The following is a 70,898-nucleotide window of genomic DNA, read 5'->3' on the forward strand; positions in this document are numbered from 1 at the left end:
TTGCTTTTTCCAGCGCGCTCTTTTTCTTCGGCTTATGCTGAGGGCCAACTATGATTGGAACCTTGCCATAATAGGAACCACGATCGCCCCCACCATCGCCACTTCCTCCAGTAGCAGAAGCCATCTATGTACAAAAATTATTATCTTAACACTGCATAAGTTGTTCAACTTGAAGACCGTGATCATCTCGCGAGGATGTCCTCAACTGGGCAGCACCGGTATTCGTCATGAAAGACGTTAGATGCTACGGAAAAGGGGACACGGTCACGATGTCCGTATCCACTCTTTCTTGTAGAATCGAACCTCCTTCTTGACATACGTTGCTACTCGGCGGAGAACATCGTAGCAGAAATGAACACGGTATGCAAGTTCAACAAGTAGCAGAAGTCATCTATGTACAAAAATTCTTTCCTTACCACTACAGAAGTTGTTGAACTTGAAGACCGTGTTCATTTCGCGAGGATGTCCTCAGCTGGGCGGCACCGCACTTCGTCATGAAAGAGGTTAGATGCTACGGAAAAGGGGACACGGTCACGATGTCCGTATCCACTCTTTCTCGTAGAATCGAACCTCCTTCTTGACATACGTTGCTGCTCGGCGGAGAACATTCTCGCCGAAATGAACACGGTATGCAAGTTCAACAAGTATATGGATTTAAAAAACCATATTGAATTTGATAAGATAAACCGTCTAGACAAGGTAGCATCATTTTTAAACCACTGCAATAATGCATACTATATATGACACATCAATCTCCCTCACATTCTAGCTCAAAATACCTCTCCATTTTTCTACTTCATCATCACATTGTATCAAATAATCTTTCCATCTCCAAAGCATAAATCAAAGCATAACACGAGGATGAAGTAGCAAACCTTCGCAACACTTATGTTGGCCGAGTGAAATTCCCACAAAAATGAGGGAAAAAACTTCGGGCAGCACCTTTCTTGCTTGCTTCGGCACCACTGGAGAGTAGGTGAAGCTCAGCTCTCTCTGTCAATGTGCTGGACTGGCTCGGGCTGGAGGAGGAAGAAAGTCCTCTGTCTTGGCCGTATATAATGGGGATGAGTTTTTATCCCGGTTAAAAACTCCAACCGAGACAAAAAAGAACACCTTTTGTCCCGGTTGGAAGTTTAGTCCCGGTTGGATCCTCCAACCGGGATAAAAGGGTCCCGCCACCGACACCCCCCAGCTAGCCGTTGCAACCGGGACTAAAGGCCCCTTTAGTCCCGGTTGCAATTACCAACCGGAAGTAATGCTCCCCTCCAATTTTCCCTACCCGGCGCACCCCCTTTTGTCCCGGGCCAACTTTAAACCGGGACAAAAGGGGTCGGATCGAAAGCCAATTCTCTACTAGTGCATGTGTTACACATGGAAATATCTGTGTGAGGTGGAGGGAGCAAGTCAAAAATAATATCAGATCTCGTGTTAAGTTAGTCTATTTGAAATGTTAACACAGAGTTAACATATTGTTAACTCAAGTGTAGAAAATGTTAAATAGTATTCATGGAGGAAGATTGATGAGCTGCAATGATCGTGTTAAATGAGTTTAATAATTTTTAAAGTTATACTCCCTCCATCTCGAATTGTAGGTTATTTGGTTTTTTTAGGTGCATGGTAAAACTATGCACCTAGATATAGTGTAAGTCTATATACATAATAATATCTATAAATCTACAAAAGTCAAAACGACCTACAATTTGAAACGGAGGGAGTAGGACTTACGGCGCGTTTTCTTCATTTGCTCATTCCTGTGTCGCCTTGATGAGTGAGGCTACTGATGCAAGCGCCCCCGCGTGGTTCCCTTGCTTGAGTGCTCTGGGATTTGTGTGGACAAGATTTGGCTTGCTCCCGTGGGAGAGCCAAATGGGCTCGCTTGCCTAGCAAGCTTCTCGTTGCTTGTGCCTGCGAGGTAAAGCAAGGCAAGCATGCACCAGAACCAAACGAGCCCTTAGTTAGCTCGGGCAAGCTACATAGAAGCTTCTTGGATCTAGCCTAAGGATGCAAAATGCATCGCATGGGACAAAAATTGAGTTAAATACATCATTAGTACATAAACGTGGATGCGCTTAGGTACATTATCTCTCAAATTGTTCATTCGGGAACAATAACTTGGCAGGTGGGTGCGGATAGGTCACCGGGATAACACATGGGCAAAAAAAAATGCCACGTAAGCAACTTATGCATACAATTGGCGCTTCGTGTAAATAAAACTGGGTAGCACTGTTGCAAATTAGCCCCTTGTTTATTTTTTAATTGGAATTGTGTGTAGATCCCACATAGGTAACTTATATTGCTGAAGAAGTTTTGACGGAGAACAGGGGAGGTGCCAGTAACAGCTAGGATGAGGGGCGGCAAGCAGCAATGGGCAGAGGCCGGAGCATAGCACCAGGGGCCGTTGGCCACCATTAGCAACAGAGTGAGAATAACAATGTGTGTCATGGATAAAAAAAAAATGGAAGAGCTGAAGAGGGGTGGAATCATTCCCTTTCTAGTACGTTCTGTCAAGCGTCAGGAGAGAGGGATTTCTACTGACTAAACTTTATGTAACTACAAGTGAGAAGTTAAACGGAATGGATTAGAGGAGCTGCTACAGTTTCCGACCGTTTATTTGAGCAACGAATTAAAAGATCAATATTTTGCGCTTATGATGCCCGTGGTCAATAAGAAACATATTCCTTATTCTTTACAATACCCACCTCGCAAACATTGACTATTTATCATAAAATATATGATTTTTGAAAGATTTTACAACATTCTGAGACTAAAAGAAAGCATATGACAAAATCTGGAAAGGAACCTAACTCAAATAAATGATTAGTAAGGATATTTTTAAAAAATATTGGCTAACACGTAAGCTGCTTACAAGGACTTTTTTTGCCCACGTGTCATCGGGTGACTCATCCGCACCCACTTGCCAAGTTATTATTCACAAATGAACGCAATTAACTTAAAAAATATAAGATGTTCCGTGCAGTACCTTTCCTCTCAATTTGGAAAAACGGAATTCCTAAATGGCTGGTACTGTAAAATAGCAAAAAATTCGGCGCGATGCTAGCAGACTCCCGGCGGCCCGGCCCATTCCCATGCTGTGCTGCTCGCTATCCCAAAAAAAGTTCCCATGCTGCTCGCTGCTTTCCTCTCCACAGAGAGTCGGAGACAGAGCAGAGGAGAGCGGAGGCCAAAATTTTCGAAACACGCCTGAATAACCACGCGGTGCCGCCACTCCCCACCACCGCCTCCCGAAATCCTCCAATTGCCTCTCCCTTTACGCCTCCTCGCCGTCGCCGCCCGCCCTACCCGACGCTGGAGACCTAGCTCCGGGGACCCCAGAGGCTCGCGGCGGCGTCCTCCCTCGACACCCACCCACCGCCGCCGACGCTCGATAGCCTGGCGCGCCTCTCCTTTTGGGACACGCACACGTCTCCTCCGCCGCGGGCGCACGCGCGCGCGCGCACCAGGTAACGCCCCTCACCCGATTGCTCTCGGCGGCGCCTCAACGAATGCGGGGTCTCGCGTGCTGTTGCGGCTGTATTGGTTACACCCTTTTTGTGTACACATTTCTGTGGATTTCGTTGCGATTATAGCCTTTTCTGAGGACGATTGGATAGTATATCAAGTGGTTAGGGTTTCGCGATTACATGACCTATGCTCACCAGGGCTTCCGTTTGATCATACCATAGGGAAATTGGCCTGGATTTAGCATGATTACTGCAGCTATTGCTGCCTATTTTGGTAGTTTTTTTTTCTTATGTCAATTTCTGGGTGGATATGCCATTTAGTGTAGAAATGCTCACTTCCTGAGGTTTTTTTATGTCAATTATTTGGAGAGGGGAAATGTCGAAAGTTTAAATGCAGGTTACTGATATTGCTTTGGTATTTTCCAAGACAAGCTTTGTAAGGTGGTGGGATATGTCTGTGTGTGGAGTTTTAATATTTTATTCTGCATCACTCTGCACTACCTTCAATTCCTGCATACATGTGGTATTTAGCAGTTGTTCCGAACAAGTAATTCATGCTAGTGAACGACTGCTTGGACCTGCGTTTTCTATTTTGTTGACAGATCGCATCGTGTTTTTCTTTTGACCAAAGCTGTGGCATTTTGTGTTTTTTGTCTTTGGTTCTTGGTAGTGTGAGAGGAAAAGGATATGTGATGTTTTCGGTTATCGCCTTGTCAGGCTAGTAGTCTTGTAACTCCAGGTGCCACAGGGCCAATGCTTGTGTATCCCCCAGCTAGAACTTATGCTAAGCTTCCAATAAAAATTGGACCATATGCACATTTTATCAGCTTTGCTATATGCATAACACCCCCCCCCCCCCCCCCCCCCCCCCCAAGCAAGTTTGCAACCTATTCTTTTTGCTGCCATGGATGTTGGGGTTATACTGCGTGGTCCATCTGGCTAAATGGTTCATGTGATTTAAATCTGCTCATCAGTTCAGTTTGGCTCCAACATGACACCTTTTTCTTTTCTGATACTAACCAAGTGTCCTGCAACAGTTAATTACAAATTTATGTAATGCAACTTCCTATGGAGTTGCACTTAAGGATATTTATGAGTTTTCCAGCATCGTGGATATTTATGAGTTTTCCCAGCATCATCTCTATATTTTTTCCATAATGGTTATTGCTATTCTAGCAGCTTCTAACATTTTGCCATAACAATCAGTTAGACAAATCAACTCAATTGTACAACTCAGATTGGTTTGAATAAAATTCAGCAAACAACTTATATTTGTGGCAGTAATTTAACTTTTAAGTAGCAAAAGCGATGATTGAGTCTCCATCCCTCCTTGTAGCTCAACTGTAATATGAATCCTTGAAAGTGGTTTGACAATAAGGCTATAGATGTTGTGAACGAACTATTGTAGGTATTGATTGAATTTTGCAATGGAGAACATAACAAAGCAAATCTTGTAGTCCAACATGAAGTAGAAGCTATGCATATTAGTACTGAGATCATTTGATCTTGGATAATGACCAACATATGGGTGAAGAAACAAGAAAGTACAAACCAGCTACTCAACATTATATTTGCCATTTGACACCAGTAAAGTCGTCTAGTGACAAAATCTTTAGTGCACCATAAAAAAATTTGTTGAGTAATATATCAAATGGATTTCACCTAGCTTGCATTTGATTCCTTGCTTTTTGGATGCATAATATAATCATCAGTATGCCTTTTCAGCAAAACTGGTGATGTATGTGCAATTGTGAATGAACATGTGCTTTGCTGAACCTATAGTTTAATTACAGTTTGTATGCAGTGTTAGGTTTATAGATATACAGAGTACAATAGCTTGTGCAATGCCAAAGTGAGTTCTTTTTTCCCTTTTATTTTAGTTAGTGAGCTGATTTGGAGTGATGCTCGTCAGGATTACCATGGCAACTGTTTGGAGCAGAAACAGTCATAAGTTGTCTGTTGACTTCTCAAATGCCAAGTATCAATTACATGTTCCTAGAGGTTTTTTAGGATGTAAAATACAATTTTGATGGTTGTTATGAACTTCAGTTGAACTGGACTTTTTTCATGTGCAATTTGAGATTCTGTACCTTGTTTGGTTTACTGAAATACATATATGTTCATCTTTAGGTTTATACAATTCTGTGTTGCCATCTTAACTGAGTTAAATTACTGTGATCGTCATCCGTTGTAGCTGTTTTAGTTTCTGTTACGTATGCTTTTGTTTTCATGTGTGTATGACTTAAATGTGTTTCACTTTTAACATATGTAGGTTTGGATAAATCTGTATTGCGATCTTTAACTTACCAAAATGAAGTGCAATGCTTGCTGGCGGGAATTGGAAGGGCAAGCCATAACCACCACTTGCGGTCATCTTTTATGTATCCTTCAGCACCCTGCAATCTTATTTATGTTGAGCAAGAATGTGTCGTCTGCAGCTTTTCAGAGAATGAATACCGTCAATTTGATTGGTCACTGTCAACCTGTTGAACAGGTACTGAGGATGCCAAGAAAATATTGAGTAATGATGGTGCATGTCCAATATGTGATCAAGTTCTGTCGAAAAGGTCAGTACTGTGCACTTGGGTCAATATTTATCAATTTATACTTGATGTAGTGATTATCCTTTTGACTTGTATCATACACCTCTTTGATATCCCTGTTTTACCATATCATGGAACTCCTAATGGCATAATGAAACAGGATTTGGTTCTGACTATGTTCTATATAGGCCTAGTCCTGTTTGTATCTCTACTGATTGATAAGATAATCTGAATATCGTTAACCTTTTTTTGCTCAGCCATATGAAACCAATGGATGTAGATCCCAGTGATGATTGGACAAATGTAAGTGGTTTTTTGACATACTAGATGCAAAATTAATTTGATTTTATCATGTGCTCCATGCTTCTGACTGTTGGGCCCATTTCAGATGGCAATGGCTGGGATTTCTCCACAAATACGTATCCTTAAAACTGAGACTACCACAGGTTTTAGTTTAGCATCTATCTTGTTTTGCCTTTTCTGCATAATAACACTCCAGGCAATCCACTAATTTGGGATTAACAAAATTATTGTCATTTAACATGTTATGGTGAGCAAAGTTCTACTAGCCTGAGAAAGTTACATAGCAGAAACACACTGAAGCACAAACACTGCTTATATGAAAAAGTGGCAGTCAAAAAGGTTGTATTTTGTGGATATTATGATAATCATCATAATTTTTCCTTAACATGATGTTGACCAGTCATGAAAAGTGCATACAGAAGTGTCATGTTTTACATTGGACAAAAGGAACTGGAGATGCAGTACAAGATGAACCATATTGTTGGTCAATGCAGACAGAAGATTGAACTTATGCAGGGAAAGTTTACGGAGAAGCTAGAAGAACTGCACGCTGCATACCAAAAGATGGGTAAAAAGTGCCAGTTGATGGAACAGGAAATTGAAAGCCTCACCAAGGATAAGCAAGAGCTTCAAGAGAAATTTGCAGAGAAATCCAGGTCAGTGTAATATAGCTGAAAGTGTTTTGGATCACATGAGTACAGTATCAGAATATTCCTTCTTTTCCAGGCAGAAGAGGAAGCTCGATGAGATGTATGATAAACTAAGGACTGAGTATGACTCTCTGAAACGTTCGGCCATCCAGCCTGCCAATAACCTCTTCCCAAGGGCTCAGCAAGACTTGTTTTCGGGCATGCCAAATATGATGGATAACAGTAATCCTCTCAGGCAAGGTAATCTAAGCAAACCATTGCGCAATCTGTCTTCATTTACTGTTTGGCTCTGTTATGCAGTCTGTAGCATATTAACTGCATGTCTCTCTTGCTGGAAGCTAATAGAAGCTTCACTAGTTCTCGACAAATACAGCTGATTTACTTATTGCAGGTTTGGTTTATACCCCTGACACTCCAGGGCAAAGAGAGGAGATGTGGGCTCCCGCACCACGGCAGCGACTCTCTAACCCTGATACATTTGAAATTTCTGGGGGATCTGCTCACTTGGGAGCTCCTCCTGTTGATGCTAGACCCCGCAGACCAGCTGGGCCTGTCTTTGGAGCTGGCACGAACAATCCTTCTGCAGCCTTGCGGAATATGCTAATCTCACCGGTGAAGCGTCCTCAGCAGTCTCGAAACCGTCAACACATGTTCACGTAATAATCTAATTTGCTAGTTCACTTAGTGGCATTGGTGATCGAATTGCTAGACTTTGCGTGCTGTATTTGACCTTATACTGTGCAAGCTGACTGATCAAACTGATGTTTTCAGGCTGTAGAATTGGACTGCGAGATCTCAGCGGGCACCTGTACATGATGTAAATCTCTCTGAGCTTTGTTTTGATAGAAGATGTTCCTGTGCATCCCTGGGACACGGTTTCCTCATTTCTCAGAAAGCCAGAAGTACGATAGCAAACAGAGCTGCACATTATTTCCTTGCCTGATTACAGTGGGATGTACAGTATCCATGTGATCCTCATCCAACCTTTTCTGGCCTGCTCTATAGGAAGGTTGATCTATACCCATGTGCATGAAAATATAGTAATGGAATGCAGTTACACTATTTACTTTTTTTTTCCTGTCAGCTCTGTTTTATGTTAGTAAATCACGATATCTGATCAATTGTTCTAGCTTCTAGCGGCCTCTGAAAATCTATCTGGTTGCTGGGTTTTCGTCACGCTTGACAGTTCATGTACCAGAGCGACTTAAATGGATTCTGTGAAGCAGCTTTGGTCTTATCTATTTGATGTTCAGGCCAACGTTTGTTATTCAAAGACAGCCTGCACAAGATGTCGTTGATGTGTATTGCTACATAGCTACTCTAGCAACGAGTTGAAGGGTTCTGACATTTGAGAGCTCCACAACCACAAATAATGCTGGATTGTGGCCGTACCGGATGTGCCTTTCAGGCTTTCAGCTATACAGGTGAAGTCGAATCTTTTCTAAAGATTATATAGACTAGCTATTGGTGTGTTAGATAGCGTTTGACAAGTGATCACTACAGCTTGAGGACGACTAATGTCCGAGACATCGTAATAGAAATATCATTGTTTTTCATTGCTCACATGGCGGCCAACTATTACAGGTATCGTGACAGTGTGGGGACAGATGTGGATATCAAGTGCTTTCCAGAGAAACGATTCACATTCACGTGTGCTATGCAACCTTGACCAATCAACCACAGTGGTTCGCACTAGCACACAGTATTGAAAACTGACCATGTCGATTGAGTTCATTCAACTCCAATGAAGAATTGGGAAGGAAGCAGACTAAGCTCGGGCGATTTTCCAACTATAAACTTGCAATATTAGTTACAGGACGTTCTATTAGAATGATTATAGCATAGATTATATATCTAAAAATGTTAAAACGATCTACAATTTGATACATAGAGAGCATTACACAAATCAATATAGGATACTTTCAAATTTCCAGCATCAAATCTACAAGAGATTGAAACATCTAGTGCAGCTGCACTCTGTGGACATGCCACTACAATAAACATGCATGTACAACATCAAACCTACCCTTTCAGGTAACTTTCACGGTCACACTCCACAAGTAGTACCCTTATTTAGCCTGGATGGTCTCGACACTGCAGTCACCCCAGCCCATAAACTCAGAATATCAGATCCACCAAAAGCTTCAAATGGACATCCATGGAACATGGTTGAAATATTTATCATCCGTTGGCTCATACGCCCCTCCCAATAGTTCGAGTCCTTGAGTTCCATCTGCCGGCTGCCGCCGCTCCAAGGCGTTCCAAGCGGCAGCCACGCAGTGGCAAGAAATCGGCAGAACAGGGGCGCCAAGCGGCCGGCGTGCGCATGTCAGCACGACACTCAGTACCCTGTGTCGACGCCGAACGCGAACGAGCAGCCGCCGCCGCCGGATCCGGCGGCCGCATCCACGGCCACGTTGCCGCCGAACGCTCCGCCGCTGCTGTAGAACCCGGCGAAGTCGATGGCGTCGGGGCCGAACGAGCCCACGCCGTCCCCGTCGAGCAGCAGCCTGGCCCGCTTCTCGCCGCCCTCCGCGGCGGCCGGCTCGCCGCCGCCGGGCGCGAGCTCGCCGTCCGGCGCGTGGCCGTCGCCGACGAGGCGGTGCAGCCTGTCGCGGTCGCCGACGACCTTGAGGAGGAAGGCGAGCATCTGCTTGGGCCGGAGCTCGGTCTCCTGCACGCGGCGCCACATGGAGGCCACCCGGTCGTCGATGGCGCGCTGCTCCTGCTTGAGGCGCACCACCTCCGTCGCCACCATGGCCATGTCTTCCGCGGAGAGCTCGGCGGAGCCGGCGAGCGCGGCGGCGTCCTTCCTCTTGCCGCCGCCGCCGCCTCCCGCGGCGCTGCTGCCGCGGCGGACGATGTTGCGCAGGAGGTGGGTCTGGCCACGCAGGAACGACGCGTGCGCGAACTCCCACCGGTCCGGATCAACCTTGCGGAAGCCCTGTCGTGTTTGAGCAAGCGGAAACATCACAATCAGGGCAGGAATCCAACACAGTTCTTGCATCCTATCCTATCCTATCAATATCGATTCTTGCAGCAAAACCGTAGGAGAAAAGAAGGCGAAACAAATTTCACAAAATTCTGCGTGCAGATTCACGGCCAGTCGAAAATAAATGGGCCAGGAGTTTGGTTATGATTTTCGCCACGATCTATGCTCGTCATGTTTCTTGAGGAATTTCATCCGTCAATCGACACCACCACTCAAAACACACTACTGAAATAAAGAACTTTTTCTCGAAAAATTCGTTGATGCAGCTAAGGAGATGTGTTACAATCTGCTTTTCTCTCCACCAAAAAACATTTACAAAGCTCTGTTGTTGGTACAGCACAGAGTGACAAATAATTTTCATTTTCCTCTCAAAAAACACAGGCGCACACGAACTGAAGGTGTATGTACAGTACAGATCCATCAGCTGTACCCTCTCCCCCCGGATGAGGAACAAAAAATGTTGGTATGCACAAGAAGCAATCAATTTATAGCTTGGAGTGATTTCACTGACATAGGTGTTGAGCTGGCGCACGAAGCTGGAGAAGTTGTTGTGCTTGAAGTGCGCGGGGAGCAGCGTCTGCGAGAAGACGAAGGGGTCGGCGACGATGAAGCTGTTGTTCCCCCGTCCCCATCCGATGACCCCGTCCGTCCCGGGGTCCTCCACCATCATGTACGTCTTCCACACGAACGGCGCCGCCGCGCCGCCGCCCGCCGTCATCCCCGCTTCCTCCGGCTGTTTATATAGATATAGATAGTATATATATATCTCCGCTAATATCTCGGCAGCTAAAGGAGAAACTATCTTGGGTCTGGGGAGCAAGCTAAAACAAACAGGAGGGCAGCTTCGAAATGCGGAAATGGTGGAGGCAAATCGCCGCACGGCACGGAAAGCGGTGGTGGCCTGCGTGGCCGAAGAAGGTAAGGGGTCGTTGGGTGTGCCGTGTGCGGGGGAGCGGTGGCGACGTGGTCGCCGGTGACGCGAGGGGGGAGGGAGCAAGTTATAGGCGTGGCGCGGCCAGTGGCGGCGCGACGCGTGCCGCGGGCTCGGGAGGGTTCGGCGCCCTGGCCTCACACGTGCCCCCTGGCCCCAGGCGTGGGTCCCCTTCGGCGAGACGATGACGACGACGGGTGCTTGCTCGGCGCGGGTGGGTGGGGAAAAAGCGCGCTGCCCCGGGCGCGCTTTTGCTGGATCGGCCCCGTGCTTTTGCACTTTTTCTCCCGGCTGGGTGCGCCGGGAGATCCCCTCGTGCAGCGTCTGGTAGGCGCGGCTGCGGCCTGGGTTTCCCGTGTTCGCCTGTTCGGCCTCGACCGAAAACGACGAGAGGTCGACAGGGCGTCCCGTCCCCGTTCTGCCGTTGCCGATGATGCACTGCTGTTTGTGTTCGCCACTTCGCCGATCAGCAACACTTTTGTGCTTTCTCCAGAGTGTACGTGGAGGAACGGAGGCCGCACGTTCAGCGGCATGGCTTAGTATGCGGCAACTATAAACAAACAAACATCCCGGTGTGCTCCACGGCTACAGTTGCAAGATGGCGACCACCGCTCAGCGGCTCAGCTTGACCACCGGTTACCGGAGCAAGAGCGGCGCTCCCGCAGCCGCTTTGGGCAAGTACAGCTCCCACGCTTCCGGCACCCCCTGCTTCGGTAGCGACGGGTAGGGATGGCCGATGCGATGGCCAGCCCGGCGCGGGCTCCGCGATCGCTGGCGTCCGGACAACGCACGGGCGCCGCGAGCCCGAGCTGGCGTGCCGCGGCGCGGTTGGTCCACGCGCGCGTACAGGGACGGGCACGGGCGCGCCCACTCGCGTCGCGGGACGTGGACGCCGCCGACTGGGACGTGCGGTGCCGCTCGGCTGGGACGTCAGGAGCGAGAGGGAGGTCCCCCGCGGCCGGCGCGGCGCCCGGTCGACAGGTGGCCTTTGGAGCTCGCGCTGCGCCCCTGGCGCGTCGCAGGCGGTGGCTGGGCGCCACCTGTCGTGTTGCTTTCTTCCCTCTGTCCGTCCGGCATTATTGACCGCGGTGGGGCTAGACTGTTATCTTATCCCGTTATCCCTGTATCAGAATCCTCCTCGCCCATAAAAGCCTGCGCGCAACATTCAAATCTCCAGCTAGATAGAAACTTGTGCCTACTGCCTACATGCTACAATATCGGCATAGTACTGCACACCATTTTTCCTTTTTTTTTCCTTTGACAAATGACAACTATAGTACAGTAGTTGGTATTTCAGTACCTTAAACAACTCTCATGTTCAGACAATTATAAAAAAGAAATCTCATGTTCAGTCTTAAAAGAACTTGCACAGCAGTTTGGCGCATTTTGTCGAACATCAGAGGTGTTCCGTTATTCATTTTCACAAAGTTGCCTCTACACAAGGACGGAATCAGGATAAACACCTCGAGGGGTAAATAGTAGAGATTAAGGGCTAAAGCTAGAAATTAATGGTAATTTAAGGCTTTGTCTACTGTATTTTACAAGTAAAATCAGATTCTCGGGGGCTGCCCCCTAGCCCCCATCCGCCCCTGCCTCTACGTATGTTTATGAAATAGTTTCTCTTAGTTATATTCATGAGATTATTTACATAAAAAAGAGACAGTGTCAAGATCAATAACCACTGCTCCCACAGTTTCCACAAATAGTTTCTCTCCTCTATTGTTTAGGACAAGTATTGTCCAATAAGTAGTCTTGCATTGATACGTAATTCTGAGATGATTTAACAAATAATCTCTATAATAAGTTGTTTTTTTAAGTTGTCTTGTAGTAATTCTGTTTCCTTAATTTGTGCATAGAAAAAACAACAACCACAAAGTAGCCGTTTCATAGTTCTAAAATCTAATCTATGAGGTGATTGTTTCGCGAAACAACAACCTCTTTCTCTCTCCTCACCCTCTCACCTCCACATCAACAAAAATCCTACGTAACATTGCATGAGGCGACTCATAAAACTGCTGAGGTGTGTAACGGTGTAGCAATGTATTTAGGGGGTGTTTGGATCTTTAGTCCGGACTAAAATTCATGTCATATCGAATATTCGGAGGCCAATTAGAAGGACTAACATGAGCTAATTATAAAACTAATTACATAGATGGAGACTAATTCGCGAGACGAATCTATTAAGCCTAATTAATCCATCATTAGCACATGTTTACTGTAGCATCACATTATCAAATCATAGACTAATTAGGCTTAATAGATTCATCTTGTAAATTAGTCTCCGTCTGTGCAATTAGTTTTATAATTAATTTTTATTTAATACTCCTAATTAGTATCTAAACATTCAATAGGACAGGAATTTTAGGAGTAACTAAACAAACAAACGGGACCTTACTCGTGGCTTGGATCATTGGTGTGTGAGGCTTTTGTACTTCGGTGGGTTGGGTTCGAACGAATCTCCTCTAGTAGCAGCAGTTGTTTTTTCTTAAAAAAAAGCAGCAGTTGATGTGTCGGGTCATGCTCGATGTAATGCGTCGCTTGAGCTCCTGGGCCTCTCTGCTGTTGGGTGGCCTTATGGCCTGCATCGATTGGGTCGAGAATTTCGGAGGCCTGTCTACTGAGTTATGGGGTGTGCTTGAGAGTGGGTGTGTGCGTCGGCCAATTGTGTCACAGCTTTGGGCTCGTCTAGTAGAAGCGCCGTTCTCTTATTAAACAAAGGGAAAAGAGTAGAGAAGTACTCCATTCAAATTGTAGATTGTTTTAATTTCTTTATAAATTATTTTAACCATATATCTAGATATTATGTATATCTTGATGCATAGTAAAAATTATGTATCTAGATAAAACGACCTACAATTTGGAACAGAGAGAGTATAATGGGTGTGCCATCTTTGCTAACATATTTTAATGTCAGTTAAAGAAAATGATTTTGAATGTGCAAGGAAAATTTTGTTACAAGATTAAAAGATGTTATCACATAAGGCCAAGTGAATATTAAAGAAAATCAGGCCATAGAAGCTCCCACATAAATATTTCTTCTAATGTAAGACTAAGCAATTAATATATGAGTTGGCTCTTAGTACAAGTTATTATAAAGTAGTATAACTTATCTCCTTCTTTTCCTCGACAGCTAATGTTTAACATTATAATTGCGGGCATCAACGTGGATTACAAGGTGTAATTTTAATTAGTACTTTTATATAAACATGTTAGACATTAAATAAAATAATTTTCGGTGGATCTACTAATATCCGTATGTTATCAATCGGTCCAGTTATTCATACATATTGATTTTCATGTTCAAAATAACTTGATATATATGCAAGAATCTGTTAATATCGGTACTTTTTCATCATTAAAAAAAAAGAAGTATAATAAATTTTGGGAAAATCTAGACATCACCCAAGTGTTTCCGGCAGCTTCATTTGCACTGTTTGATCTGATCAGTTTTGTTTGATGCCCATCTGTTGTTGGTCTGCCAGCCTGCTGTTTGATTTTTTTTATTTGTTTCTCTGACAATATGGTCCCACTTGTCAGCATATTTTGTTGACTTTTTCAGCTGCAGGCCGACATCGACGCATCATTTCTTCCTCCTCTTTTCCCATTCGCTTCCCCCCGCTCTTCTTTGGCGAGTGACGAGCCCCCAAGTTGAGGTGATTTTCCCTTTCGATTCACGCCAGTGCTTGTTTCTTTGGTTTGCGCACCGGCGTTGATTTGTTGCTCTAAGTTGATTAATTTGGGTGTCTTCCTGTGATTTGAAATATGTGATGCCTTCTAAATTTGTGATTTCTATCAGTTTCAATTCTCCGGTTCGTATATGTGCGTAAGTTTAGGCGTAATCCTCTAAAATTGCTTTAGCTAATCATGCGCTTTTTGATTATCCCTTGATTTATCAACCTCCAAATCATTTTCACGGGCCGAATTTCATTCTAGGGTTTGATGTTTGGGTATTGTTCGTATACTATTTAGTTTTATTTTCGTTGATGATATTGATCCCCATCTCGAACTGCTTAGTTCATCTACTATTTAGTTTGTTCCATGTGTTATTTATAGCTTCATTCCTCCTTTTACTCATGTCATTGGACTAAGGAATTTGCAGGATGATGTTTCTTCTGCAGCGATATGCATCTGTTCTGTAAATTGTTATTTCGTAATAATCATTTGCAGCATCCTTGTAAATTGTCTAAATATGTGTCCTAAATCCTTAATTTCCATCTATTTCAATCCTTCTGGTTTGAATCTGCATCTAATTTTAGCTTAATTCTATAAAATTTGCATCAGCTGGTAACGTACTTTCTATGATATCTTGTTGTCATTAGCTCCAATTCTAATTTACTGGCTAAAAATTCTCTTCTAGGGTTTGCTATTTTGTTAATTTCCATAGATTAATTAAATTTTTGTTGTACTTGATAATGTCGTACCTATCCAGAACTGTTTAGTATGTAAATTTTCGATTACAGCTTCATTCCTCTATTTGATTATACTCCTTAGTTGGAATAAGGATTTTGCAGTGTTCTGTCTCATCTGAACTGTGATGCATTTGTATATGAAAAAAATGTGATTTTGTAATGCTAATTTTTCTACATACAATGAATTAACTGTCTTGTATGTTCGATTAGGTACCCTTAGTAAAGTAATGCTTAGTTGTTTTTGATTATGGTTAATTGCTTAGTTTCCCTTGCCTGAGTATGGTGAATAGTAATTGAAATAGTATTCCAATGTTTATGAATCCATAATCTAACTGGTGTTGAATACCTACATATCTTTTATGCTCTACTTACATGTGGTAAAACATTTTCTGTCATTTAGATGGCTCGTAAGAGGTGTCACGAAGTATGTGATTTTACCGACAGTGACTCTGAATAAGATGTTGAGACTCATTCTGCTGAGGAATATTCAATTCCAAATGTTTATCATATCATCTTGATTTGTTCTCTTGATCCTAGTTCATCATATCATCTTCACTTGACAAGCTATGCATGGTGATCTTCGATTCCAAATGTTTGTCATGGTTAGTTCTAATAATAAAATTTATTTCTAGTATATTTTTTCTATAGTATCAAATTTTCTTACCTCAGCTCCTTTATGTTTCTCATTCACTGGAATCTGTTCATATTCTTCTAGCATTGCATGATGGAGTTTGATTTCATGCAATATAGAAGAAGAAAAATAACTATGGTATGTATTGCCCTCTATTTTTAAATAATGTCATATTTATCTAAGTTCATATATATTCGTACCTCAAATCCATACCTTTTAGTAAGTATGTCCATGTAAGTTGCTGGTTCATTATGTAAAATTTTAAGAACTTCTTTGTTTAAATTATCATGAAACCATTTGTATACTATTATGTTACCATGACTTATAAAGTTTACCATTTCAAAATTAGCTTCAGGTACATCCAAACATGTCTCCTTCTCCTGTGAATTTGTTATCTGTTCCATTAACAACCCAGTGTCTGTACCCTGCAAGTTCAATGCAATTCAATCAGTATTTAGAATCATCATGTTTTCCATTTATTCTCAGTCACGAATATATACCTGTTGACTGTTAAATAATGTGTTTAGATAGTCATGTGGACTATGTGTTTCAACATGCCCATGAATTTCTAAGTTCACCCCCTGTGTATTGAAATGCATCATTTTAAAAATTTATTATGAATTAGTTTAAAACATTTGATTTGGAAATGTGTACATTTTAAACATTTACTTGGATGAATCTTATATACAAGCATCTACCTGTACTGTCTGATACATGCCTGACTTTCCTTTGTTTTGTAATTCAAATTCATCCTTCTATTTGATTCCAACAAGCTACTGCTTTGTCTGTATTGTTCCTGAAATATTTTGCAATACATCTAACTGACAGTTCATATGTACTCGATATTAATAAGCAATACTACTAGCATTCGAGATCTATGCATATGTGAATAACTATTTTTCATACAAGAGTTTAATATCATATCTAGTCAACCTTTGCATCTATACCTTTTTCTGTTTTCGGATCATGCCAAGCTCTATATTCCCCTAATGAATATATTATTTTCTAAATCCCTATGAAGCTAATCATAGTGTCATTTTAATGCAGTTGACCCCAAGCTAACTATTTTTGACATTCTTTAATTCTATAATATGAGCATGAGATATGTTGTCAGATATAATTTGTGTTCTATACTATTTACAGTTCTAACATTAGTCATTTACAGTAGTTTAGAAACTGTAAATATATCATTTAGTCCTGTAAATAAAGATATTTTAGTTGGGTTTGCTAACTCAATGTTGGAAAATAATTCTGGTCTGCTTGGGGTTGCTACATCAATGTAAGTAAATACTATTGATATTGGACTAAGGTTTTCATCTGAGGGGTTTCCACTTTATTAAAATAATTTATTATTTGACTGACCATAGAAAAAATCTGTTAAGCTGTTTAATTTAGATTTTCATCATATTTTAGATCTGGATTTTTGAATAAGGTTAGAGTTTTTACTCAAACAAAGTAGTATCTATTTTTCCTCTTCACTATTTTTTGGTTATGTTTTGCACTTTCAATTTGGATGTGTTCCAATTATTGATAAGTACAGGTAAATTTCAATGTAGCTTTCATTATCAGATAAAATATCCTATGCTATTTATAATGTTAACTTTATTCATTTACAGTGCTTTAGAAACTTTAAATTGTATTTTTAAGTCCTATAAATAAGATGATATTTTTAAAGATTAAAGATAATTTGATTGCATTTGCTCACTTAATGTAAAAAATAATCTGGAGGGTTTGCTATCTCGATGTAGGAAAGGTTGGGTTTTGCATTTTAGTGGGCCACTGGAGCCTAAAATTTGTTAATCTGGTGGTTAGCTTGACCCACTTCCAAAAATTATTTGTTATTTGACTGACTATAGAAAAAATATGTTAAGCTGTTTGACTTTTGGGTTTCACCATTAATGTAATCATGTTTTTTGCGTCATACTTAGCTTTTAGGTTAGATTCTTGTTTGTTGCTCTGTTATTTAAGCTGGTTTTTCTTTACTGTTTTGTTTGAAGCATTGTTTATACTAGGATGTGGATACATATCATTTCATTCATACTTGTCCTAATTAAGCTTTCTATCCCTTTTCTAGGTCTATGGCACAAGTGTTTTTCTTAATTTTGAGTTTGGATTAGAGGTATTACTCAGTGTAGGATAATTAAATTTGTAAATGACCTGTTGTTTCTAAATTAGATACTAAATTTGTGTGCTTAAGCATTTATAGTTTTTAGATCACTAAGTGACTGTGATGGCGTTACTGTTAATTCCATTATTATGCCTGTAATTGAAATTTGTGGGTTTTATGTTATTTCTGTAGGCTAGGTTTTCATCAGAGGGGGTTTCCACTTTTCTAAAATTATTTGTTATTTGATTGACCATTTAAAAATCTGGTAAGCTGTTTAATTTGGGTTTTTCTATCAAACTAATATTGCTATTTGCATCATATTTTCAGCTTATATCTGAAATTTCTATTCTGTTCATTAGGGATAGCTTCATATGTAGGTTTGACTGGTTTTATTTTCAATTTGCTAGATACTTGTGGTAATCCAGATCCTAATTCTTTTTCTGTTTGCATTGCAACAACATCGTCTTGGTGAAAACGCTTTTGCAGGAAAGATGTTCCGATCACTCGTGACAACATGACCTATCTAGGTATAAAAGATGGTCCTCAAGACTGCCTTGTTCTAGCTTGGTCTGCTACTGATGAAAACAACATGTTCATGACCACAATTCGTGCTTTGGAGAAGTTGGTTGGTTCTGTAGAGGTTGCGTTGTTCAGGATTGCAGTAGACCCAGGGTGTCGTTGTCAAGATTTGCGGATCAAGACTCTAGACTAGTAAATTTCTTTTATGCGCGTAAGGCTTCGGATGGTGGCGTGGGAGACACGGGGTTAGACTGGTTCGGGCAAAGGAGGCCCTACGTCCAGTATCGAGGCTGCTCGTGTTACCCACATGGGGTTCTGTAGTAGGGGTTACAGACGGGCGAGAGAGGGAACTGATCCCAGGTCTCTTGAGTGTGCTTGTGCTCTAAGGGAGTGTGAGAGTGTGCTCTTGGCTTGAGAAAGAGAGTCCGAGTCCCCTGTCTCAGGACCCCCGGCCCTCCTTTTATAGCACAAGAAGGAGCTCGGGGTTACAGTTGAGACAGGCGTCCGGAGGAGAGTTAGAAAGGATAAGCTAAGTAGGAAAAATAAAACAAGGGGAGGGTCCCAAGGCCGCCGCTCTTGCTCCGGCATCCAGTCCCTGTAAGCGCGCCCGTCGAGGGAGGGCAATTCCTTCCTGATCTTGCCGATGATCTCCCTGGTCGCCGTCGCCGTCGAGCGTGATGATGAGCCTTAGCCTTAGCATCCGTGCCCGCCGGGGAGGAGGTCCAATTCTGTTGCCCCGCCGAGTACCGTAAGACCCGGACGTCGCATCCCTGAAACCGCCGTTGGGAGCACGGGGCGCGAGAGCGAGCGATGCGCCCTTCTATGTCGTTCGGCGCAGCTCATGAGTACTTCGTGGCGAATCAGAAGGAGCCGCGGCCACTGCAGCCTGCGCCGTACGGCCGCGCACCGGTATTCGGGACCGGTTACGTTGGGAACGCCGCTCTCTTTTGGCCTGACGGGGCCGCGGCGCATTTATGGCGAGGTCAATAGGGGGACCCACGAGATCGTCATCCTAATCCTCCAGTACGCACCCGAGGCGGATATTCGTCTTGTGGACCCAAGCGAGTCCGACCCCCGCGCCTAGGTCGGGCGAGGCGGAGTTTCTGTGGTGGGGGTCAGGCGCTCCTGACCCCGGTCTCCTGGGTCGGGCGAGGCGGAGCTTAGTCTTCGAGGGGTCGGGAGCGTCCGACCCCGGGACTCCGGGTCGGGCGAGGTGGATCATGGCCTCTTCCTTTCATATTGGGCTGACGGCAAATTTGCCACCCTAGATGGGCCTGGGCCTTTAAGTTCTGTTGATTTCGTGGGCTGGGGGAGATTGTTGATATTCCCCCCCCCAACAGTAGCCCCCGAGCCTGTGGTGGAGTAGGAACGCTCCTCCAGAGGCTACAGTGGTTGCCAGTACGGGATCCTCTTCGTTTGACCTGGGGCAGAGGAACTGTCCGGATGGTGTTCACCGGAGGGACTGATTGGACGACTCATCCTGTGCGTTGCTCGGCGCTGGGGGACGTCTGGTCATTCCCTTTCATCCAAGAACTTTAAGTTAGGACCATCCGCGTGGCCGTAGGTTGCGAGGCCAGCCCCCGAGCCCCCGCGCGTCGCAGGGGACCGATCGGAGGTTGGGTCGACTTTTGTTCGTTCACCCTAAAGCGTCTGTTCGCTAGGACGGAGGGGGCGAGCCGTGCCATGCTATCCTCGTCGGACGAACCGTGGTGCTCTTGGAGCTACTAACGGGTTGATTCGAGTGGGGTCCCGGTCCCTGTTCGGGGGGGTCCGGCTAGGGCCAGGCTGGTGGCGTACCCCAGGCTCCAGCCGGCCAGTGCATATAGTTCCCGTGTCCGTTCGGTTGGACCTGGGGGCTCGTTGCCTTTCCTCGTGGAAAAACCATGAACTTTGATGCCGGTCCGGACTCGAATGTGAGCTTGAGACGCCCGGGGCCGTCGCGCGCCCGGGTTATGGTCGCTAGCGGACCCGTCCCTTCTCACCCCTCGCTCGTGGGCATCCTGAGGCGGCTGTCGAACCCGTAGCGGGCCAGCCTTCGAACCTCTGGATCGTAATGGGCCGTAGGGGTGTTTTTAGCCCCGTCTCCCTTATTACCTTTCGGTGGGCCTTGGGCTGAATCGGGACGGATGCTGCGTCTTGGGCCGAACGTGGGGGACGTCGTGTGCGCGTCTTCCGGGAGGCGGAGTTATGAGGGCGCCGACCCGCGAATCGAGGAGGAGAGGATGTCTCTGCGGCCGATCGTGCGTGCGGTTTCTGAAAGGAAAGTGCGCGTGACGGGGGCGTACCTGGCGCTGCATTTATGGCGACAAGGGCGTCGGTTCCGCTCCCCTCGCGCCTTCCCTATAAAACGAAGGCTCCGCCTCGCTGGTTCCGCCCGCCTTCTGCTTTCAAGTCTTTTCGCCTTCCAAACTCGCCCTCAGCTCATTCGCGCCCGCTTCGTTTTCCTCCGCTCAAAGCTACGCCCTTTCTCCCCATCCCCGTCGAGTTCTTTCCTCCTTCAGCGATGGGATCATGGGGGATTTCCCACTTCAACTCCTCACGCGCCGAAGGTCTGGTGAGGAAAGGCCTCCTCTGCGAGAGGACGGAGGTGGGCGAGTGGGAGCTGCCAGGGTCGGAGTAGGTGCCGACGCCTCCCGCCGGCTACGTCGTCTCCTTCGCCCACTTCCACGAGCGGGGGTTCGTGACTCCGCCGAGCCGCTTCTTCCGCGGGCTCCTCCATTACTACGGGCTTGAGCTTCAGCACCTCAACCCTAACGGGATCCAGCATATCGTGGCGTTCGTCGCACTATGCGAGGGGTTCCTGGGCATCGAGCCCAACTTCTCGCTGTGGAAGTACTTCTTCACGGTCAGCCTATACTAGAAGACGGAGAGGAGGGGGAACCAGCAGCGGTCGCCCCCGGTGCCGATCGGGTGCGCCGGGATCCACCTCCGCCATACTCGCTCCAAGGAGTACATGGCGATGAAGACCACGACATCCCACAAAGGGTGGCACAACCAGTGGTTCTACATGAAGAACTACTCGAACTCCCCCCTGCCAGGATTCACCGGCCGCACCATCGACGTGGCGCCGGAGGTGTGGTCGTACGGGCCGGTCGAGAAGGAGAAGAAGCGGATCCTCGACCTGCTGCAGGCCATCGAGCACTTGAAGAGGAGGGCGCTGACAGGCGCTGGGGTCATTGGGGCGTACCATGCCCGGCGGGTGGCGCCGCTGATGATCCGGGTTCGTCCGCTCGCCGACATGACTCCGAACGCGCCAACCGAGGGTACCGTCCTGGCGACGGGTGCGCTCGCCACCTCCGAGATCCGATAGCGGATTCGGGAGGTGTTGGAGGACAAGGACGCGGACTACCCGGTGCCCCGGCACCCACCGATGCGCCCGGACGAGGGATTCATCGACTTGGTAAGGAATTTGTGCGCCGACCTTCTTTTTCGTGTCTCTTGGTCATCGCTCTAATGCGGGGCCATTTTGTGTTTGTAGGGCATGCTGACCCGGGTTGTGGACTCGCACCTGCCGGTGCCAGAGGACGCCGATCGGCGGCTGCAAAACCGTCTCCTTGCCGAAGAGCAGAAGCGCCGCAAGGACAAGGAGACGGCGAAAAAGAGGAAGAAGGCCGCCAAGGAGTTCCAACGGCGGCGGCGAGGGCAGGTCGTGTCGGACGACGATGATGATGATGAGGAGGAGGACGAGGAGGAGGAAGAGCTTGTCTTATCCCCCCGGTCGGGCGCGCTTGTCATTCAGGAGGCGCGCCCGCAAGCGGCCGTGAGGGATGAAGCAGGCGGATCGTCTGCCCGGGGCGTGGTCCTGTAAGGCTCCGGGGCCATGCCCCAGGGGTCGGCGCGGGGCGCCCCCCAGGAGCCGGCGCGGGCCCCCCCCAAGGGTCGGCGCGGGGCGCCTCCCAAGAGCCAGCGCGGGGCGCCCCCCAAGAGTCAGCGCGGAGCGCTCCTCAGGAGCCAGCGCGGGACGCCCCCCAGGAGTCGACGCAGAGTGCCCCTCAGGGGTCGGTGCGGGGCGTCCCTCAGGAGTCGGCGCGGAGCGCTTCCCGGAGGTTTTCGGAGCCCACCCCCGCTGTCGCCCAGGAGCCGGCGCGGGGCGCCCCCCAGGAGTCAACGCGGAGCGCTCCCCGGAGGTCTACGAAGCCCGCCCCCACCGTCGCGCCTGAGACCCAAGAGCAGAGGAGTGGCGACAAGCGGCCGCTGCCGGATGCCCCGGGGTCGGCGTCCGACTCTGAGGCGAAGCGCGCGCGCCGTCCTTGCTCCGGAGGAACATGAGTTGGATTTCCTCGTGAACCTCGCTCCTTTCCCCACCTTGCATTCGTTTCCGCTAACATTTATTTGTTGCTTCGCAGCGCCACCCCCCGTGGTCTCGTCCTGCAGCTGGCGCCCAAAAAGGCGCTGCGGGTGTCGTCCGCCTCTACGGAGCGGACCGCGGTCCCGCCCGCGGCTAGCGGCGGGGTCCCCAGTGAGGTCGCAGATCCCGCCGCGGAAGCGACCGCCGTGACGGCGACTGGCGGAGTGGCGGCGCCATCGGGCGCGGGAGAGGGCGTGGACCCCGCTCTGCCTTCTGCTTCCCCGGTCGACCCTTCGATGCAGAGCGTCGTTCCCTAGGGCTCTCAGGCCGGGGAGGTGATCGACCTCGACGCCGACGAGGCGGAGGGGACGGCGGCGACGGGAACAGGGACGGGTGTCCCTGCAAGCACGACAGGGATGGCGGTGGCGACAGAGGAGGGAGTGCCTGCCTCCGCGGCCGCGGCGGAGAAGGCAGCGGTGACGGAGGCGGGGACCTCCGCCCCGGAGGTCCCGACGGAGGTGGCACCGGCGGCGGAGGCGGAGGTGTCACCGGCGGCGGAGGCGGAGGTGCCCGCTCGAGGGGCTCCGGCTGGGGCGGAGGAGCCCGCCTCGGCGGTTGCGGCGGAAGGCGAGGTGGCTGCGGGGATATTTGTTCCGCCGCCCGCGTCGGAGGCGGTGGCGCCGTTGAGCGGGTCCGCGGCGACCCCGACAGCGACAGGTGCACAGGCGTCAGGACCGTCGGCGAACCTGGAGGCTTCCGTGTCGACTCCCGCTTCGGCTTTGGCCACTTCCGTCCCCAGGGCGTGGAGGGGGTCTGTCCTGCGTTGGACGTCCCGTGAGGACCCGTCGAGGCACCTCTTCACCCTGGATGACGCTGCGGAGTGGCGCAAGTGGCAGGCGGTGCAGGGCAGCCTCGCCAACGCCCGCGCGGCTCTGTCCTCGGTGTTGGGGGAGTTGGACAACGTCGTCCTCCCCGGTAGCCAGGTACGTTGCCGCTCCTGTCGGTGATTGTCCCTTTCCTGTTGCCTTGCTCCTGATGGTGTATTGCTGTGTAGGCTCTCCAAGAATGCAGTCGGGGGGAAATCTGATTTTCTCCAGCTGGAGCGGGGGCTCTGGGAGCGCTTCAACTTGGAGAGGGAGTGGACCAGGGACCTAACCATGCAGGTCGCTGCCGCCCAGGGGGCCATTAACGACCTACTGAGGCACGAGCAGGCGGCGCTGGAGGAGGTGCGGCGGTCGGAAGCCGAACTCCAAGCCGTCGTCGATAAGGCCCGCCTTGACCGCGAGGAACTCCAGGCCGCTGCTGCCGAGAAGGCCGGCCTTGATGCTGAGGAGCTCGGACGGCTGAGGGGAGATCTTGATGCCCTTCAGAAGACCATTGAGCGCATCCGGCACGAGCGACAAAAGGCCTGGCAAGAGCTGGATTCCAAGGCGGCTCGGAAGAACGAGGCGGAGAAGATGGCGGCCGAGCTCGGCACGGAGGTCGGCCAGCTCCGGGCACAAGTGCAGGGGCTCCAGACCGCTGTGTCCCAGGAGGCCGACCGGGAGCGTGAGCTGAAGGCCCGGTCCAACGGTGAGACTCCTTTTCGTTCCTGTGTCTCCGTGGTGTTGTAGTAATTTCTAACTTGGTGGGTCTTTCCGGGTGGTTCTTGCAGACGAGATCGCCAGGCTGAGGGACCTACTCAACACGGAGCGTGGTGAGCACGGTGCCCTGCGGGATGCGGTTCGCGTCGTCTGCGACGGCCTTGGTGTGGTCCAGGAGGAGGGATCGAGCTCGCTGACGGCTCTCGTCCTCGGGATGTACCGCTGGGCCCGCGAGATCGCTGTGGATGCGCTCCACACCGGCGTGCGGTGAGCCTTCGGGGTTTTCGGCTCCCATTATTCCGGCATCAACTTCGCCGGGATGAGTGGAGGATACGCCGCTGGCTACTCCGAGGCTGAGCTGGACGAGATCGACGCGTCGGTGTTCACCCCGGCGGAGGCCCTGGCGAAGCTCCTGGAGGATGAAGCCGTCCCTCCCGAAGATCCCCCGGCGAGCTAACTGTACTGGGCTGGCGCCCAAGTTGTAAATACGTTAGGTTTAAACTCGTTTTGTAACGGCCATGGGGGCCTTTTTCCTAACTTATCGTAAAAAAGTTCTCGATTCCCTTTCTTGCCTTTTGGACTGGAAAGTTTAGAGTGCGTTGCCGGGTATGTCAGTAAGCTTTGATGAGCGAGGGTGCCGTAGCCGCTGGGGCGTAGGTTTTTTCGCAGTCCGATCAATCTTGCCTGAACACCGTTCGTGCACTCTCTCCTTTTTATGCCCAAAAGTTCAGAAAGGGAGGCTCGGTTCGGAAGGAAAAAAACGTTCTTTAGACGGTGCCAAGTGGCTTGAGCCGGAGCCCCTGATAGCCCCCGAGGGATATGCGACCCTGGGGCGAAGCCAGGGTCGGATATCCCTGAGCTCGATGGGAAAAACTTGAATAGAAGCAGCTTGAAATTCCTTTTCCACAAAAAGAAAACTTCAAAATTACAAACAAGTCTATGTACAGAACTTGGAAATGAAAACTAGGGGTAAAAACGCCTTAGCTGCTCTATGTTCCAAGCATTGCCGAAGATCTGCCCGTCGGGGGTCGCTAGCTTGTAGGTGCCTGGCCGTAGCACTTGCACGACGATGAAAGGACCTTCCCACGGGGGAGTTAGCTTGTGCCGACCCCTGTTATCCTGGACGAGGCGGAGCACCAGGTCGCCAACGTTAAAGGCTCGGCCTTGCACCTTGCGGCTATGGTAACGCCGTAGGGCCTGCTGGTACTTAGCCGAGTGCAACAGGGCCACGTCGCGTGCCTCGTCGAGCTGATCTTGTGCGTCTTCGAGCAATACCTGGTTCCCTTGTTCGTCATACGCGTTGACCCTCGGCGATCCGTATTCCAGGTCGGTCGGCACGATGGCCTCGGACCCGTAGACCATGAAGAACGGGGTGAAGCCAGTCGCCCGACTGGGGGTTGTCCTCAGGCTCCAAAGGACTGCGGGAAGCTCGGCGACCCACCGTCCGCCAAACTTTTTTAGGCCGTCGAAAATCCGTGGCTTGAGACCCTGAAGTATCATGCCGTTGGCTCGCTCGACCTGCCCGTTCATGCGGGGGTGTGCCACGGCCGACCAGTCCACTCGGATGTGGTGGTCGTCGCAGAACTGGAGGAATTTCTTCCCGGTGAACTGCGTGCCGTTGTCGCTGATGATGGAGTTGGGGATTCCGAAGCGATGGATGATGTCGGTGAAGAACTGTACCGCCTGCTCGGACTTGATTTGCGCCACCTGTCTTGCTTCGATCCACTTAGAGAACTTGTCGACGGCGATAAGTAGGTGGGCGAAGCCCCTGGGCGCTTTCTTGAAGGGCCCGACGAGATCCAGCCCCCAGACCGCGAACGGCCACGTGATGGGGATGGTCTGGAGCGCCTGCGCGAGCAGGTGAGTTTGGCGTGCAAAGAACTGGCACACCTCACAGGTGCGGACTACTTGGGTAGCGTCGGCGACCGCCGTCGGCCTGTAGAAACCTTGCCGGAAGGCGTTGCCGATGAGGGTCCTTGGCGCAGCGTGGTGGCCGCAGGCTCCGGCGTGGATGTCCTGGATCAGTGCCTTTCCCTGTTCGATCGGGATGCAGCGCTAGAGGATGCCGGTGTGGCTTCTCTTGTAGAGCTCTTGATCGATAACGGCGAAGGATTGACGCGACGCGCGATCCTACGGGCCTCCGTTTTGTTCGCCGGGAGCGTGTCGTGGATGAGGTAATCGAGGTATGGGGCTCTCCAGTCGGCTGGAGGGTCGGGCCCCACCGCGGGGTCTGACGTGATTTCCATGACCATGGGGCCGGAGGGGTCGGCTTCCGGGGCCGAGTCGGGCGAAGTGGTGCCGACCCCGTCGGGGCTGGCATCAGGGCCTGGGACGGGTGGCGCGCTGCCGACCTCCCCTTGGTCAGGACCCGAGCCCGGAGCTGGTGGTGCTTCGCCGACCCTCGCCGGTTCCTGGTGGCCGATTGAAGGCTTGAACTGGTCACTGACGAAGACGCCGTCAGGGACGGGCATTCGGCCGGATGCTGCCTTCGCTAGTTCGTCGGCGGCTTCGTTGAAGCGCCTTGCGACGTGGTTGAGCTCCAGCCCGTCGAACTTGTCTTCAAGCTTGCGAACCTCATTGCAGTAGGCTGCCATCTTGGGGTCGTGGTAGCTCCACTCCTTCATGACTTGTTCGACGACTAGTTGGGAGTCGCCCCGAATGTCTAGCCGACGGATGCCCAGCTCAATGGCGATGCGAAGCCCGTTGAGGAGGGCCTCGTACTCGGCGACGTTGTTGGACGCAGGAAAGTGGAGGCGGATCATGTACCTGATGCGCACGCCTAGAGGAGAGACGAAAACGAGACCCGCTCTGGCACGGGCCCTCATTAGCGAGCCATCAAAGTACATCGTCCAGTACTCCTGCTTCTCCGGCGCGGATGACGTTTGGATCTCTGTCCACTCTGCCACGAAATCGGCAAGTACCTGGGACTTGATGGCGGTGCGGGGGGCGTAGGTGATGCCCTGGTCCATGAGCTCGAGCGCCCACTTCGCGATCCGTCCCATGGCGTCCTGGTTCCGGATTACTTCGCCTAGTGGGAACGACGAAACAACCGTTACCGGGTGGGAGGTGAAGTAATGACGTAGCTTCCTCTTCGTGATGAGGACGGCGTAGATGAGCTTCTGGATTTGCGGGTAGCGCGCCTTGGACTCAGACAAGACTTCGCTGACGAAATACACCGGGCGTTGCACCTTGAGAGCGTGTCCCTCCTCTTCTCGTTCCACCACTAAGGCCGCGCTAACCACCTGGGTGGTCGCCGCGATGTAGAGCAGGAGGGGCTCGCCGTCGGTCGGCGGGACCAGGATCGGGCCCTTCGTTAGGAGGTCCTTGAGTTGGTCAAGTGCCTTTTGGGCCTCGTCGGTCCATTCGAAGCGGTCAGTCTTCTTTAGGAGTCAATAAAGAGGAAGCCCCCGTTCGCCAAGGCGCGAGATGAAGCGGCTCAGGGCCGCTAAGCATCCCGTGACGCGCTGGACTCCCTTCATGTTTCGGATTGGCCCCATGTCATTGATGGCTGCTATCTTCTCCGGATTGGCTTCGATGCCGCGCACGGAGTCGATGAAGCCTAGCAGCATGCCCCTTGGAACCCCGAAAACGCATTTTTCGGGATTGAGCTTAATACGCTTATCCCTCAGCCTTTCGAAGGCTAGTTCGAGGTCAGGGATGAGCTGGTCGCCCCTCTTGGATTTGACTACGATATCGTCAACGTAAGCCTCAACGGTCCGCCCGATGAGGTCCCCGAAGCACTTCAGCATGCATCGCTGGAACGTAGCCCCCGCGTTTTTGAGGTCGAACGGCATCTTAACGTAGCAGTAGGGGCCGAAGGGGGTGATGAAAGAGGTAGCGAGCTGGTCGGATTCTTTCATCACGATCTGTTGGTAGCCGGAATACGCGTCAAGGAAGCTAAGGGTTTCGCACCCGGCGGTTGAGTCGACTATCTGATCTATGCGTGGCAAAGGAAACGGGTCCTTTGGGCACGCCTTGTTGAGACCGGTATAATCAACACACATCCTCCATTTCCCATTCTTTTTTCGTACAAGAACAGGGTTAGCTAGCCACTCGGGGTGGTACACTTCCTTGATGAATCCGGCCGTCAGAAGCTTCTGGAGCTCCTCGCCGATGGCCTTGCGCCTCTCCTCGTCGAAGCGGCGTAGTCCTTGCTTCACTGGCTTGGAGCCGGCCTTGATGTTCAAGGAGTGCTCGGCGACTTCTCTCGGAATGCCGGGCATGTCCGAGGGCTTCCACGCGAAGACGTTGCTGTTCGCGCGGAGGAAGCCGACGAGCGCGCTTTCCTATTTGGAAGATAGGGTGGTGCCGATCCGGACGGTCTTGCCGTCGGAGCTGCTGGGGTCGAGGAGGACCTCCTTGACGCCTTCGGTGGCCTCGAAGGAGGTGGCCGACTTCTTGGAGTCGGGCTGGTCCTCGGCGCTCTCCGCGAGCTGGACCACCATATCCCCCGTGAGGGTGATGGCTGCGGCGTACTCGCAGCATTCCACGTCGCACTCATACGCCTTTTGGAAAGATGTGCCGACGGTGATGACCCCGTTGGGCCCCGGCAGCTTGAGCTTGAGGTAGGTGTAGTTGGGGATGGCCATGAACTTCGCGTAGCATGGTCACCCCAAGATGGCGTGATAGGTTCCGCGGAACCCCACCACCTCGAAGGTGAGGACCTCCTTCATGAAGTTGGAAGGGGTCCCGAAAGTGACGGGCAAGTCGATTTGCCCAAGAGGCATCGCCTGTTTTCCTGGCACGACGCCGTGGAACGACGCCTTGTTGGGGCGGAGGCGGGAGCGGTCAATCCCCATAGCGTCGACGGTCTCGGCGTAGAGTATGTTGAGGCCGCTGCCTCCATCCATGAGCACCTTGGTGAGGCGCGTCGTGCCGACGATGGGGTCGACGACGAGGGGGTAGCGTCCTTGATGCCGGACGCGTCCCGGGTGGTCGGACCGATCGAAGGTGATGGCTGGTCCCGACCAGTCGAGGAAGGCCGGCGTTGCCGGCTCGGCCGCGTAGACCTCTCGGCACTCCAGCTTCTGACGGTGCTTGGAGTCATACGCCGCCGGGCCGCCGAAGATCATGAAGCAGCCGTCCACCTTGGGGAAGCCATCTTCCTTCTCTTCATCGCCCTTCTTCTCTTCATCGGGCTTCCGCTTCCGGTCACCCTTCACTGGGTTGCCTACAAAGTACCTCTTCATGAGGTTGCAGTCTTTGTAGGCGTGGTTCGCAGGGAACTCGTGGTTCGGGTACGGTCCCTCAAGCAGTTTGTCGAAGAAGCCAGGAGTGCCCTCCGGGGGCGGCTGTCCTCGCTTGCGCTCGACAGCGGCTACGAGGGGGGCCTCGCACCGCTGCTTGCCTTTCTTCTTCTGCTGGCGGTTGGAGGTGCCCTCGTCAGCATCCTCCTCCCGCTTTGCCTTGCCTTTGGAGTGGTCGAAGATCGCTCCAACGGCCTCTTCGCCCGAGGCGTAGCTGGTGGCAATGTTGAGGAGCTCCTCTGTGGTTCGCGGTCCTCGGCGCCCTAGCTCGTGGACGAGGGGTCGGCAGGAGGTTCCTGCTAAGAAGGCCCCTATGACGTCGGCGTCCGCGACGTTGGAGAGCTCGGTGCGCTTCCTGGAGAAGCGCCGGATGTAGTCCCGGAGGGACTCGTCTGATCCCTCGCGGCAGCTCCGGAGATTCTAGGAGTTGCCGGGGCGTGTGTACGTGCCCTTCAAAGGGATATGTTCCAGCCAGGCTCGTGCCGAGTCGGCCAGGAAGAGTGGTAGGTTGCGGATGATGAACAGATCATCGTTCACCCCGCCTGCTTGACATGCGAGCCGGTAGTCGCTGAGCCAAACCCCAGGGTTCGTCTCCCCTGAGTATTTGGCTACGTTCGTCGGTTGCCTGAAGCGCGGCGGAAAAGGCGCGTTCAGGATGCGCGTGGAGAAGGCCCGGGGCCCCGCCGGGTCGGGGCTCGTGCTGCGGTCTTCCTCGCTGTCGTAGCGCCCGCCGCGGTGGACGTGGTAGCCGCGATCTACCCCGTCCTCCCTCTCCGCGCGGGAGCACCTCCGCGCGTCCAGGGTGTCGCGGGCGTCGCGGACGGGGTCAACGCGTCGATGAACGGATCGAGCCCCGCCTCCCGCGGGTGGTGGTGTCCGCCGGGCGGACGCGGCCTAGTTTGCCCTAGGAGGAGGCTGATGGACAGACTCCCCCCGTCTCTCCGGGGGCGCGTCGGGCGCCGCTCTGCTGGCATTTTGCCCACGTCGCCGGGACGCGGAACTTTCCGCCTGCTGGACGGCGGCGCATTCGAGCAAGTCGCGCATCTCTTGGCGCGCCCGTCGCTCCTCGGGCGTCGCCGGCTCGGGGAGTTGCCGGAGTAGGGCCGCCGCGGCTGCGACATTCTAGCTGGCGCGAGCGAAGAGCTGAGGGCGCTCTTCGTCCGCGCAGATGCGCTGCTGGATGTCGCGCGCCCGCTGTCACGCTCCGCCTTCGTGGCGGGGGTGCTCGACCTCCTGGCGGGACGCCGCGCGCGCCTCTGGCTGTCGAAGGTGCTCCAGGGCCCTTGGCAAGGCCCCGGTCGTAGCCGCGGCGCGCGCGCGGGGGGGGGGGGGGGAGGGGGGAGTCCTCTGTCTCCCCTCGGCGCCGTCGTCTTTGGACCCCTCGGAGTGCACGTCGGCCATGAAGCACTCACGCGAGGTGTGGTGGCTCCCGTTGCTGGAGCCGGCGTCGGAGATCGTCCTCGCCACGCTTGCGAACTTGTTGCTCGCAGGCGACACGGTCATGGACCGCGTCAGGAGGCGACCGTAAGTCACCGTGGCATTGCGCAGCTTGAAGAGCCGACCACCTGGGAAGGACCCTCCGGCGCGTGCCTGGCCGCTCGCCGCTATCCCGGCGGTGGGGCCGGGGATGGCGGGACGAGCAAGCAAGACGAGGAGAGGGATCAGCTCGATCCCCTCCCCGGTGGCGAGGAAGTCCAGACTCCCAAAGCGGATCAGGGAGCCCGGAGCGAAGCAGATGTCGTGGCTGGCCATCTGAAGCCGGAGACGTACGCGCAAAGGTCCCCTACCTGGCGCGCCAACTTTCATTGTCAAGATTTGCGGATCAAGACTCTAGACTAGTAAATTTCTTTTATGCGCGTAAGGCTTCGGATGGTGGCGTGGGAGACACGGGGTTATACTGGTTCGGGCAAAGGAGGCCCTACGTCCAGTATCGAGGCTGCTCGTGTTACCCACGCGGGGTTCTGTAGTAGGGGTTACAGACAGGCGAGAGAGGGAACTGATCCCAGGTCTCTTGAGTGTGCTTGTGCTCTAAGGGAGTGTGAGAGTGTGCTCTTGGCTTGAGAAAGAGAGTTCGAGTCCCCTTTCTCAGGACCCCTGCCCTCCTTTTATTGCGCAAGAAGGAGCTCGGGGTTACAGTTGAGACAGGCGTCCGGAGGAGAGGTAGAAAGGATAAGCTAAGTAGAAAAAATAAAACAAGGGGAGGGTCCCAAGGCCGCCGCTCTTGCTCTGGCATCCAGTCCCTGTCAGCGCGCCCGCCGAGGGCGGGCAATTCCTTCCTGATCTTGCCGATGATCTCCCTGGTCACCGTCGCCGTCGAGCATGATGATGAGCCTTAGCCTCGGCATCCATGCTCGCCGGGGAGGAGGTCCGATTCTGTTGCCCCGCCGAGTACCGTAAGACCCGGACGTCGCATCCCTGAAACCGCCGTTGGGAGCACGGGGCGCGTGAGCGAGCGATGCGCCCTTCTGTGTCGTTCGGCGTAACTCATGAGTACTCCGTGGCGAATCAGAAGGAGCCGCGGCCACTGCGGTCCGCGCCGCACGGCCGCGCACCGGTATTCGGGACCGGTTACATTGGGGACCGAGCGAGTCCGACCCCCGCGCCTAGGGTCGGGCGAGGCGGAGTTTTGTCTTCGAGGGGTTGGGAGCGTCCGACTCCGGGACTCCGGGTCGGGCGAGGCGGAGCTTAGTCTTCGAGGGGTCGGGAGCGTCCGACCCCGGGACTCCGGGTCGGGCGAGGCAGATCGTGGCCTCTTCCTTTCATATTGGGCTGACAGCAAATTTGCCACCCTAGATGGGCCTGGGCCTTTAAGTTCTGTTGATTTCGTGGGCTGGGGGAGATCGTTGATATTCCCCCCCAACACAGGGCGCAAGTTTGGTTTCATTCTTTGTCATGATGATGAGATGGCAAAGTCACTTCATGCACACTACGTTACAATTGGTATGGAGAAGATCTTCTTTGATGTGGTTAGGAGTGTGAAGTATTTGCCCTTTTTATGATGATGTCAATCAGCACCCAAGGGCACTAAAGTGGATCTGAATCAAGTCTTCTCAACATCAAACTAGGCAGAATTCAGATAAGTCTTGTCTCTGAATTATCCAAATATCTGTATGTAGTATTCAGATGTCTCTTATCTGAAACTTATATATGAACAACTTTTAAGTATGGTAATTTGGAAGCATCTAGCTATCTTTTGTATGTGTAATATGCAATTAGCAAGATATATGCTGCATCCATGTGTCTGATGGCAGATTATATATGAACAACTATAAGTATTGTAATATTACTGGTGTAGCTAATTTGGATGATGTCTTGAGGCTTTTGTTCTACATATATTTTCGTTTTGCTGGAAGATATGTGAAGCTTCAATTATTTTTCATTTGATAAAGATGCAGACATGCAGTCATATCACTTAATATTTTCTAGGCAGTGTTTCATATGTATGGTCATCATATTGGTTTTGCCTTGTTTTGCTAATTTTATTACCTCCACCGTTTGATTCAAATCTGATGGTATAGAAATTCGAGTGACAGATCCTCTTTCAGCACACGATTTTTTTTCTTGACCAAAACTGAGTGTTCTAGCCAATCAAATTTCCCGAGTGATGGCTGACAGAGGAATACCCGAGCAACAGGTAGACAGTCCCTAAATTTTGACAAGCAAAAGTAAAAACATGCACATGGAAATAAGGAAATCTTTTTTTTTGCGAGAGGAAATACGGAAATCCTGACGTGGATTACATCCCATGTACACGATTACATCCCAACCACCAGTGCTGACACTGACAGAAACAAGCTAGCGCGAGTACACATGCAGTTCGTAAGAACAACCACCGTTATGTTTCACTACCAACCAACTCATCTTATTTCTCACATCAGCAACAACGACAAGAAGGGAAGCATATCACTATACCGAAGAACGAAGCAGACAACGAGACGGCATGGCATCATGCATCATCTTGGCCATGGGAAGGCGACGCGCAGAAACTAATATAAGGCCTCTCGATCCGGGGAGACACGCACACGTCTGGACCTGCATCCATCATCATGCACACACGGACTTATTTAACAAGCACGACGACTACGCTGACGACGGAAGCTTCATCATCATCAGTAGTGGCAGGCGTAGTTGGCCTTCTTGAACATGGCGGCCTGCGCGGCGGCGGCGACCTCGGAGGTCAGCGCGACAGCGATGCAGTCCTTGACCTGCTGCGTGGAGTAGGCGTACTTCTTGGCGGCGATGGAGTTGAGGTACGCGGCGGCGCCCTCGCGGAGGAGGTCGCCGTAGCAGTCGGTGCGGGTGTTGCACAGCGCGTCCTGCAGCGTCTGCAGCTTGCTCCCGAAGAAGGCGCTGCACACGTCGCCGAAGGAGCCCAGGATGCTCCCCAGCGACCCGATGCACGAGATGATCGCGTCCGGGTGGCTCTTCCAGTAGCTGCATGCAAATAATCTTTTAGTAACCGGCCGGGAAATGTCTCGATGCATATGCACTGCGGCTTATATTGCGTGCGGGTCTTAGCTTGCTTCTTACTCGCAGGTTCCGGTGCCGGAGTAGCCGGGCGTGTAGCCGCCACCGCCGCCTCCATACCCACCGCCACCGCCACCGCCGCCGCCGCCGCCACCGTACCCACCGCCACCGCCTCCCCCGCCGTACCCGCCGCCGCCTCCTCCGTACCCACCGCCACCGTCTGTTCGGACGAGAATGATAGACACAGCATGGCACATGATCAGCTCATCAGCAGATAACAAATACGTGCACACGTTTGCTAGACTAATAATGTAGGCAGGTTACGGTACACAGCACGTACACTTCTGCTCAGCGACGTGATTTCCCTGCAGGCCCCTGCTGGCAGAGCACCGAGAGGCGACGCCCACCAGGAGCACGGCGACAAGGAGAGCCTTGCCGCTCATCTTGCTCTCTCTCTCTCTTCCTCTCTCCCCTCTTCTCCTGTGTTTCTGAAGAAGACTACCAGCGCAAAGAGAAGAGAGCGCCGCCGGCAGATGAGATGCTTGTGCTCGAGCGAGCGTGCCCTGGGACACTGCACCTGCAGGGGTTTATATAGGATAGAGGCGCCGGCTGGGCACGCTACCTGCCGTTGAGCCGCGCCGCAGTTGCACGGACCGTGCGATCCTGGGTCCTGGCACCCTGCCACGGCTTGCAGCCTTGCAGGGTAGTTGGCTGCCATTGAATGCCCACTACCACCCATCCAGCTCAATGCGACTAGCGATCAACTGACCATCCGTTCCCCTGGATCCACGCTCGAATGATTGTTGCACTTGTTGGAATTAACGTTCTGTATGTAACTAAGCCCTTGTTCTCTTACCTCCAAACTCCCAACTTTGGCACTATGCAAAAAGAAGATTCCTCATCACATCAAACTTGCGGTACATGTATGGAGTACTAAATATAGATGAAATTAAAAACTAATTGCACAGTTTTGTTGTACTTTGCGAGACGAATCTTTTGAGCCTAATTAGTCAATGTTTGGACAATAATTCACAAATACAAATGAAATGCTACAGTGTTGCTACAGTAATTTGGCACCTCCCAAATTCGTCAAGTAAACAAGGGCTAAGCGTCTGAAGCTGTCAGTGTTCCGATTCAGACATTCAGTAACAGTACTGCAGTCAGATTACAGATTGAAGTGGCATGTGCAGCGTGACATCCTTGGGGAATCGAAATGCATAAAAAATTCAGGCAACTTTGTTCCTGGACTATAGTGGAGTACAAGCTGGAGTTCTGCAGGTGCCTACATGCTGGAGGGTGGAGAGCAAACAAATGGGCCATGGCCAATGGCGTGTGCATGTTAACTTGAGCACCATAAACGGGTGTGCCATTCCAACACAGACTGCTTTCATGGCGAGAGACGACGGGCCTCCATCAGCTCTAAACCGGGTGTCGCTCCAACGGGGTTGCTGGTCGATTAAATTGCATTCGGCGCTCGCCACCTACTCGATCGTTCGACCAGTCTACTTCATTAGATGCGTGCGCACGGCCTCGGCTCGCTAGCAGCTGGTCCTTCGCCAAGGGGCCTTTAGTTAGCTCCTTCTGTGCATTGCGTGCAGGCTGTGTTTTTCTCGTCCCAGAATATGCACTGTGCAGGAATGGAATGAAACGGTTGCGTGTGCATGCCTCGAAAGTAGAAACCCTAGCCAAACACGTCTTCTATCATTTGTAAACAAAACAAAGAACCCAAAAGTCATCTGAAAAAGAAGGGAAGAAATAGTAGTATATAGCCGAGTGCAGAAGCATACATCATCACAGGTCACTGAAAATGGTAGAGCACATTGCTCTCACCGTCAGGTGATCACTCTACCAGAGCATCGATCTCTGTCAGGCCAAACCGATCCACCGAGGTCGTCGTCGTCGTACAGAGTTTCTGACAGCACGACGAACAGGGACTAGCCATCATCACCGTTGTCACGAGGCAGCGACGGCTAACAGCAAGCCAATCAGGGCGGCGACGCATAAATACCAGCGTTTAATGGCTTTCAAATACATGACAAAGAAGAAACGTGGCGGTCTGGCCCGTTGACGCTGACTCGCAATCTACTCCTATCTTGGTCGGTCAAAAGGAGGGTCTCGATCTTGATTTTTATATATAGAATATAGATCCATATAGTACTTCATCAGTAACCCTAGTGCAGTAACGAAATCGTTGGATCGAGAGATCTCACCATGCATCAGTGATGAAATGGCAAAAAAATAAAATGAACTCATGTCAGGTGTGTGAGGTGTATATATATTGCTGAAGAGAATATAGTGGCGCGACCATCTGGTGGATTAATGGAGTAGTACTAGAATGCATGGAAGGTGGGTGGAAAGAATGTGCCGATTTGTACTTGCGCGCGCAGGCAACGGATTTGCTTGGGACAGGGCGCCATGTGAGCTCCAAAGCGTTGGTAGACCAAACAGTTAGGAAAGGCCAGCTAGCTAACGACCAGGAGATGTTCTGCGGCTACGTGGTCACGATAATGCTGCTCCCCACGAGTAGGATTGGGCATCCGGCTCATGCAGAGACTTTAATTAGATTCCTTCAATGATATAGTATCTTCGTTTTTAAAAATTACCTTGAGAAATATGAGTATGCAAACAAAACTAGTTAACGTGTTTATTTTGGTTCGGTTATTTCAGATTTTAGTTTTATAAAAACACATTGAAGCAGAGGAGTGAAGGGTTGACCGTGGCCGAACCAGCCGGCAAGGGGTAAGGCTGTCCACACTCATCATACTCTATTTTCATACTCTAAAAGGAATATTCTATTCTAGTCATCGAGATTCTCTCCTCTATGTCAATTTCTCCCGCACCCGTGTTACTCTATATCACATACTCTATACCAACTACCCCATATTTTATTTAACCATCTCCAACTACCATCTCATTTTAACAAACACATTTCTTCGTAACACGATCATTTAGAATGGTTATCCTAAATCATGGAATGTGAATAATTAGTAATACAACTTTTTCATTAACTAGTAATTGTTAGTAGTACTATTTAATTAATCTCTACTCCTAAAAAAAGCAAAACCGAGATAGAATTTCGTACGTCGCGCGCCTTCCGCTCCATTCTACCGTCCTCCCACCTGGGTTCCTCCGCGCATCTCGCGCGACCCTCCGATGGAACCGACGCCGGTAGCGACCGCGCGCCGTCCGCTTCCCGTCCTCCGCTCCCGCGCGCCGTCCGCTTCCCGTCCTCCGCTCCCGCGCTTCGTGCACCTCCATCAGATCCTCGCCCTGCCTTGCCCGCATACTCGACATCGCTCGCCCTGCTCCTCCTCCGCCGCCACCTATTCTCGCACGCCCAGCGCCGCAACTCCTCATCCCGCTCAACAAGTGCCGCGTCGCCGAGTTGTACCTCCCCTGGAAGTGCGAGTCCGAGGCGCAGGGGGCCAAGGTGAAGGGCGGCGCCTCCATTGGCCTCATCCCGACCACCGCAAAGCTCGCCTGATCCGGCCCCGGTCCGATCCGGCTGATTTAGGTGAGAAGATCCGCGAGGCACAGGAGGCCAAGGCGAAGGGCGGTCAGATCCGGTTGAACACTGGGAGTCTCGTGATCGAGGATTCAAGAGGTAACACCGTTTGGCAAAGTTTTGATTCACCAATAGACACTTTCCTGCCAACACAACACATCACTACTACCACAAAGTTAGTCCCTACAACTCAATTGCATAGTCCTAGTAACTATATCTCCCGTTTCAGTGACCTTTCAGTACTATCACTTATATATGATGTGCCTGAAGTTTCGGATATATACTGGCCGGACCCTGATCAAACTCTCTACAAAATAGTTCCAATTGTGATGTCCATTCCATTTAACCAATCCAATTTGATCCAATTTGTATTGCCATGCTTGAAAGTAGTATCCTCATTGCCAGCATAAGTAGATGCGATTTCTGGGGGTTTCAGATAGATGCAAAGTAATATCCTACTTAGCTGTGATTTCTGGGAGTTACAGATGGATGCAAAGTGTGTTTTCAGTCAGTGTGGATTTCTTCATCATCAGTGACACCTACCTGATTCTTCTGGATGAGACATTCCACTGTTTCTGGGCTAAGCTCAAAACCAATCCTACACGTGTATAGATATAGAATAGAAATAATTCTTCAAATGAAAAGGCAGATTTTCTTGGTTCGAGATCATTGTTTGTTTCCTGGGAATGTGACATTTGCTTCTTTGGTTTATGTGTGATTTCCTAGAAAGTTGCTGAATATATTCTGAAATTGTGTTATGCCAGAAATATGAATTGCAGAATAACTAGGATCGTGGCCGTGCGTTGCTACGGGCAATAAAATTTTTATAATGCAAGATATTGGATTCAACGGGATAAGAAAAATATAAAACATGTATAATTATGAAATAAGTATATCATTTAACCAATCCAATTTGTCAATGGGTGGACCTCATCTATGGACATTGATAATTTACCACTACATATTTTCTTTTCAGATACTTTTCAAGAGGTAAAGAGCAAGCGTGAAAAGAAGAAAGAGGTGAGTTGACACTGATTTTCTAACTTCAATGTGCCCATACCATCCTGCAATATGCAATTCGTTTGATGACTATTGGCCAGCTTTTATTTGCACTATTTATGAATTGCTAACCAGCCATTTTCTTGCACCTGGTTTTGAAAATTAAATCTATCTGTGCTACTGATTTTTTTTATACTTTGCAATTCCCTTGCACCAAAGTTAGCATATTCAGCTGCAGTTTTTGGACCATTTTATTTTTAGAGATCCTGGACCATTTGATTTTCAGTTTTCATTTATGTTTCTGAAATAAAGTCTCCACTTGATAGCACTGAGACGTGAAGATGGAATTTCATTCAGTGGTTCTATGGAGAATGTCTGAATTCCCTCCTTGATAGCTCTGTCCCATTTGTTATACGGGCAATGGTTAAATCAGCTAATAAAATTGACTTCATCCATGCAAATGACAAATACGTGTTGAGGGTTTCATTCCAGTCATAGTTAAAAGTGTAAAAGAAAAAATCATGTTCAGATATGGTCAGTTTTATGCAATGTTTGTGAAGAGAGGAACTGATGATTTCAGGGAAATTGGATAGACACTGCTGAATGCAGCATTAACAATAAATGCTTCAATTCAATTTCAGAATCTGAATGCTTTAGAGAAATCATCGAGATTGCATCTATATTGCATAATTATCTCTTTGTTTGCTGTACACATAGACTTGAGTCAAAGTTGTATCCACCACACGTCGAGAGCCTGTTGTATCTCACACACTCTACTCCACTGCTACAATATTGCTTGGTTTCTGCAATTCATTTTTTCAGCAAGCATAGTAGCACAAATCTTCAATGGAGTTTAGTGGAACCAGATTCGGTGCTAGCATTATGTTTTGTGGCTAAATAGTAAAATGCAGGAGGAGCTGAAGTATCATGTGAACGGCTTAAGGAAGCACAAAATATTAACAAATCACTTTCTGCATTGGGTGACGTCATTTTAGCTCTTGCTACGAAAAACAGCCATATACCCTACAGGTTTGTGGTATTCATATATATATAACCCATTTGTTTTTATCGCTCACTATTTTTGTGCCTTTTCTGGTCAGAAATCCCAAGTTGACACACTTGCTGCAAGATTCTCTAGGTAAGATGATCTGCTTGCTCAAGGAAAACCATTTCCATGATTAAAGTGTAAAATTTTCCTATATTTATTTTTCCACTTAGCCATATGATTAATTTTGTCTGTTCCTTTTGACACTGATAATAGGAGGAAACTCTAAAGCATTGATGTTTGTGCAAATTAGCCCATCCGATAGCGATGTATCAGAAACCTTGAGTTCATTAAACTTCACCAGCTGTGTTCGGCGTATTGAATTGGGACCAGCAAAGAAGCAAGTTGATACTGTTGAACTTCAAAAGACCAAACAGATGGTGAGTTTTAGTTGTGCATTTTCCTAAGTTAACTGGATCCAATCTTATATGATATACTTATTTCATATTTATACATGTTTTATATTTTTATTATCCCATTGAATCCAATATCTTGCAATATAAAAATTTTGTTGCCCGTAGCAACGCACGGGCATGATCCTAGTGATATGTAATTAAAAAATATGCTCACCTGCCTTGACGTACTACAAGAGCTGTACTTCACGCATGGACAAAGTAGCATGGTGCAGCTTTGCAAAAGCAACCTGTATGGTCACATGCAAACGATTGTTGCGAGGATTGTTGCACTCGTGAAGCACTACAATATGATTGCATGGCAATGACCGGTGCCCTTGCTCTCCATCTAGTGGCCAAGTACCATGGACAACTTCACTTCCTCGTGTTTTACCAACACCATAGATGGCTACCCAGGCTCCTTGTGAAGGTACTGGATGATGGAGGAGGAAGACGATGATACTCATTTCTTGGTTGATGATGATGAAGCGGAGGCCACAACATACAACCACCTAGTGCAAGCAGAGAGCTCTCGCACGCGCCGTCAATTTGATGCGCCACAAAAGGTCATTCGGTCGAGGGACCTTCCTTCTGGTCACAAGAGGATCAAAGCCGACTACTTTGCTCCAAACCCTGTTTACAATGATAAGCAGTTCCATAGAAGGTAAAGTTGAGCATATTTCAAAGATTGATCAGCCCATGTCTCTAGTACCTCATATCAGAAGTGTTCTTGCAAGTTTCGGATGCGTCCGCATTTATTCAAGCACATTAAAGAGGCTGATAAACATCAAGATAACTACTTCAAAAAGAAGTATGATGCCACTAGCAAGGAAGGACTATCGGCTCTTTAGAAGTGCGTTGCTGCTATGCGCATTCTCGCTTATGGTGTCCCAGCGGATGTCGTTGACGAGTACGTGCGTATTGGTGAGTCAACTGCTCGAAAATATTTGCATCATTTCTGTCGGGCTATCATTGATGTTTTCGGTGAGTATTACCTACTAGCACCCAATGCTGCCGATGTAGCTAGCCTTCTTCAAGAGGGTGAGGGTCGTGGGTTCCTGAGGATGCTAGGCAGCATTGACTGCATGCACTGGGAGTGGAGGAACTGCCCCACATCATGGAAGGGTCAGTTCATGGGCAGAGGGAAGCATCCCTCTATGATCTTAGAGGCGGTTGCATCGCATGATCTATGGATATGGCATGCTTACTTCGGCATGCCTGGAAGTAATAATAACATTAACGTGCTTCATAGATCCCTTGTATTCTCTGCTTACCTCAGGGGTCATTCAACCCCTGTGTCGTTTGCGGTCAATGGAAGGACCTATAACATGGGGTACTACCTTGCCAATGGGATTTACCCCGAGTGGGCAGCCTTTGTTAAGACTATTCGTTACCCTATAGAGCAAAAGACCCAGCACTTTGCCACTGCACAGGAAAGTGCACGCAAGGATATAGAGTGTGCATTTGGTGTCCTGCAAACTCGGTTTGCGGTGATCCGAGGACCCGCGTATGGTTAGGACCGTAACTAGATTAATGATAGAATGGTGACTTGCATTATTTTGCATAACATGATAGTGGAGGATGAACAAGACAATGCTCGTGATACTGATTTCTTGAACATTGGAGAACTAGTGGTTCGGTACCGCAACAATCCGGACAGGGAGGCATTTTTTGCCGCACACCATAGGCTTCATGACCAAAACATGCACTTTCAGCTACAATATGACCTCATCGAGCACCAGTGGATGAGGCTGGGATCTCATCATCAGTAGATGAATTAGTGGTCATGTAATATTTTTTAAGACTTGTAATATTCGGTGGTCATGTAATATTTATTAAGACTTGTAATATTCGGTGGTCATGTAATATTTATTAATACTTGTAATATTCAGTGACCATGTAATATTTATTAAGACTTATAATATTCCGTGATCATCACACACAACATCTAATTCAGCAAATATTCACTAGACATAGGGCAACATCAAATAAATAACAGTTCCATTAATTCCGCATGGGCTCAACATTAGATAAAATTGTGTCATGATGATAGAACAAATAAAAGTTACAATTAGTTCCCTGAAATAAAATCAAGAAAACATAAATAAGGTTGCCTCTCCCATCCATGGTTCAAGGTCCCTGTCTCTTCCCGCGCCTAGCTGCAATCTTCTCAAAAATTTCTTCCTGAAGAGCTTCGTAATACATTCGCTGAGCTGGTGTGCAGGCATTAAGATCAATCCCAAGGATCCTTTCATCCTCTTGCTTCTCCTTCTCTTGCTTGTCCGTGTCATGCTTCTCACGCATGATCCGAATCTTCTCTTGCTCAATGTCTAACAGTGATTGATTGTGGCTTCGCATTTCCTCAAACTACTTCTCATCTATGCAGGCAAGCTGCTGGAAACAATCAGTTTTACGCATGGATTCTTCTTGTATGATATAAATTTTTTGCAATGATAGATCTTGCATCCTCGAAGCATACTCCGAAGATGATGTTGAACCCGCAGAGGAATTTGCTTTCTTCTTGGATGCTTTAGCTGAATCCCTGCCCATAGGCCTCCTCCTAGCTGATCCAGTAGGGCTAGAATTGTCATCTCCAAGGTCGTTGGTGTCAGGTTCAAGGCTACTGTCCTCTCCAAAACCATCACCTCCAGTTGATTTTCCAAATCCTCTAGGCTTTGGATCCTGCCATTTGGGCTCATCCTTCATAATCTCCCAACAATGCATGTAAGCAAAGTTGTGTTTGAGGATACCAACAAAATTAGCTGCTGTATGAGTGGTCTGCAACAGGAAATAATTGTTATTAAATTTACAACAAAATGCATAGAAAATAAAATGGGTCAACAAACCGCAAACCTTATCGGCATCCGACATCCCGCTAGGATTCTCTCGAATGGCATCAGCATAGAAGGATGAAAACTTCCCCACTTCAGCCTTGATTATGTCCCAATGGCTCTGTAAAGACCTCAAACTCCTTTCTAGGTAGGATCCCCTCCTCAAATTGTACCGCTGCACAATCCTATCCCACATGCGATCTTTTTTTTTGCAGTACTTGTAATTGGGTCACAGCTTATTTCAAGCCATCACTTCACAATGTTTACATCTTCGTCTAGGTTGAAGTTGCCTAACTTGGTCCTATTGACCATTTTTTCCTCCTTCCTTTTCCTGTAAGATCTGGCGCTGGTGGGACAAGCACTTCCTCCACATCTACCTCATCATCTTGCACAGATGCATCTGCCATTTCAGCTGGATGAAACACCTGTGGACCATCGGTACTGGATGCATCATTGGGACATTGGGTGGAAGCTGCTGGAATCCTTGGGGGAACCAGGATGGAGGACCTTGGTAGCCATTCATGTATGGGTTCCAGGCAGCTTGGTAGGGAGAACTGTTACCAAGAGGAAAAACTCCCTGTGATCCATCAGGAACTTTGGACTGGTTAGGATCCATCCTGAAATCACAGGCAAACAAGATATCAATGGTTATATCTAAGCATGATTTAAGCATGATATGTGAGTATGCAAAGTTCTCATGAGCCACCAAATTTAGATTAAATATAGGGCACAATTTACTCAAAGCTATGCTCAAATCCAGGCTTTGGAACAACAAGCAAAACCTAAGCACTAACTGTGAAATGCATAAACTTAATTCAAGTCATAGCAAACAGTCAGAGCCAAGCTTGCACTTACTAAATTGTAATGAGAGAAAAGGTACCAGCTTTCTGCTAGTTATAAATCCACACTGCCAGCCTCATAAGATTGCCATCAAAACTTCATGAAGACAGGTCACCATACTTCGCCATATTCTGAACGAATTTTTAGTTTCCCTTAAAAAAGGAAGAGATAACCTAAGCTTTTTTGTTTCACATGGGCAGCCCGAATGGTCTTATGGAAATGGCATTTGGGGAGCTGATAGTCTAAATTTACACAAAAATATTATCTCTTACTAGCTCCTGTAAGAGACCATTATGAAAACTTCAACAGAAAGATAATTGATAAGCTGGACAGTTTGGTACATGAATTAACTTGCTGGATGAAACAATGCAAAATATTAACCATCTGACAAAAAGGAAATGACAAATTTTTGCATGCTAAATGAAAGGCAAACAACAAGCACAAGTATGCCCTCTCAAAACAAACAAAGCTGCAAATCCAATCAAAATAATATTGGTTTCATCCCTCAAAGATTAAATCTCCATGAACCTGTTGAGGCTCTGATTTGAAACGTAACATGAAAAAAAACCTGTTGCATTTTGACAGTGAATCGGTTTGACCGATTCAGTTCACGGCAATAGATAAAAAGCAAACACTGCAACTTGTCCATGTCGTCTTCCTCGAGGAGCTGGAGGAACTTGTCCACATTAGGGACGAGGCCTTCTGGCGGGTGCTTTCTAGCCACCCTGGCTAGGAACACAGCCCCCAGGTCCGCCGGCGAGTGCTTCTTGGAGGAACTGTATTCGCGCGCGGCTCCTGTGGGCATCTTGTATTCGCGCGCGGCTGCTGTGGGCATCTGCAACTAGATCTTGGACAAATGTAGGGGTACCAAGGGAGGACATACCTGAGTTGGGCAGGACGCTGGCTGGAGCGCACGGTGGAGCTCTCCTTGGATGTGCTCGCCTGAACCGGTGAACCTCGCCGCCGCCGCTTGCACGGATGTCCACCCTCTCGCCAAACCTCTCCGCGCCTGTTTCCGCCTGCCACGCTACGCCGGCCGTCGGAACGGGCCTCCTCCTTTGCTGCCCCACCTCCGAGGCTCTCGGATCTAGGGGGAGAACCTGCCTTCTCCAGGATGGCGCCCTTCTCTTGCGCCGAACAAATCAGCCGGAGCGGCCACACTTGGCCTCTTCACTGCGACGCCGCTCGTCGGCACCCTCCTTCGGCAAGCGACGACACAGCCTCTTGGTTCCGAGCACGGGCGCGAGGGTGGGGCGGTTGGGGCTGGCGGCGGCGGGAGGCCGAGATGACATATACTGGGAGTCCGCTGGAAATAGAGGGAGGGGACCGTTCCTCTTCTTTAGCGTGACCCTCCCAGTACCGTGGTGCAGTCCATTTTACGCTACCGCGGTACTGGAGGAACGCATAGCGTTCACCGGTGCGGGCAGCCTAAGAAAGTAGTGACCTTTAGGTTGAGAGGCGTACAGGGGCAATGGCAGTACGCTAGCCGCTAGGGGTTGTGGTGTGTGTGGTTGCAAACAATCAGTTATATGCCATAGTTGTTGGGTTGGTTTAATTGGCGTATTCTTGTAGTGTAGTACACATCAATTTGCTTAATTAAGTTAGTTTGGTTCTTTGAACTTCAAGACTGAATAGTGTCATTATAGAAAACTGAACGAATAGAAACAAAAGACGAAACGTTGTTATGGTTTCTTTTGGACAGCAGTGTTAGGTTTTCGGGTTATTTGCCATACCTTTGAAAGGAACCTATCCCTAAGTATTTCAGGCCCCCAAAGGAACCATTCTGCATCAGCCCTTTTGTAGCCCACGAAACGTTTGGGATATATTTAGAGTGCATGTGCGTATTAATTAAAGGAATTTCATATGATATAGTATATCTCTCCTGTAGGAGTCCTTGTGAAATCCGGTGTTTAAAAAACGCTTTCTCAGGCTAGGTACATTATTAAATCTTCACACGCATCAGTTCTTTTGCACACTTTCAATCTAAGAATATAATTCGAATAAATGCTTAGTATCATAGTATGGCCCATAACAATCTATAATTCGAAGCCTAGAACGTTCCATACTTCCATGCAGGGTTCAAATTTTCAGCTGAAATTTCACAAAAATTTCGGTCTTTGACCGAATGATCACTGTTTGTCCGAAATTTCGTTCTGTTTGTCGAATGGCGGTCTAAATTGTTGTGGCAAGCTAACCCAAACAGACCCTAAGACAACGGTTCTCGCTTGATCTCGCTTGATCGTAGACACGTTTTCTTGGACTCTGCTGACCCAGGCGCTTATTTGCTCGGAGCCTTTTTTCTGCCTTTTTCAAAGAAACATGGCACGGTCGAAGGCCCATACATATGGCGGGTGGTGCTTCTGCTCTTTTCTGCTTTGCTGGGAGCCTTTTTTTTTCTCCTTTTTTCAATTAAGCCCTGTTCACAGGCCCATATTGAACCAGAACGTCAGATAATTTGGGCTGGGCTGCTTCTGCTTAATTTCAACAACGCCAGGAGGCAAACAGCGAAGTTCATTCAAGTTGTTCTGGTGGGATACAGAAGTCTGTCTGTTGTGCCCACCTGAGATTTTGGAGCTGTGAATCGTCTAAGGCCCTGTTTGGTAGAGCTCCAGCTCTGAAAAAACAGATGATCCATAGATCCAGCTAGCTTCACCATAGAGCTGCTCCACCGTGGATCTAAGATCTCAAAAAGCATTTGGTACAGCTTCACTCTTGTCTTTGTCTCACTGACAATTTGGACCCATGCATCAGAATAAAAAAAACGTCTCCTTCCTTGTCACCGCGAGTGTGACCTCGCGCGCTGGCTGCATGCCGCAGAGCTCGGGGATCTCATGGTAGCTGAAGCCGAAGCCCAGATCCACGCAAGCCTTCAGCTCCTCCAGGTCATTGACGGTCAGGCTCCGCGCCCTCTCCACGCCGCCACTGCCTTCCCTGCCAAGCGTCGCCGCGCCAGCGGACCCGCCGCCCTCCTCCTCGCCTGCGGCAACCACCACGGGCCGCAACACCTGCCGCGGCCACCACGACGCCTCCCGCAGAAGATCTCCGGCGGTCGGGGCGGTGCTCTGACGGCAGGGGCGGGCAAGGGCAAGCAGGGACAGGCGGGGGGAGCAGAGGCGAGCAGGGGGCGGTGCTCCCGCGGCAGGGGCAGACGGAGCTCCGGCGGGCGGAGCGAGCGGGGCGAGCAGAGGCGAGCAGGGGCGGCGCTCCTTGATGCCGAATAGCCCGCCGCCGCCAGGGCCGCGGGCGGCGCCGACGCCCGCCCGCCGGTAGCTCACCTGGTGCCGGTACCCGATGCACGAGTTCACGCTCGGGTTCAGGCCCCGGACGCCGCCGCCGCCCTGGCCGGGCTTCCTGCTGCCGCCGGCAGCGCCAGCGGGCTTGCTGTCCTTGTGCGTCTGCGGTGGCGGCACCCTCCTGTTGGTGAACGCCAGCTCCAAGGCCAAGGGCGCGGGGGTGGGCGTGGCCGCAGGTCGCCGGATCTGCCAGACCGGGCTGGACCGGCCCACCGGCACGCCGCCGCCAGCACGGCCGGGGCTCGCCGCCTACCGCCGGGGAGGACCGGCCTCGCCGCGGGAGTTGCTGCGCGAGCACGGCGCGCTGCTAACCTTCCACGCGGGTGGCCACAGCTTCGATGACTCGGACCCGCCACCGGCCGACCGGCTCCGGGAGAAGGGCCAGATGTTGATGTTCAGCTCCGAGCCCCCGCCGGCGTGCACCGCCTACTTCCGGCGGCAGACGCGACAGGGCTCTGGCACGCGGAGCGAGCAGGGCGGGCGGGCCGAGCAGAGGCCAGCAGGGGCGGGCGGGGCTCTGGCGGGCAGGGGCGAGCAAGGGCGGGCGATGCTCCGGCGTGCAGGGGCAAACGGCGGCGTAGCAGAGGAAGAGAAGGACGGCAGCATTTTGCACGGAGAAGAAGAAAAAGAAATAGAATGAACCGGTCATTTTCCACTAATGAGTGGCAGTGGTGGGTAATTTTCTCCAACTCCACCAAATTTGATTTCGTGGAGCACCCCTGAGGAGCTCCACCAAATCCATGGATCTGGGGGTAGATCCACCGTTTTCGTGGAGCAGATCTGCGGTGGAGTTGCTAGAGCTAAGGGCCTGTTTGGTAGAGCTCCGGCTCTGAAAAACAGCTTCAAATCCATAGATACAGCTAGCTCCACCATAGAGCTGCTCCACCGTGGATCTAATATCTTAAAAAGCGTTTGGTACAGCTCCATTCTTGTCTTTATCTCACTGGCAATTTGGGCCCATGCATTAGAATAAAAAAACATCTCCTTCCTAGCGCTGTTGCATGCACGGTTGAGGTGCTGGCGGGCACGGCCTCACCTGTGGCCAGGCAGCCTCGCGCGCGCTAGCGGGAGCGGCCTTGCCAGCGGCCAGGCGACCTCGCGTGCGCTGGCGGGCGCGGCCTCGCCGGCGGCAAGGTGGCCGGGTGCGGGGTGGGGCTTCGGCGGGCGGGGTGGTGCTTCGACGGGCAGAGCAAGACGGCTGGCGGGCGCGGCCTCGCTGGCAGCCAGGCGGCCGGGTGCGGGGTGGGGCTTCGGCGGGCGGGGTGGTGCTTCGACGGGCAGAGCAAGACGGCTGGCGGGCGCGGCCTCGCTGGCAGCCAGGCGGCCGGGTGCGGGGTGGGGCTTCGGCGGGCGGGGCGGTGCTCCGACGGGCGGAGCGGGGCGGCTGGCGGGCGCGGCCTCACCGGCGGCCGGGACGACGCTCCGGCAGGCGGGGCATGTGTGGCGTCCCCCCCCCCCCGGGGCCGGGCCCGCTTACACCTGGCAGCTCTCCAGGATATCAAGAATTCCCTCACAGACCAATACAAGTCTTTTCTGCGCACTTTGTCCTCACTCGTGCGCACCCGGGAAGAACTTCCCGGTCGGTCACCCATCCCGAAATTGCTCCGGGCCAAGCACGCTTAACCCCGGAGTTCTTTGAGGATGAGCTTCCGGAAAAGAAGTTGCAACTTGTTGGTATGAGTATTCTATCAATCCTATGAAGCCTTGGGCCAGGATGTCACAGCAGGGCGTGCTGGAAGGCGGGGCAGGGCGTGCGGCAGGCGTGGCCCCGCTGGCGGCCAGGTGGGCAGGTGCGGGATGGGGCTCTGGCGGGCGGGACGGCGCTCGAGCGAGCGGGGCACGCCGACCGCCGGCGGAGCGAGGCGGCGCTCCGGCGGGCGGTGTGGTGCTCCGGCGGGTACGGGGCAACGCTCCGGCGGGCGGGGCACGGCGGGGCGGCGGCGAGCGGGGCGCGGCCATGGCGGCCCGAGCAGAGAAGGAAGTTATGAAGAAATAGAACGAACCGGTCATTTTCCACTAATGAGTGGCAGTGGTGGGTAATTTCCTCCAACTCCACCAAATTTGATTTCGTGGAGCACCCCCTGAGGTGCTCCACCAAATCCATGGATTTGGGGGTAGATCCACCGTTTTCGTGGAGCAGATCTGTGGTGGAGTTGCTAGATCTAAAACCGTTTGGCTGAAAAAATCTAGAGCAGAACTGTTTTTGAGGATCTGGAGCTGCGTGGAGCTCTACCAAACAGGCCTAGACCGGGACAAAATCAGTTAGATACGTACATAGACAAGTAGTGGAATGGTTGTCTGTTGTATTAATATGATGATTGATTATATATATATATATATAAATATATAATGGATGAAATTACAATAAGAGACTTATCTATGATAAATGATGATATGATATTAGGATTAAGATTTTTACAGTTTTTCTTACGAACAACGATTATACATGAGCAAGGAATTACCTTCGTTTCTTATCAAGATAATATTCCATACACAACAAAAGTGCGAAAAAACTATAAATTTTAATGTAGGAAAATCTAAACTAGAACTTCAAGAATCTGATGATAATAAGACCATTGATAACTATGTGGTGGGTATCCCACAGAGCACTTCCGAGGTGGTGGTGGTCTTCATAAGTTTGCATATAATGGCCCAGCTAGTTTTGCTAAGTTTTTTATGTAATTTCTAGCATAATTTACTATTCCTAAAAATTGCTGCAAGGTTTTCTTATCATTCATAGCATCAGGAAATTGCAAAATTTTCTTTGCTATATGATCTTGTAAATAAATTTTTCCCTCACCTATTTCATGACCTAGAAATTTTATCTTTTTTGCATATTTTCACTTTCTTTTTAGACAGTATTAACCCATGCTGTTCTACCTTTCTATAGAAATATAAAGAATGTTTCTAGATGAGTTATATGTTCTTTATATGATTTTGAAAAAACTAATAAATTATCTATATGCTCAAGGGAGACTCTCCTTAAATTCTAATCTATCCAAACATCGTATTGTACTCTTTTACCTGTATGAGTTTTTCCTTATAAAGATTTCTCATAAAAGGTTTTAATGAGGCAATATCAATACAAGATATATGTCATATCACCTATTTTCCCCACCAGGTTTTTTTAAGGTGGTATTCAAGATATATTATATGTCATATATTCTGTTCAAAAGTTTTTAAGAAGGTATAAAAGACATACAATTCTTTCTCATATTTTCCCATTAGGTTTTGGGGAAGGTGATTTGAATATGATCCTCAAATCATTATTGATCTCCAAACTTACTTATGAGTTTTCCTTTTCAAGGTTTTTCTTATATGAGTTTGCAATGGGACAATAATACAAATATGCCATATCATTTTCTCCTTATATTTTCCCATTGGATTTTAAAGGAGTTTTAATGGTATATATGGACATACAAATTGGTTTCTTCTCAATATTTTTCCCATAGGATTTTTGGAGGGGTTTTTCCATATGATATTCAAAGATGATTAAACAAGAATTTCATGAAGCTCATAAGGAACTAATTGATCAAGGGGGAGTGTTGTGAAACACATTATTAGTGATCAATAAATATTATAGATAATTGTAGAGGATCTTTCATGAAAGGGCATGGACCTTTCATGAAGGGGCCAACTCTTAAGGGACATGAAACCCATTGATTATGTCCTTTCCCCTTGTATAAATATGTAACCAGACCGATCATTCAATCAATAAAGAGAATCCTCAAATTCATTCGTTCTGTTTCTCTTTCAACCATTAACAAGTTGTAACCAGGTAGAGGTTGTAACCAGGTAGAGGTGATTTCTTCCGTGGGCAAGGACGTCGTCCATGCCAACTCAGACAACACCTGGTTTCATGCGCGTAGGATGGACGTGACCCGGCAGACGTTTGACGCGTGTGGACGCATGCTCACCGTGCAATTAAAATTAACGGTAACAGTAAAACGATGCCTGAGGGGCCTCTGTTTTCTTCAGGCCTATGGGGTTAGATATGTATGGTTTTGGTTAGAATATACACCGGGGTGGAGCGATGAGCTAGGATAAAATTGATGCCTAATAGTATTGCAATAGCCCATCTACTCCTGCATGGTCTAGCAATTTAAGAGACATTCGTGTTACAAAATTATGTAAAGTGAAATATTCCTTTTCACATCTAAAGGGGTATTTGGTAGCACTCTGTTCTAAAAAAAATAGCTCCACTCCACCAACTCTGCAAAACTTCATGGTAAACATGTCCAGCTCCACAAACTCCAGCTCTAAAAAAACGTGGAGCTGGGCCATATTTTTCCTAATGTACCTCGCGGGGTGCTCCAAAAACATGAGTTTCAGATCTCCTTGTGGAGTTGGTGGTTATTTGCCACCATTATCATTTCTATTTTCTCAAGACCCACTCCGACCTCCTCTTCATCGTTGCGCTGCACGGAGAAAAAGGTCGTAGAGGCTGAACAACTACAGGAGGGTGCCACCGTTGGCCATGGACGGCGCCAGAGGACCTCCGTCGGGCTGCCACCCCCAAAATTGAATCCAATCATGCAATTCAATCCGTTGTGGGTCCAATTGTCTCCTTCCCTCTTCTTTGATCCACTCCCGTGCAACTTTTCCGCCCGCCGAGGTTGCGTCGCGGGGCCACGGGGGCTCCTGGCCATGCCGCTCGCTGCAAGTGTCCTGAACCATGGGCATCCCAAGTTGAAGAACAACTCGCAATGGACATTGATGGGTAGGTCCTACAACACAAGGGTATTATAGAGAATTCGCACAAAAACATCCTATTCTAGAGCTGGAGCCATCTCATTAGCCAAACAGGTGGAGCAACTCCATATTTTTTCTAAATTTGGTGGAATGGAGCTGGAGGAAGGTGGAGTTCGTGGAGTGGAACTGTGTTTTTAGGTGGAGTGCTGCCAAACAACTCCTTAACATCCCTCTACACCCACCCCTCCATATGGGCGCTCCAAGTAGCCAAGGACTCATGAAGACAACAGATATATAGCACAATACCATGTTTATGCAATTATGCTCCTAGTTTTTTTTTGAACAATTCATTATCTAAAAAGCTTTTTTTTGAACAATTATATGTACGCGTTAAACAAATATTTGTACTTCTCTAACATTATAAATTTGAAAAATAAGCAATCATACTTCTCTGCTCATCTATTGCGTGTAGATAATTTTTTTCTCTACATGGAACATTTAATTTCTCCTTCAGAACATTTTTTCCTTATACCAGAATAACAAAGAGAGCAGTTTGGAATTTGGAGGGGAAATGAAATAAGAAAAGTTGGACAGGATGGGTGTGGAAGCTTAACCTAAATGGAGTCAAGCCTGACTCTAATTTTATGGCTAGCAACTAATCATAATTAATTGATTCTCTTAAATACTCTATAACCTTTATATGGTTGAGAAAATCGATATGCTCATCACTTGTATATTTTAGGTTGAAATCAATACATTTGAGGAATTGAGGATGACATCTTTCACGAGTACTAAATTATTAAAGATTAATATGTTCATCACTCGTTGTGCATGTATTACGTATACTTTGAGTTAGTTTTTTTTTCATATATTAACAATGACAAGTGAATAATTAGGAATGATGTACAGAAGGGCTGTGTTTTTTTCCTGACGATAGAGGCATGCAATTTTAATATAGATTTAGGAGTTACCTTAGGCCCGTTTGTTCCCAATTAGATTCTATAGGAAATGGATTACGTAGAATTTGATTCAATTGTTTGGATGTACCCATAAAGTTTTTCTTAGAATTAAATTCCAAATACTGTTTGGATGCATTACCGTGAACAGCAGCAACAGCCTCTGCAGCACCCTGTACTTCTCCAAGACTGCCCTGACCCTCGACATGGGCCACTCGCCACGGCGCGCCGTGGCCTTCTCTTCCTCCATGAGCTCATCTCTGGTGCTGCCGCCGGGTAGGAGGCCTGTGCGGACGAGGTGCCAGATGAGGGAGTAGAGCGCGAAGGTGCCGCCCTCCCCGCCATCGTAGGCGCAGAGCACGATGAGCACGTACTTGAGGAGCGTGATGAGGGTCAGCGCCCAGAAGACGAAGGAAAGGACGCCGTAGATCTCCTCATTGCCTGCCGAGTGCTAGATGTCATTGCCAGTGAAGGCGCTCTTGTAGACGTAGAGCGACGACGTGGCCACGTCGCCGTACACCACCCCGAGGCTCTAGTACGCGAGCAGCAGCGTCACATGCCATGACTCCCCGCGCCACCTCTGCGGGAGGAGAAGCAGCAATCAAGCAAGCAGTTAGGAAATGGAGGAGCCAAGCCCCACAACCCAACATAGACCAGCGCTCCAAATCCAGGTACCCCAAGCCATGAGCTAGCTGCCTCACCTTCCCGTGCGCCGCCGCCATGCCACCCGCGGCCTCGAGATCCATGTTCCCGGCTCTGGCCCCGACCCCCGCACGTGCACCTCAATGCGTCATGCCTGCTGCCTCCATGGTGGCAAACCTCGTCGAATCGCCGCAAGGGAACAAGGAGGAGGGGAGGCGGAGGAGGGAGCCGTGGCGCGGGAGGCGGCGGCGCAGCGCTCAGGGAGTCCGTTAGGGGCGGCGGGTCGGGGGGTTGGCAGCAAGGGGGTGAGAAGGAGTCAGGGGAGGCGAGTCGTGGGGAGGCCATCGTGTGAAAACTATACCATAATTAGGTATAGTTAAACTTAAGCAAGTCATTAGTCCCTAAGTAAAAGAGGTGAAATGTCCAAATTACCCTTAAAAAGCTCTTTTTGGATTTAAATAGAAAACTTGAGTTTTTATATATGAACTTAAAATTTTGCCCAAATAGGAGTTGTAAAAATTTTAATTTCAAACAACTTTTATTAAAAATACTTTGGATAATTCGGAGTGGGAGAAGGTCAAAAACAAGATTTAAGTCAGGAGTACATCAAAACCGTACACATGACCTAAGTCCTGGAATTCATATTTTTCCCCAACTTTGCAACCGGTTATCTCACGATTCTATATCTAACCTCAAGTCAGATCGTTAATAGAAGTTGTAGTTCCTTGAGTGTGTTACAACTCTGTTACACTGACCCAGGTCCAAATCACAACCGAACTTGCTAAAAAACTTGGTCAAAATCGTGTAAAACATTCAACTTAGCCTTTTTACATTCCAGCGCTAAGTCTGGAAAGTATCCAGAGCGCGCATCTTGGCGAGCCTGTTCCTCCAAAAATCTGAACTAAACTCAAGAAAAGTCCTTAATAGAAGTTGGAGTCCTAAGACTGAAGAACTTTTCCTTCAATTACACTTTGGCATGATTCAAACGGGAAGCTACTCAAAATCTGAGTCAAAGTTGGCTAAAATGCTGAAAAACAGCAAAACCAAGATATGCCTAAGTCCCCGGAGGCTGGCGTTCTGCCGAACTTTACAACTCCATAGTTTCAAATTCATCTCGTTTTCAAGCAATCTCCTTCTGTAAAGTTTGAAGCTGGATGTTAGGTCTACAAGTTTTACTTTTGGAGTTTCACAAGTTCTTTTGAAAAGTTTGGAGAAAAAGGCCCCAAAACCGGCCCTGTTTGACTGCCCCGAAGAGCACCTCACCGCGCGCGCGTGCTTAGAGCGCGCCCGCACGTTCGCCCGTGCACCACCCGCCGCGTGGCCGCCGTCCACCGGCGAGCTCGCCGTCGCCCAACCGGCCGTCGCGACAAGACCGCTCACGCACCCAGCTGCCGAGTAGGCGAGCGCGCTTATCCCGCCCCTGGCGTCACGCATCTCTTCGCTCCGTCCCGAGCAAGCTCCGCCCGCCGGAGGACGCCACGCCACCTCCTCGGACCGGCCAAGCTCCGAGTGCCTATCGCCACCCGGACAGCGACCGCACGCGCGCCTCATTCCGCCAACCCCTGGCCGCGGCAAAGCCATGCTTGCACGACTCGTTTCCCCCAAGGCCAATGACCGGAAGATCCTATCCCGTAGTCTCGGCATCCCGGCCAATGGCGCCGCTGCCAATGGAGCTCCAGTTCGCAGCCCATCGAGCCCTCCGATCCTATCCGCCCGTTCCTGAAGCTCCGCCTCACTCACCCGTACCCCCCTGGCCCTATATAAGGGCTTATGGCGCCACCTACGCCGCCCTCCACCACTTCTAGCGCCGCCACTCCCCTGTTTTCCAGCGCCGCCGCATGGGTCTCCCGTGGAGCCTTCACCTGCGCGCCGCCCCGCACCTCGCTGACACCACCGCTCGCTCCGCAGCACCACCGCGCACGTCTCCGAGCGACTTGTTGCTCTCCCGGAGCCCCGCCGTCGCCGGAACTTCGCCGGGACCCCGCCGTCGAAGCCGTTTCCATCCCCAAGCCGAGTCTGCTCCACTGCCTCAACCGCTGCCAATTGACCCTAGGTGAGCCCGCGCTCCTCCCCGGTAACTTGTTGCCCTGGCCCGAGCCTCACCTCGCCGGAATCGGGTGAAGATTGCCGCCGGCCACCGCGAGGACCTACCTGTGTCGTTTACCTTCTTCCAGGGGCCTTAGCGAAAGAACTAGGGACCCCTGCATAATTAAACCGTAGACCCGATGGCTAGTTTGTAAGTTGTTTTCGCTTTATTGTTTTAAATCGGTAGAAAATGGGGTAAACTTTGTAAATGCACCATAAATCGTAGAAAAATCAGAAAAATACCAAACCACTTTTGTTAAACTCAGTGAACTGTATAGTTTCATACAAAAATAAGGTTGCCCATGTTAATGTTGGAAATAATAACCTATGGTTTTATTTTTTGCTTAGGCCTTTTAAATCATAGTAAAATGAAGAAAAATGCTAAAAAGGTAAATCCAACTCTGTGGTGTATGTTTCAGTAAGTTGAAGCTCAAAAAAATACTTAGGTCTCTGGAGTAGAACTTTAAATCACTGTTTTAACCTTATATTTGAAATCTAGGGTTAAATCTTTCTTTTTGCATAAGTTTTAATCCAGAGTTGAGAAAAATGTGAAACCACTTGGAGTAGCTTAGTTTTGAAGTATAGTTCACAGGAAAAATATGAAACCTGGTCAGAAACAGAAAGAAACCCACCTTCCTTTTTAGGGCAAGTTAAATAGGAGAAAAATATGGGAAATAGATGTCCATCTCCAAAAATCATGAAAAATACACCAAAGTCTCTGTAACACACCTTCAATCTACTGTTAAATTTTCACCCTCAGAATCACTGTAGGTTTTGAGATAAAAATATTTTAGTGCATGGTACCTTTGGTGGTAAAATACTTGTAATTCTTTTTGTGGTAATCCAATGGATCCCAAATTTTTTTTACAATAACTCAGTGATGACATAAGTAAGGTGCTGTCTTTTTCTCAGTGGCATATGTTACTGTTCGCTTGTGGAACCAAATTTTGGATAAGAAATCGGTTTAAGCGAATAAAGAAACGTAAGTCCTAATAAGCCTTATGGGAAATCTTTGGAAGAGATAAAAAAACATTCAGAAGAATCCCGAGCAATCCTAAAAGAGACTCTACCTTCCTTATGCAACTCTAAGTTGTAAGAATCTTATATATGTACACAATCACCATCAAAGTCAACCTCGAGTTTAAACCACAACCCACCTTACTTTATGAAGTTAATGAAAGTTAGAACCTTGTTTAGGTGAATGTTTCCGAAATGCAACTTTCTTTCCAGCAATTAGTCATGTCTTACATCCTTCACGCAAAGCATGGAAAAATCTAAACTCTTTGCATGTGTATGTCGAAGCTAATATTGCCGACGGAACCGACGAGCTCCACCCTACATTGGAAGAAGAAACTGTCGCGGAGCTACGTAATGCGGAAGTTGAGCCCGAGCTAGATTAAGACCCTGAGGAACCACTAACTTTTCCTAAAGGCAAGCCCCAGTGCATGCTTCCCTATTTTTAAATTATGCAATATGTTGATGCTTATGATTGTGCATTTACGTTTATAGGAGTTGAATGACACCTTAGATGCATGAACTTAGTACCCTTTTGATCTGAGCACTAGCATGATAAGTCACGTAGATGCAATGCTTAATAGGACACGGTAAAAGTCGAGTGATTTCCTGTCACTCACGAGTTATAGGAGTTGTTTGTTTACTTATGTTACAACCATAAGGACGACGGGCAGGGCAGGGCCTCGTGAATTGTTTTGGTGGTCGGTGGATTGCCCCGTCTGTCTAAATGAAATTGGACTAAGGTCGAAATGTGTCGGCGTTCGTGATCAAGTGTTTGAAAGTACTAATCTCATACATAGTATGGGATAGGGAAGCCTAGTACCTGATTGAACTAGGGCGTGTCATAGCCCCCTGCTATCATTGGAACGTCATTCCCATGGTGCATCATGTGTGTGCAAGTGCGGTCACAATACGGCAGAGGCCGGGACTATGGAGCATTGCATGCTAAAGGAAGTTTGGACCTGACACGTGCCTAAGGGATTGACGGGGATGGCTGACAAATGAAGCGACCTTTCGTGGTGTGTGGATGTTGTGAGATTAGGTTCACCATGCATGGTTAATAAATTCCACGATTCATCTGCCTCTCACAATTTGGGACGACTTGATCGCTATTCTGCACTGAGTAAAGATGGAACATGATGATGATGTTAATCTTGATGCTGATCTTTAATTGTTTGCAAACAATGTTTGCTTAGTATATGTTGCTAATCTAGACTGGATAACGGACTTAGAACTTGAGCTAAAATATTGAAAGTAAGGACTGACTTTAGGCGTTTTCTCAAAAACAAACCCACAGCCAAAAAGCCTTGCATGTTGAGCAGTCGGTGACGTAGTTATCACCTGTCGGGTCAGTCTTGCTGAGTATTAGTTGCTCAGCCTTGTTTGTGGTTTAACTTTTCAGGTAATGTCAATAGTGTGGTTGCTGGCACCACTTGGCCTACCCAGCTCCCTCCGGGTTGGACAGTCGAGTGGGATCCCTCCTTGGACGGTGAGGGTAGGGGTCATTGATGTCATGATCAGCTTTGTCATGATATTGTGTATCGACATTTAGCTTTCATTTGTTTTACTCCGTCGTTGTTCACAACCTTGCAAACTTGTTTGGATTTCGAAAACTTTGATGTAATAAATTGTTGAACTATGTTAATGTGATGGGAATGTTGTAAGCTCTGTGCCCACTCACCTTCGTGTGAGCAATGCTTCTCAATCCTGAGTAAGTGGTTTATCGGATGAAATTCAACGGACGACCAAGTTGACTTGCTTAAAGTGCATGATCGCGTGTCAGGTGACTTAAGTGAATTTTAGTCAGGTTAATTTGGGCGGTTCCGTCACACATCGGGCAGGGAAATCGTTTCCTATTTTTTGTTCGGAATGTGCGGTTGGCTAAGCTGGAATCCTGAGGAATGTTCATTTCCAATTCCGGGGGGAGCCAAACATGTCGACCTTGTTTAGTGTGTGGAAAATGAAGGGGAGAATCCTTCTCAAGATGCTGAGTTTCCCATTTGATACGAAAATGATGATTGTTGCAGCTACCATGTGTCTTCATAGCTACATTCGTGAGAATCATGCATTAGATGAAGATTTTTAGAAGTGTGATCAAAATCCCGATTATGTAGCCCACTATACCTGAGAGATATGCAAAACATCTACCTTCTCAGAATGCTTTTTAAGCAGTTGAACTCCACATTCTAATGAACAGAGCCTGGATAAATTCTGTGATGACATTGCAAGGGAAATCTTTCTCTTGGATTATCATGATCGTGTATATTTGGATGTATGGTTGGATACTATTTCATGATGATTCATACTTTTGTAATCAGAACTCTATAACAAGCAACTATTTATTGGTTTAAACTATAATTGATATTTATTAATCTTTTTATTTCATACAAATTACATTATCAACTAAGGCCATGCACAAAATTCATATGTGCAAGCACAATAAAATATGCAAGGATACAATGGACATTTGACCTTTTATATCCATTCTAAAAATGTTGGAGACACTACAAGAAATGTGCTAATCTATGATGAAAATTTTATGACATATTTGTTCTCGTTATAGATATATGATGTTTCTGGATGAAAACTTCATAAAGTTTGACATCCGAGCAAATTTAGGGACCATTATGGAACGTCATAAAATATGCCGTTGTAGCAAAAAGAAATCTTCACTCACTGTTAAATGATGGTTTTGTGATGATATAAGATCTGAGAAAACGTTATAAACCAACCAGGATCCCACAAGTTTAAGTTGATAAATAGGGCGGTAAAAAAAAGGAAAACATCCTGCACCCGTGGGTCGAACCTATTACCGATCGAATGGGAAGTCTTTACTGCAACTGGGTCCACATGTAAGTTTTAGTTGAGTTGGTGGCAGAAGTTTTGGTAAGTTATGTTAGTCTGAGATGAAAAAAGGAAAGGAAAATAAAAAGGAAATAGTGTCGATAGCAAGGCTCAAACCTTTGACCTCTTGAATGTGTTGAGACAGCACTACCACTAAGACATGAACTATGTATTTTTTTTTGAAAGAACACATTTTATATATTTTGGTTCTAATAAGTGTGGTTCACATGCCAGTTGCAAGACCAAGCATGGGGTATATTTCTCATTTCTTGACACGGTGTACACTACTGCAAGAGACTCGCCAGCACCGCGCTCCTGGTGGCTATGGCAAGAATAGAGCTAGCATCAGTGCGCAGATTTGCAACTGCCCGCGGTGGGAATGCGAATCCTAGCGGGCCTAGCAGCGAAGGGAGGACAATGAGGAGCTTCGATCACATCAGTCCCCTATTTTGTGCTGCTACTTTCCCCTATCATCCTAAGGGGATTTTTGGATTTGGGAATCTGGGTTGAAGATATTAGATTTCGATTTCGTATTACCCATAGATTTGCATTCTGATTGGTGTTAGAAGTTGATAGGCTATAGTTTATGAAGTGATTCTCCATCAAAATCACTTCTCTAAGAGAATCATCTTCCATAGGTGCATAGAAAAAAATCATGTATCTAGAAAAGCCAAAATGACCGACAATTTGAAATGGAGGGAGTAGTTTATAACTTGATAGGATCATATATTTTATTGGCTTCCACAGGTGCTTGGAGTCACTGATAGCTACAGCTCGTCATCGCTTGATCGTGATGTTATCTTTGTGGATCCTGAAAACAAGTGCAAGCACAGGGTGCCTTTCTATGTGAGGTATAATTGGACATTTGACAACCTTGGATGCCGGTATGCATGCTGCTGCAAGGTAAACAATAACTTGTTTCAATTCTAATAAACCTTGCTTCTACTTTTGATATTAGTGTTGTAAATGGTGTATTTGGATGAACATAATCAGTGTCTGCAGAATGAAGGGATGACATGCGCATTGTATAGGTGGGTTGATCCTGAATGGGATGCTAGGACTAATGGTGTTCTAGTGAAGCTGATGAAGAGGAAGGAAAAAGTTGAAAAGGAAGCAAGGTCGTGGGAAGAAGCATGTTGAATTGCTAAGAAGAAGGTCAATGACACAACCTATGAGCTGTACTTGATGAAGCGATATTTCGGGGAGGCAACCAATTCCTTGATAAAAATGAAGAAGAAAACGAGAAATGATGCATTGCTGAAGAAAATGGAAAACCCTTACAGTGATTATGATGCAAAGAAGTGGAAGGAAGAATACATAAAGGCTAGCATGGAGCTTGAAGAGACTGTTGCTGAGCTGCAGAAAGTGAAGGGACACCTGGACCAGGCCGCCAATGTGGTGAAGAGGATCAAGCAATCGATGTTGGATGCCAAGTATAGAAGGAAACTCATCAGGGACGATTAAAGACATAATGTCACTCATCAGGCCAAACTAGATGAATGGCTATAACATGCCATCTTATGAAACTTGTTGTTGATGTGATGTTTGCTGCTTGTTGCTACTATGAACTTTGTAGTAATGAATGGCTATAACATGCTATCTTATGAAACTTGTTGCTGCTGTGTTGTTTGTTGCTTGTTGCTACTGTGAACTTTGTAGTGATGAATGGCTATGACATGCCATCTGATTATGCCACTTTGGTTTAATCTACTTCCAATTTGATTCCAGCAAAACTACCATTCAAAATTCAAATACGCTACATAATTGAGGAACACTAATAATATAGATATTGGTAGTATATATACAAATGCGTTACAGGTGTTACAAAATGAAAGATCACTAATCTACTAATAGCTAGGCAACATCCATGTTCCTCGCGACCAAATCCAGTTCCCAGGAATCTACGTAATGCGGATCACAGGATCATTGTTGACGCCTGCCACATTTCTTAGTCCCTGCTGGTAGATTCAGTATTGCTCATCTTCATCATGCTAATAAGTTCCTAGGAAGTAAATGTGATTTCTCTTCAGGTTAGGCAAGCCACAAAATGGCATGCTCTTGAATAACAATGCACTTGCCAAGTCCAAATAGGATGATCTTATTATGGAACTCTAGAGCTGTCTTCCAGGGAATAGGCTACCAAATGTCACCGACGAATGAATGCAGAGTAAATTCCACCACCTCACATTTCTCTCATTGAAGTCCTAGGACCCCATGATATGCATCCTCTCCTCCCGAACAACAAAGAACAATCGATGTTGACCTTAGAGTAGAGAAGAGTTGCTCATGTCAAGAACCCATGATAACTAGAGTCCAACAGCTTGAGTAGGTGCTGGAAGATGAAGCCCCAAGTAGATCCGCATGTGTTCAGAAGAACTGCACTAGAAATCTTCCGAAGGTATGGTAGTCCAATTGGGTTGGCTTCCCAAATGCCAGGTGCAGACGGGCAATGACCTTAGCGATGGATAAGATTTCATGGGCCAAAAGTTAGTTATCACAAGAAATGACTCTGCGCCAGTAGGTGTTTCCAAGCCCAAGATACAAGCATGGAGAGCAGCCATATGGTACCATGTTGGAAGTCAAGGAAGGATAATGTGCTCCCGAGGAGACAAAGGATTTAGCAGGGGCGCGGAGGTTCCATCTGTATCATCTACAACGACTAGGCATCCAGATCCACTGCAACCAATCAACTAGTCCTTTTCCTAGCTAATGCTAGAAAGGAGACCTCAAAAAGCCAGTGATCCGCAACGGATGCGAATGTCACTGCTCCAGATTCACCGATATCTTTAGATTTTAGAACCTAAGGGTCAAACGGGCGTGCCTCACCTGAACATATGCAGTTCATTGCTTTGAACCTGATGAAATCTTTTGCATCATTGATCTTATTAGCTATGCTCACAACAAGATCTAGCATAAGATTGCCCAGGAAGGAACCATGGTTGACGAGAGATTGACCGGACAACCAAAGAAGAAGGTAGAGGGAGAACAATGGAGGACTCATAATAGATAGAGAAGGGGGAAGGTATGGACGAGACAGAGGTTGCAGTTCCAAGAAAGACAAATAATGAGGGAGTGGAAGTGGTTGGCGAAGGTCCAGTGTATTGATGTTTTGCAGAAAGGACCTTTTTGAGTAACAACTGCATCTATCTATTCGTGTACACCAGATCATCTTGTTTAACTACTGTTTACCAGATCAGAATTTCCTATATAACAATGATATTTAGGTATTCATGGGCACATTTATCGCTTGTTTAAATGATATGGCTTGTATGCCCACTACTAGATTTTAGGGCTATTGCCACGACCATCATCCCATCAACTCAAATTTCGTTACAACAGGTAGGGGTTATTGCAACGATTTTGAGTTTTCTTGCAACCAGTTGACATTATTGCCACCATTTGAAAATTCGTTGCAATAGGTAGGCGATATGTCAAGCTTCTTGGCAAGGTCATGGCGCTCCTGCACCACTTTGTTGTACTTTCCGTTGGCATGATTCACGTACTTCTTGAAAGCATATTTCAACTCATCGAAATCAGTCTGCAATACATCAAACAATTAAATAAAATTATTCTACAATACATTCTGACATTTAATATTCAGATTATTTTAATGTTCAATGATTAATGTTTCAGGGGTTTATGCATGACTGACATTCTGACATAGATACATAGATAAAAATATAGACATTCCCCTGTTCACATTCCTGTTATGTTCAATGATCAATGATTAATCAGTCTCCCAAATATTGGCTAAATGTTCAATGGTTCAGGGGTCAACGTGCAATACATAGCTACATAGATAAATGTTCAATGGTTCAATGACTATCTTAACCATCTTTGAATTGTAGTACAAATGAGGGATACATAGATAAAAACATATAAGAAAGTAAGAACATTATGATTTCATCGATGCACTAGTCACACATGTGGTCAATATAGTCATCCGTCTCTGTGTTGGACTCAGTTTCGTAGTCGGAGTCGGCAGTTATCTTCACCTGAAAAGATTTCCCCAGGGTAAACCCCCTCGAAACCGACTGCGTGGTAGGCCGCCTGTTGACGCCGCTGTGTAATTGTTGACGACGTGAGGAAGAAGCATCGCCATGGCGGCCCCAACCTCCCGTGGTGTGGGTCTTCGATGGCGTCTCCATCTTTATGACCTTGTTGCCCCGGGCAAAATGACCCCTAGCGTCGCGATGGTACTCCCTCATTGACCTGGGCGGTGCGGATGGAGAGCGACAGGGACTTGGGAGGGGACCAGATCTAGGAGGTGTGCGGATCTTGGTGGAGGATGACTGGAGGAGGATGGGGAGGAGGTCTGGGCTCGACGAGAGGAGGCGGACTGGACGAGGACGGGAGGGGAGGTGTCGGAGGAAAAAACGGTTGGGTTGGGCTTTAGTTTTTTCATGGCGCTGGGCTTTGCTTTACCTTATGACCCTAGTCGTTGCATTTGTGCCTATTATTTGGCGTCGCTACCCTTGTCGTTGCCCTAGGGTAATTACAGGGCGGCGACGGCAACAGGTTCTGGTTGCGGCGGCAGCAGGGCGGCGATGGCCGGACGTCGGACGACGTGGAGGTAATTATATATAGATGGAGAAAGCAGGGACTTATTAGCGTACTGATATCAGCAACTAACTGTATATGCAGGAGATTAATGTCGTATAATGATGATCGGAGTTGGATGCGGCTGCCACAAGTATCAGATCAGTGGCAAAAAGGATCGAAGAAATTTATGGAGACTAGATTTGCAGGCACTTGTAAAGGAGATACAACACTATGTCCATGTACAAGATGCCGTTCCATGTCATACAGAACAGCTGAGGAAATTAGAAATCATTTTCTTTTTAGGGGATTTTCTGAATGTTTCATCCAAGGGGAAGGAGAATAAAAGGATTCATATGTGAGCATCACTGAAGGAGTTGGCAATAATGGTTAATCAGGGGATGGTCCGTCTATGAATGATTTGGTTTCCTCACTAATCAGTGGTGCAATACATGGAGAAATTCGAACTGAAGAGCCAAATGAAAGCACTAAGAAATTCTTTAAGTTATTAACTGAAGCGCAGAAAGAACTATATCCAGGTTGCAAGGAGGCTACTAAGGTCTCATTCATTGTCAGGCTATTTCAGATTAAGAGCATGTTTGGTCTCAGTAACAATGCTCTGGAGGCTGTGCTTCAGCTATTCTCGCTTGTGCTCCCTGAAGGTCATTGTGTTCCAGATAGTTTGGATAAAGTGCAAAGGGTAGTTCGTAATCTTGGGCTAGACTACGAAAAGATACATGCATGTATCAATGATTGTGTTTTATTTAGAAAACAATATGCTGACTTGGATAAATGTCCAACATGTGGAGAGACTAGATGGAAACCTATTGGTTCAAGTGAGAAGGAGGCAGCTAGTGGTGATGCTGCACCTAAGAAGCGTGTTCCACAGAAAATCCTAAGGTATTTTCCAGTGACCCCTCATCTGCGAAGGTTATACATGAGAGCGACCACATCTGAATATATGCATTGGCATAAGGAGGGACTTGTTCAAGATGGAAAAATGCGGCACCCTGCTAACTTCATGGCATGGAAACATGTGGATGAAATTTATAAGGAATTTGCTTTGGATCCTCGTAATGTTAGGATGGGTCTTGCATTTGATGGTTTCAATCCATTTGGGATGTTGAACGTGACATACACTACATGGCCTGTGATCCTAATCCCTTAGAATTTGCCTCCTTGGTTGTGTTTGAAACAACCGTTCTAGATGATGTCAATGTTGATACCGGGGCCAAAATCTCCAAGAAATAACATTGATGTGTATTTGCAGCCCCTTATTGATGAGCTCAAAGATCTTTGGCTCAACGGTGTTCAGACATGGGATGCAAAGGTAAAGAAGAATTTCACTCTGCGTGCTGTTCTACTTTGGACAATTAATGACTTCCCAGCATATGGCATGCTATCTGGTTGGAGCACAAAAGGCAAGTTTGCATGTCCATACTGCCACAAGGATACTGACTATTTATGGCTGAAATTTGGTTCAAAGCATTGCTACATGGGTCATCGCCGCTTTTTATCAATGGACCACAGGTGGCGCCGCAACAAGATTAGCTTTAACAACCAGGTGAAAACGAGGGAGCCTCCAGTGCCACTGGATGGAGAAGGTGTGCTGAAACAGTATGAAAGCTTTGAGCAAGTGACATTTGGGAACACGACTAAAAAGAGGAAGCAGCGTGAAGAGGACACTAGATGGCACAATTGGAGAAAGAAGAGTATTTTTTTTTGAACTGTCTTATTGGGAAAGTTGCTTGTAAGGCATAATTTGGATGTGATGCACATTGAAAAAAATATATGTGAGAGCATACTAGGGACCTTGCTTGACATGGCAGGAAAATCCAAGGATAGCTAGAAGGCTCGTCTGGACATGCAACATTTGGGCATGAGGAAGGATCAACATCCTTTGGTGATGAATGACAAATACACTTTGCCTCCAGCGTTGTACAGTTTGGGTCAAGATGACAAGGTATATCTATGCAAATTTCTGCAAGATGTCAAGATGCCTGATGGTTACGCGTCTAATATCAAGAGATGTGTGGATGTGCCGAGGTGTAAGCTTTCTGGACTTAAAACTCATGACTGCCATGTTATATTTCAGAAACTATTACCCATTGTGGTTCGTCACATACTGCCACAAGAGGTTGTTAAACCAGTGATTGAGCTTAGTAGGTTCTTCAATGCAATATGTTTTAAGAAGTTGAGCACCGAAGAGTTAGAAAAATTGAACATTTCGATTAGAGAGACTCTTTGTCGTATGGAGATGATCTTCCCACCAGCTTTTTTTGATATCATGATGCATTTGCCAGTTCATCTTCCTGAAGAGGCTAAACTAGGAGGACCTGTATGCTATAGATGGATGTATCCAATAGAGAGGTATCTAGGTACGTTGAAAGGCTATGTGCGGAACAAAGCCTATTCTGAAGATTCAATAGCAGAGGGATATATACTAGAGGAGTGCATGACTTTTTGCTCTCACTTTTTGGATGACGTGGACACAAAGATTAATCGTTCAGAGCGTCATGAAAGGGCTACAGTGAATGAACCACTAGCAGGTTTAAGCATATTCAATAACATTGATTATACTAAGAAAGGATTTGCAATTGAGCAACTTATTAGGCTAGATATGCAGCGGATGAGGCACTGGATATTAACAAATTGTGATGAGGTTATTCCATGGGCCAAGTAAGTAGTAACTTTAATTTACTTACATTGGAGTATGCACATACATGTTTTTTTTGTTGACTTTGTATTCCCCCCTTTTTGCCCGTTACTATAGTATGCATAAGGATTTACTCAGAAAACAGTGTGTCAGAAATGTTGAACGTCATACAGAACAATTTGTAGGCTGGTTCGAGCGTAAGGTGAAGTACAATTTCCTCACAGGTTTTATTGCTTTTAGTGCTCATGTACTTATACATTGTTCTTTTATACTTCTTGCAGATGAACATACTTTATGCAGAAAGAAAAATAAGTGATGCCATGCATGCACTTTCTCAGGGACTAGACCATCGGGCACGTGTTTTCAATAGGTGCTTCATCAATGGATTTCTATTCAGAACTGCTCATGTAGAGAAGAATCTGACTACACAAAATTCTGGTGTTGTTGTGAATGGTGATCCTACTACTGGCAACATCGACTGGTATGGTGTGGTCAAAAAAATTTACGCACTAGATTTCCCGAGACAAAAGGAAGTCATCCTGTTTCAATGTGACTGGTACGATGTGCCTGCTGCCAGTAGGAGCAAAGGTAGAGGATTCAATAAGGATCAGTATGGTATTATAGATATCGATACAACTCGAGTGCGATATTTAAATGAACCTTACATTTTGGGGACACAGGCTCAGCAAGTGTTTTATGTGAAAGGTTCAAAGAAATAAGATTGGAGCACTGTTATTAGAACGAACCCCAAAAATGTGTTCTTCATGCCCGAATTAGACAACCCAGAAGAAATTGATGTTGATTGACTCGATGTCGGAGTCGGAGATATGATCGAATTGGGCACACATGAAGATTTGACAAACTGGACTAGGACTAGCGTTAAAGGTGTCACCGGTGACGCATCTGTTATTGAAAAGGCTCTTGCTGAGTCTGTACCTGAACCAACAACTATTGACTTAGCAAATGAAGATGAAGAAGATGACACGGACGACTACATCGATGATGGATACATTGCGCCTATGAATTCTACTGTGGACAGAGCAGAAGATGTGTTTTTTGTTTAACTGTCATAATTTGTAGTTCTTTGCAATTAATGGTGAATCTGACAATATAATAAACTGAAGATTTGGGATATGGCGACCTACCCGTTCCCCGCCGGCTGGTGACCTACCCGTTGACCGGAAGGCGGCGTCGGATCCCAAGTTCATCGGAAGGCGGCGCTTGATCTCGGTGCGGTGGAAGAGCTGGAGCTCGAGGTGGAGCAATTTGGGGCCTCATGTGGGAAGAAGCGAGTGAGATGGGGGAACGGGGAAGAATTCGTAATGGGCCAGCCCACGTCCGAAATCTATTGCGCTAGAGTTCATGGCCACAATTTTTAGTACCACCTCGCTCACAAAGAAGCTCCTTGCCATACTTAAAAAGGGAGGTGCACAAGCACCATCGAAATCCTCTGACTTACCATCTGATACACCACCTGATTCGCTACCTGACTGCTTGCTCTTGGTGGGCTCGGTTGGGCTCCCTCTGTGGTTGAGCCTTCTATTGGGCTCCCTATGAGGTTGAGCCTCATCGGGCCCCATTCGGCAGTGGTCCTTTTTTTTTTACCTTTCATTTTTTTACTACATATATTGTGCATTTTTTTTAGATTAACGAACATTGTAGAACCTACCAAATTCCCAATAATTTTAGTTAAGACTTGTGAAACATATGATTACATGTGACTACGTATGATTACATTCCATTGTCTCCGGGGTCTCTTCTTGTGTGTAGATGCGCATTTGGTTTTAAGCCGCTTGTGTAGATGTGCCGCTTCAGCAGTAAGTGAGTACTAGATGTGTACGTGAAAATGGGTTGGGCGACTGATGTGACTTGATGTTGATCGCCACATTTACATTGATTCCACTAGCTAACTTCTGCTATTACCGAGTACTCCTACTCAAGTGAGTGTTGGATCCTTTGCACCGTGTTTTTAGGTTACTATGCTAACTGGAAACATTGGCAAAAACTCCAAGAACAAGATAAAACTACTAACTGGTTACCATTACCACTATCGTTAAAACATAAAAAGAACAAGTTCGACAGCCGAAACAAAAGACCAGTTCATTCCATTGACAACATTTACATATAAACTAGTTCTTGTGCCCCTTCCGCTCCTTCTCTGCCGCCGCCTCTTCCCGTTCTTTCCTTGCAGCCACACGCCGGCGGCGTTCCACCTCCATCGCCAGCCGTTGATCCTTCCTCCGGGCGACGTGCTCCGCTTCTGCGGCGGAGATCTCTAGAGTGCTCCTGAGGATGCAGTCCTTAGTCTCCTATCTTGTGATGGCGCGCAGGCGCCGGTCCTCTTCTTCTTGCCACGCCGTCTCCAAGGAGTTGAGGATGGCAACCTCCTCCGGACATGGCCCCTGCTGAGCCATCGCCAAATCCTCCTCTTCCGAATCGCTCTCCCGATCTAGATCATCCTCGAGGTTGACCTCGAGGTCCGATGAGTTGGATGACGGTGGCATCGAGCGAGGTAGGGAGGAGGAGCGGTCTGAATCGTCAGATGACGGCGGGGGAGGCCGCGTCATCGGGGAGCGAGGAGTGGAGGAGGAAGGGTTGAGCATGGCCCAAGTAGTCTTCAAGCAGCGAGGCATGGTGGCGAGGGCTTGTTGTGGGAGGGTGCAGAGGGCTTGTTGTGGGAGGGTGTAGAGGGCTTGTTGCGGGAGGGACCTTATATATGCGTGAGTGCATGAGAGATAGAGCATTAACGAAACCGCACGCCGGGAGACGAGGCGCCTCTTGACAGGGGAAACGAAAGGATAGAGCAGCCGAAGGACCGATTAAAGGGCAGCTGGGCGGCGCAAAACGGCGTGAGGTAGGGCATCAACTGCTGTGTTAAATGGGGTATGCGTGGGGAACTTGCGCGCGCGACATAATCATGGCACAGGCGCACACATGCGGCGCAATGGCACAGTGTCGACGAGAAGATCTTTGACGCTGGATTGTGCACGTGTGCATCACTGAGCCTGCCAACTCCTTGGGGCTACTGCCACACTACAGTAGGCAGTGACAGGTGGAGCCGGACCCACAACGAGCATGTAGCCCAAGACAAGTTTGCTAGAAAACCTTCATTTTGCTGCGCGCATGTGGTCCTAAAAATCATGAGCATGCATATATATGGGTTGACTCTATGTATAAATCATTCCAAGAAACTTGGAGTTTGACCAAATTAGGGCACGTTCAATAGTTTAAGCGACTGTCGTCTATATAAGTCACATAGGGACAACAATATAGACAAATTATATCGTGTGTTGTTTGTTATGCTATTTGCAAACTATTTAATTTTACTATACACTCATAGATCAAGATGGTCAAATATTGGAGAGTCAAGTATCTCAACTTTATGGTGTCAACTTAGTTTCATTAGATTGTTCATCTCCATTCCACGCTAATCGATATACTTTCCAATGCAATCCTAATGCTTTCTCTCTCACTAAGGGATATGCCTTATGTTTATTGGCTTCACAGGCATTGGATTCACCGGTGAAGTTGTTTTATTTGGATGAGCCATGCCTAAGGGGAGCTTATTGTGTGCCACGTGAATATATACATGTACAGATGAAGCAATATCCATAGTGATTTCAATATTGAACACATTGCTCAAATGTTCCAATTAAACACGCATGAAACATAACGTGTCGATATATACCAAAACACCTCCTCCTCCTCCCCAGCCAAAATTTTCTCACTTGCCCTGCCCAAATTTCCCCCCTAGCCCTGCCGAAATAAGCCTTCCATATATTTTTACCAATCCCCATCTACTAAAATTCCGGCACCATTAATCACGTTTCCTTGACGTTCGTGGGAAGAGGGGGGTGATGACCCAACGACTCTCGGTTCCTTGTTGAGATGGCGACTGAAGACGACGATAGGAGGCCGAGTCCGCCGCACACCACCAGCGACCAATAGATGGCGACTGGATTCGACGATAGGAGGTCGACTCTGCCCCACACCGCCGGCGACCAAGAGATGGCGACTGAAGACGATGGTCCTGATGAGTTTTTGTTTGAACCTCCCCGAACCAGGTATGTTTTCTCAGGCTATTGCAAATCCAATCGAAAATTCGCATAGGGTTATAGTCCTATGTGATATTGGATGATCTGGATACATGCCTAGGGTTATATTCCTATCTCAAATTGGAAGATCTCGATACATGCCTAGTTTCTAGTGCTAGGGTTATATATAGTCTTCTATTGAATTTATAGATTAATATTCCTGTGTAAGAGTAAGGACATTACCTTGGTCAGTGAATGATTGCATATGAGTTTGATTGCAGACTCACTGGTGGAGGTGGCGTGTAATTATCGATTGCGTCGGGGCACCTTCGGGTCATGAAACTGCCCAGTTCACTTGTGATAGGGCTAATATCACATTTTTTAACTTGGTTTGTTTGAAG

The 70,898-nt window shown here is 48.1% G+C and overlaps 3 protein-coding genes and 1 pseudogene across 6 annotated transcripts; 2 read left to right on the top strand and 2 right to left on the bottom strand.

The window, feature by feature from the left end:
- The first annotated feature begins 3,122 nt into the window (after positions 1-3,122).
- On the top strand, positions 3,123-8,019 carry LOC117853293 (E3 ubiquitin-protein ligase CCNB1IP1 homolog). Of its 4 annotated transcripts, none has more exons than XM_034735687.2 (9): positions 3,127-3,461; positions 5,734-5,842; positions 5,956-6,028; positions 6,262-6,307; positions 6,393-6,423; positions 6,708-6,963; positions 7,034-7,197; positions 7,376-7,613; positions 7,729-8,019. In XM_034735687.2, the coding sequence occupies exons 2-9, from the start codon at positions 5,773-5,775 to the stop codon at positions 7,733-7,735; spliced, it is 885 nt and encodes a 294-aa protein (XP_034591578.1). In that variant the 5' UTR covers positions 3,127-3,461; positions 5,734-5,772; the 3' UTR covers positions 7,736-8,019. The 4 variants fall into 4 exon arrangements, with proteins under 4 accessions (XP_034591579.1, XP_034591578.1, XP_034591577.1 ...); XM_034735685.2 differs by having other exon boundaries at positions 3,131-3,461; positions 7,349-7,613; XM_034735688.2 differs by lacking the exon at positions 7,729-8,019 and having other exon boundaries at positions 3,123-3,461; positions 7,376-7,617.
- Positions 8,020-9,088: 1,069 nt separating this feature from the next.
- LOC117853295 (heat stress transcription factor C-2b) lies at positions 9,089-10,934 on the bottom strand. The gene is made up of 2 exons (XM_034735689.2): positions 10,461-10,934; positions 9,089-9,901 (listed from the first exon to the last, which is right to left on the bottom strand). The coding sequence occupies exons 1-2, from the start codon at positions 10,665-10,667 to the stop codon at positions 9,299-9,301; spliced, it is 810 nt and encodes a 269-aa protein (XP_034591580.1). The 5' UTR covers positions 10,668-10,934; the 3' UTR covers positions 9,089-9,298.
- A 22,415-nt stretch (positions 10,935-33,349) lies between these two features.
- On the bottom strand, positions 33,350-34,705 carry LOC117851533 (protodermal factor 1). The gene is made up of 3 exons (XM_034733358.2): positions 34,471-34,705; positions 34,194-34,350; positions 33,350-34,097 (listed from the first exon to the last, which is right to left on the bottom strand). Exons 1-3 carry the CDS (start codon positions 34,571-34,573, stop codon positions 33,773-33,775), a joined length of 585 nt encoding a protein of 194 aa, XP_034589249.1. The 5' UTR covers positions 34,574-34,705; the 3' UTR covers positions 33,350-33,772.
- A 6,109-nt stretch (positions 34,706-40,814) lies between these two features.
- On the top strand, positions 40,815-41,843 carry LOC140222636 (protein ALP1-like; annotated as a pseudogene).
- Positions 41,844-70,898: the final 29,055 nt, after the last annotated feature.

This window comes from Setaria viridis, chromosome 4 (genome assembly GCF_005286985.2).
Source record: "Setaria viridis chromosome 4, Setaria_viridis_v4.0, whole genome shotgun sequence".
Classification (NCBI taxonomy): Eukaryota; Viridiplantae; Streptophyta; class Magnoliopsida; order Poales; family Poaceae; genus Setaria; species Setaria viridis.

Excerpts from the sequence above, each read along its gene's own strand:
- LOC117853293 (XM_034735685.2), top strand. The coding sequence starts at position 5,773 with ATGAAGTGCAATGCTTGCTGGCGGGAATTGGAAGGGCAAGCCATAACC. Across the intron at positions 5,843-5,955 it reads CACTTGCGGTCATCTTTTAT|GTACTGAGGATGCCAAGAAA; the intron begins GTATCCTTCAGC and ends CCTGTTGAACAG. Across the intron at positions 6,964-7,033 it reads AAATTTGCAGAGAAATCCAG|GCAGAAGAGGAAGCTCGATG; the intron begins GTCAGTGTAATA and ends CTTCTTTTCCAG.
- LOC117853295 (XM_034735689.2), bottom strand. The coding sequence starts at position 10,667 with ATGACGGCGGGCGGCGGCGCGGCGGCGCCGTTCGTGTGGAAGACGTAC. Across the intron at positions 9,902-10,460 it reads TGCGCCAGCTCAACACCTAT|GGCTTCCGCAAGGTTGATCC; the intron begins GTCAGTGAAATC and ends CAAACACGACAG.
- LOC117851533 (XM_034733358.2), bottom strand. The coding sequence starts at position 34,573 with ATGAGCGGCAAGGCTCTCCTTGTCGCCGTGCTCCTGGTGGGCGTCGCC. Across the intron at positions 34,351-34,470 it reads TCACGTCGCTGAGCAGAAGT|ACGGTGGCGGTGGGTACGGA; the intron begins GTACGTGCTGTG and ends TCGTCCGAACAG. Across the intron at positions 34,098-34,193 it reads TCCGGCACCGGAACCTGCGA|CTACTGGAAGAGCCACCCGG; the intron begins GTAAGAAGCAAG and ends ATTTGCATGCAG.